We start from the raw sequence: 69,352 nt of genomic DNA, 5'->3' as shown, positions 1-69,352 counted from the left end.
TCACAATTTCACAAGCACATGGTGTGCACGACAATTTTCCAGACCAAAGAATTGGGTGGGACAAGTGTATCATTCTATTCAGTACAAAATATATCTCTGATATGTATATATATAGTGTGAATCATGCACCTGCAAGAAAATCGGAGCACAGAAAAAGAAAGAAGTTGTTTTTGACTGACATGTCATGGCAAGTGGGTACAAAGTTTCCAGAAGTTGCAGTGAGAGCAACCCACAACTGCACAATTGAAACCCTCAAATCTCACAAAATTTCAGAAAAGTGGTCCCTCAAAACTTAAGAATTACAAAATTCATCTTTTATTAGACAATTCTTTTTTATAAGAAACACAAAAATAAAGAACATGTTTATTATTATGTTTGTATTTTGGAGACAAAATTACTTGTTTGTTTATTTCATCTATTTTTGTGGGTTGGATATTTGTCCTTAGCCCTTAAGCAGTGCAATGTTGTAACTAACTTTCTGTGGGGTCATATGTTGTTTCATTTTGCTTTTTTGTCCTAATGATAAATTTTACTCAAAAATCCTACTTCTGTTATTTTCATTCACATTGAATATTAACATCAACTAACCGCCACAAGCAAATCACAAAAACAGAGACCATGCATATCTTGGTTTGATTCTTGTTATTATTTTCTGATCATTTTTCCTGTTGAATATGACCTGGGTCAAGGGTAAATCCGTACATATATTCTCCTGTCCTAAATAATTGCACTGATCGCATGTCCTTACCAATAATGAAATGTGTACTATATAAAGTTATATACATGATTTTGTAACTCTAACGAACTCTGTCACTACTGCACTGTTTTAGAAACACACAATAAAAGTTTCAAATGCTAATAAAGAAGCCTGAATGTTCATGTGCATGCATGGTAAGCGTAACACAGATAGATGCCTAGCCTAACCTAGCAAGGGAATCAAAGTATATATCAATGAAATTATAAATTAAACCTTCTGAGATATGTCTCAATTAACTTGATGAGTGTTTTCGATCATATTTTAAGATATTGGGGATCTTTCAGTTATATGAAAGTATTAATAAGCCAAGTGAGGAATTTGATTACACACTTTATTGATCCATGCTTAAATACCATAATATCAAACCCTGGCCTTTTCTGTGAATGAAACTAATTAACCTTGTTTCTTTTTTAGAAAAAAGTAAAGGAAAATTAAATGACATAAACATTATGTATATAACCAATATTTACATCATTACATGTGAGATTATGCAAGAAAAATCTGAATACGATATTACACTTTACTAAATGTAAATACAAGGAGTGAAACATTAGAAAATATTGCATTTAATTTTCATTAAGCAGTTGAAAATTTCAACCAAAGGCTGAAAAATCAAACAAAGTAAATAAAATTAATGAAAAGGGCAGGACAAGGGATATATAATATATAGTATAAGAATTAATGGTCATCAGCACAAGATATATGGCTATAAATAGTGTGAACTATGAACAATAATTAATATAATCTTATTAGAAGAGAAACCATATATATCATGCAACTTCTCTAAGATCTCCTTCATGATGGGGATGTTTAATTTCAAAGCCTTTCATGATGTTACCACCATTAGGAGGTGGTTGATGATGATGGGGTCCTGTGCCTCCTACACCATGTCCATTATTACCATTAGGCCTTGCAAGTGTTGGTGGCATCCTTTTCTCAACACCATATTCAATGTCTTGTTCTTCTTCTTCTACTTCTCTTGGATGGATGTTATGGATCTGCTGCCGATTCGGCTTCACATGATGATTACTATGTCTTGGATTGTGGCTGTGGCGATTGTTGTAGCGTTTGTTGCATAGCCTTCCAAGAACACATGCCACCACAGAAATTACAAGTATTATTGCAAGCACAATGAAAACCGTCCCAAAAGACCCATTTGATTGGTGTGATGAAGGTTGGTTATTTGTGACACTATTTGCTGGGTAAACCTGTGCAGGTTGTTGTGGTTGAGCTTGAAGAGACATGTTTAATTTACTAGAAGAAAGAGCTACGATGAATTGGGTTTGAAGGGTTTGGAGATATTAATCGTTTTGCAAGGTTTTATTGTTCTTTGAGTGCATCACAAGGTTTATTTTGGATTTGGATGAACTCTTCAAGCAATCATGCAATTGTAGAAAACCTACTACAATAGGTTATGTATAAGGTTTGTTAGAAAAAAGAGACTAAATTGAAAAAAAGATTTGTGTATTATTGAGTGTATTTAAATTATCTATTTAAAGTGTCTATTTAAGTTGTTTGGAATGATATAATATAGAAGGATATTTATAGGGACTAAAAGAATCGTAATAATAAAAACGTAATATTCTATAATAAATACTCAGATATACTAAATAATTCTAATTGATCTTAATTATATTCTAACAAGGTTTATACGTTAAATGGAAGGATTTTATAAAATAATGTATATATATATTTTTTCTATTATTATAAAAAAGCTCTTTTAATGAATGATATATAAGGATTTTTACAAGTGCTTACTGAATTTGAAAACAAATTTTAATATATTAAAGTTATTTAGTTGGTTTGAAAAATGATATTGGAGGAGGGGAAGATGGGAACTTTCTTTAATAAAGAGACAACTAAATAAAGATATTCTCCTTGTGTTCTTTACGCATTGGCTTCCTTTTCATTGCTTTATACGGTAGAGAAAGGAATTGAGGTCATTGTTTATTACATGGATTTGTTTTCCAATCTAATCATTGGTCCAGATTGTATCCCATGCAGGTAATAAATATGAAGATAGTACTGGGATTTGGGTAAAGCGAGGAACACTGGAGCAGCATACTTATATGTTATATGAGAAAAAATTGTATAAAAAAAGGGAATATGCTTGACATGATATTTGAGTTGGATCGTTCTTCATGATAAAATTAGACCATTTCTTAAATAGTAATATTAGAATTGAATTTCTTATATTGCAATTCTCTATTTAAAGATGATTCACCATAAGTCAAATCTATTTAAAGTTGGGATAAATATACACAGGCTTATGGACAAAAAAAGATAGAAAATGTATATTTACTTATATATTATCATTAGATACACATTTAATACTTTTTCATTATGATCTCTTTTTGAATGATGTGTTCGTTGCTCTTTTTGTTTTAGAATAGCCTCAGTTGCATTATTCTGAAATTAAATAAGAGACTCTTCTACCAGTGTCTTTTTTACAACTTTTGATCCTAAGAGGACAACTCAATTGTTATAGATACCCAATCAATTTTTAATTTTTTTTAAAAGGTGTAATTATTTCATTTTTCAACAAAAAATTTTAAAGATTTTTTCCCTTTCTTTTAGGAAAACTTTAAGGAAAAAGTTAACCCTTTGTTTTCTGCTTCTTCTTCATAAAATTAACCCTTTTTAATGTATAACAAAACAAGTTCCATAAAATCTGAATAATCTTAAATGGTTTCAGGATTGATAAACAGATTAAAATTTTAATAAGTGCGTTCAACATTATCTAGTATTTAATTTTCCTGTTGCATGGATTATTACACTAGTAGAACTAAAATCTAAGTAAAACTGTAAAAGACTTATGGTATATCTGGTTTACTTAGCTTGGAAGAGATCAAATTATGTTTTTTGGTATACAGAGATCAAATTATTTTAACTAAAAATAATTATATTAAGCATATGAAATCCAGTAAGCTAAGAGACAATTCGGCTGGGCTTGATTGTTAGGAGCCTTTTTGTAAGGCCGTAAATACATATTGATTTGTTAGGCCGCTGGGCTTGTAAGTTTATGGTGGGAAATTCAAATTTTCAAACTAGGAAATTGACCAAAAAAATAATTGCAAAGAACGGAATAGGTCATTAGGTCAATAGTCAATACAAGGTTTGTTCAGACCAAAAAGAAAATATACAGTTTTTTCCTGATCTAGAGGGGGAAAATAGTTTGGAACTGTCCCCTCCCAAAAAAGAAAAAAAAGAAGGAAAAGTTAGTCACATATGAAGGATGGATTTGTCGGTTTTCCGTCAAGCTGCACTAGGATTAAAAAATCGATAAATTGAATTTATAACAGATTTATTAATAACTCATGGGTTAAATTACTGATTCAATGATCTAGTATCTCGATTAGATTGATTGTCAGTCCAAGTACAATAACTGTGTGTGAGTATGTAGTGTAAAAAAAAATTATAAAGTCATAAGAGAAATTTAAAGTTTCCTAAGTTTTAATTTATTACTAGGAACTCTAGCCTCAGAACCAAAGACCCTATATTAGACCAAGGGGACTGCCGTCTTCACATTGCGTCTAAAAAGATAGTGTTACGGATCCGGTCCACGGATCTCAGACCCGAGACCATACCCGAACTCGACTCCTCGGACCAACCCGTCTCCCCCTTCCGGAAGGCCCAAAACTGGCCCTATGGAGCTCTTAACCAACTTTTGAATTCAAACACCTCCCTTATCTTAATCAAACAAGATAAGATAAGACGATCCCCATCACCTATAAATAAGAGGACTCAAGTCCCTCCAGGTATTCATTCATCCCTCACACTTTCTACCTCTTAGATCCATTCTGACTTAAGCATCGGAGTGTCTTTGCAGGTACCACCCCCCATTGCTCTAGTCAAGTGATCCGGCATCCGCCTCGACCCGCAAGTTCTTGATCCATCTCTCAACCCGTACGCGTCGTCCGGCCTCAGAACACCAGGAAGTCACGAACCAAGCAAGAATAGCAAGTACCGTCCACCACACGAACGAACACGTTGTCACGGACCCGCGACATCCCGAGAAAGCCAGGGACAAAGCGGCACAGATCATCCAGGATCTCTGCCTCCGGGTCCAAGAACTTGAAGGCAAACTGACCAATAGAGAAAAACACGCCAACGAACATGGAAGCCAGGCAACTTCCAGGCTAAGGTCCCACCGCGGAAGGTCGCCAACCCGACAACACGATAGGAGAGATGGTCGCAGCGCCTCACGCAACCACCGACACGAGAAATCGCCAGAACGGCGATACAACAAGAAACACCACCGCAGCGCGTCCCACGATCTAAGTCGTCAACACGATTCGGACGAAGACCGGAGACACCGAAACACCAAACGCACGAGAAACGACCACACCATAATGGGAGCCACACCCTTCACAGAAAGAATCTTAAGAGCGAAACTCCCCAAAGGTTTCGACAAACCCACCGACATGAAGTATGATGGAACCAAGGACCCTCAGGAACATCTAACGGCCTTCGAGGCCAGAATGAACTTAGAAGGAGCGGGCGACGCAGTCTGGTGCAGAGCCTTCCCGGTAACCCTTGCCGGACCGGCGATCAAATGGTTCAACGCCCTCCCGAACGGATCCATAGCCAGCTTCCACGACATAGCACGAAAATTCATGGCCCAATTCACGACCAGAATCACCAAAGCCAAACACCCCATCAGCTTGTTAGGGGTCACACAAAAGCAAGAAGAATCCACAAGGAAGTACCTCGACCGCTTCAACGATGAATGCCTAACGGTCGACGGACTCACGGACTCTGTTGCAAGCCTTTGCCTAACTAACGGGCTCATGAATGAAGATTTTCGCAAGCACCTCACTACTAAACCAGTATGGACCATGCACGAAATCCATAACGTCGCCAAGGACTACATCAACGACGAGGAAGTCAGCCAGGTCGTCGCTGCCAACAAACGGCAGCACGCCACCACCCAACACGGCAATTCGGCTCCCCGTCATAACCCACCACCCAAAGAAAATCAACGGGACCACCCCAGGCCGGCCAACCGGCCACCGAGAATAGGAAAATTCTCTAATTACACGCCCCTAACAGCACCAATTACGGAGATATACCACCAAATAGCAGATCGAGGCATCATCCCCAGAGCCCGACAACTCAAAGAAAGGACAGGAGGCAACAAAACCCTCTACTGTGACTACCACCGAGGTTACGGCCACAAAACACAAGATTGTTTCGACCTTAAAGACGCTCTTGAACAGGCCATACGAGACGGAAAACTCCCGAAATTTGCCAAAATCATCAGAGAACCGAGGCGCGCAGAAAGAGACAAGTCGCCGGAAAGAGAAGGGCGTAACCCGAGAACTCAAAAGCTACCCCCCAGGGAGAGCCCGGAGGAAGACCCGACCATCATAGTGAACGTCATCACAGGCAAGGACGTATCGAGCAAGTCAAAACTAACAATGAAAAAAGATCTCAAGGTAATGGCCGTCAGAAACCAAGCCCCAATCGCCACAGCCGACAATACGATAACATTCTTACCAAAAGACTGCCAACACGGCACCTCGGCCGAAGATGCCCCCTTCGTCATCTCAGCCAGAATCGGAACAGGACTAGTACGAAGAATACTGGTAGACACTGGCGCAGACTCCAATATCCTTTTTTGAGGAGCCTTCGACAAGCTCGGGCTCCGCAACGACAACCTCCAAACACACTGCCACGGCGTCACGGGACTCGGAGACAACTTTCTCAAACCAGATGGCTCGATTACCCTCTCCATCACCATAGGAACAAGCAATCAGAAAAAGACAATCCTATCTGAATTCGTAGTCCTAAAAGACTCCACGGCCTATAACGTGATTCTCGGAAGAAAAACAATCAATGACTTCTCTGCAGTCATCTTTACCAAATACCTCCTCATGAAGTTCAGAACCGACGACGGCTCCGTCGGTACCATTCACGGAGATCGAGAGGTCGCAGCCGAATGCGACAACACCAGCCTAGCCCTAAGGAAAAAATCCCGGGATGCGGCCGGAATATTCCTTGCCGACCTAGACGCGCGACAAGACGGCCAACCTAGGCCAGAACCAGAAGGAGACATGGAAATGCTACAAATAGGGCCAACCAAAGAGGAATACACCTTCATTAACAGAAACCTCCCATACGATCTTAAAGAAGAACTCTCCCAACTCCTGAAACAGAACAGAAACCTATTCGCATTTACAGCAGCCGATATGCCGGGAATAAACCCCGACCTAATGTCCCACCATCTAGCCGTAGACCCCCAAGCTAAGCCAGTGGCATAAAGGAGACGAAAAATGTCACCAGACCGAGCCGCCGAAGTCAAAAATCAAGTCAAAGCCCTACTCGAAGCCAACTTCGTCCGGGAACTCCCCTACACAACCTGGCTAGCCAACGTCGTACTAGTAAGGAAATCTAACAGAAAATGGCGAATGTGCGTCGACTACACAGACCTCAACAAAGCTTGCCCGAAGGACGCCTTCCCCCTACCAAACATCGACGGGTTAGTAGACGCAGCATCCGGCGACCGCTACCTCAGCTTCATGGACGCATATTCCGGCTACAACCAGATCCCGATGCACCAACCAGACGAAGAAAAAACAGCATTCATCACCCCGGACGGAACCTACTGCTACACAGTAATGCCCTTCGGCTTAAAAAATGCTGGAGCCACCTATCAAAGACTTGTTAACAAGATATTTCGAGACCTGTCCGGAAACAAATTAGAAGTCTACATAGACGATATGCTCGCCAAGACCGAATCCGGTGAGCAACTAACCGACAACCTCAAGGTAATAATGAACATTCTACGAAAGCACCAAATGCGGCTCAACCCGGCAAAATGCGCCTTCGGGATGGAAGCAGGAAAGTTCCTCGGCTTCATGATTACGCAACGCGGAGTCGAAGCAAACCCGGAGAAATGTCGTGCCATCCTTGAGATGACAAACCCCAAAAACCTTAAAGACATCCAAAGGCTTACCGGCCGATTGACCGCGTTATCACGCTTTCTCGGAGCATCGGCTCAAAAAGCAACCCCTTTCTTCAAACTAATGAAAAAAGGAGTCCCTTTTAAATGGGAGACGGAGTGCGAAGAAGCATTCCAGCACTTCAAGAGGGTTCTAGTGGAGCCACCAATCCTCACCAAACCCCAAATAGGGGAAACGCTTTACCTGTACCTCTCCATAACGGAAGAGGCACTCGCAGCAGCTCTCATCCGAGAAAACGAGAAAAAGGAGCAAAAACCCGTATACTTCATAAGCAAAATCTTGCAGGATGCAGAAGCTCGCTATTCACGCTTAGAAAAGCTAGCTTTCGCACTCCTTACGGCCTCCCGACACCTACGGCAATACTTCCAAGCTCATTCCGTGACGGTCCGAACCGACCAGGCGGTCAAACAGGTATTACAGAAACCCGACCTAGCAGGAAGAATGCTAACATGGTCCATCGAATTATCCCAATTCCAGATCAAGTTCGAACCCCGGAACGCTATCAAAGCACAAGCATTGACTGATTTCATCGCCGAAATGACTCCGGAAAAGCTCGCCCCTGAACCATGGAAACTGCACGTCGACGGCTCGTCAAACTCCACTCACGGAGGAGCCGGAATTATACTCGAAAGCCAAAACGGGATCACAATTGAACAGTCAGTATGATACGAATTTCCAGTATCAAATAACCAAGCAGAATATGAGGCCCTCTTAGCAGGACTGACCCTAGCCCGGGAAGTCGGTGCAAAGGCCCTAGAGGTAAATACCGATTCCCAGGTAGTCAGTTCCCAAATCAACGGAAGCTACCAGGCACGAGATCCCCTGCTCCAACAATACCTCACCAAGGTAAACAAACTGAAAGAAGGGTTCGAAAGCATTACCATACAGCATGTCCCCAGGGAACGAAATGCCAGGGCAGACCTACTTTCCAAGCTAGCCAGTACCAAACCGGGACACGGTAACAAATCGCTAATTCAGGAGGTCGTCAGGTCGCCCTCTGTATCAACAACAATCAACACTCACCTAACGTCTTCAAATCGGGAGTCTTGGACGCACCCTATCTTACAATACCTCCTCGACGGAATCCTGCCCCCAGACCCCAAAGAGGGAAAGCGAATAAAAAGGGAAGCCGCCAACTATACCATCGTAGCAGGACAACTATACAAACGTGGATTCTCGCAACCCCTACTCAAATGCATCGAACCCGGGGACACGGAGTACATACTCTGCGAAATACACGAAGGCTGCTGCGGTCACCATGTCGGAGGAAAAACATTAGCCCAAAAAATCATCAGGGCTGGCTACTTCTGGCCCACAATCATTCGAGACTCCATACAACTAGCAAAAAGCTGTGACAAATGCCAAAGACACGCCAATATCCACCAAGCCGCCCCACACCAACTCAGCACCATATCGGCAGAACGGCCGTTTGGCACTTGGGGAATCGACCTCGTCGGACCCTTCCCTACGGCACCCGGCCAACTCAGATATCTCATTGTCGCCATAGACTACTACATCAAATGGATCGAAGCCGAACCTCTGGCCTCCATAACGGCGACCCAATGTCGGAAATTCGTTTGGCGACAGATCATCACCCGATTCGGAATCCCCGAGGTCGTCATCTCGGACAACGGAACCCAGTTTTCCGACAAAAAATTTAGAGAGTTCTTAGAAGGATTACACATATCCCATCGCTTCAGCTCAGTAGAACACCCCCAAACAAACAGACAAGTGGAATCCGCAAACAAAATAATCGTTAAAGGACTCAAGAAACGACTCGACGAAGCCAAAGGAATGTGGGTAGACGAATTAGGGTCGGTTCTATGGTCGTACCGAACAACACCCCAAACGACCACGGGGAAAACGCCTTTCCGATTAACATACGGCGTAGAAGCAGTCATCCCAGTAGAAATCGGGGACACCAGCCCCAGAAAAACGGTCGGGGGTAACGACGAAGAAGCAGAATGAGACCTCATTGACGAAGAAAGAAGCATAGCTCACATCAAAGAGTTAGCACTCAAACAAAGAATCAGCCTAAGATACAATCACGGCGTTATCCGACGAGAATTTGCAGCCGACAACCTCGTCCTACGACGAAACGATATCGGTCCCCCGACTCCAGGAGAAGGAAAACTCACCCCCAACTGGGAAGGACCATACATAATCAAGGCCGTAATCGGAAAAGGAGCATACAAACTCGAACGGCTCAATGGCGACGAAATCTCGAGGACATGGAACGCCGCCAACCTACGACGATACTACACCTAGCCCGACCTAAACAGGTCGCCCCCCCTTTATTCTCGTCTATATCTTTCCTTTATTTATGTTTTTAGTACCCCCCTCCTAGTTCACGATTCCTAGAATTTTTTAAATTTTCTCATCTCTAAGTTTCAAAATCGGGTACTCAAAAAATTCCATTAAAATAGCTATTTCGATTCTCCTAAAACGTCCCAAATACGGAACAAAAATACGGCCACAACTGGGGGACTGATCACCCCCCAGGCCCATGCACGCGGATATCCACAAAACCCGACCAAACGACGGTCCGAGGAAACAAACAGCGTACAAACGAAATAGCTCAAAACGGAACATATGGAACAATACAAAAAGGCCCGAACGGCCAATAAACACTACTAAACAAAAGCAAGATGTTCCAAAATATCAAGTACACGACCCTCGGCCATCCAACAAACACTCAAAAACAGTTTAAAGAAAAAATCCAAAAAAGGTAAATAATAGAAGCTACTCAAGGTCGACGATCCGGCCATCACGAACAGTCCTGAAGGCCCCCATCACGGACACATCCGCGTCCGGAGCCAGCACCAAAGCTTGAGCCCTCATCGTCTCCTCGGTAGCCACAATTGCACCCTTCGCATCAGCCAGCAGCTCCGACTTCTCCTTCTTCAAGGCAGCAACCTCGGCCTTCAAGGTCTCCACCTCACTGAGAAGTACAGCTGCCCGGGAACCCGCATCAGAAGCCCGCTTATGCTCCTCCGCCAACTGGGAAAGAAGTGAAGTCTCAACCTCAGAAAGTCGGAGAATCTCTGCCCCAGCTTCTTCAGAAGACTTCACTGCCTTCTCCTTCGCAACCCCAGCGGCCTCAAGCTCCTCCTTTAGCTTAGCCACCTCAGCTTGAGAAAGACGGAGCTTCTTATCCAACAAACCAACCTGAACCATTACGGGTTCGGCTTTCCGGACAATGACAGCAGATCGGAGAAGCGCACGGTACACCGAATTAGCCTGAAACGATACATCGCAGCCATCAAAGAACGGCTCTGTACCAGGCATCAAGTGCTGATCGATAAAACCCGGGGCATCAAAGCGTCGGTCCATCACGCTGGGCGCCAAACCCTCCTCCTCCTTGAAAGTCTCACTACCCGGCTCCTCAGGCCTCTTCCTCTTCCGAGAGGCCCCACCGGCCGTCACCACGACAACTTCAGGCGAAGTTGCAGGACCAGGAGAAGCCCGAGCAACGGCCCGGCCCCCCGAAGAAACTACCTCCTGAGAAGCAGCCTGGGACCCCACGACCGGATTCGTCTCAGGAGTAGCCGGAGACGACGATCCCTCTTCCTGGGCCATCGCTGCCTTCAGCCGTGCTAAGGAAGTCAACCCACCGGCCATCTCAACTGAAATATAACAAATAAAAATCCCAAGTTACAAAAACAGGAAACAAATACAAAAGCAAGGTAAAGGATAGACACACACCAACATACGAACGACAAGCAACAGGATCACCCATCATGTCCCAAGAATTAAGAGGACGCTCCCCAAATAATTGCCATAAGACAAGAGCGACATCCCGCTCCTCCGAAGACAAGAACTCCTGAGAAACCTTTGTAAAAACAGACGGCCCCGCCTTGAAATTCCAGTAAGTGGGGAACCGCCGCTCACCCTCTAATGTCAACCAAAAGGGATGATGCCCCCTTACAGGACGAACCTTAAAGTATCTGCTTTTAAAACCATAAAAAGAGTCTTCATATAACCCGAAGACCCGACGATGAGGCTGAGCCCTAAAAGACACATACCCCTTCTTGTGCTTTCCCTCCTTAGTCGGAAGAGTACACAGGAAGAGGAAAAGGAAAACATTTACTAAAGCAGGAAGCTCTAAAAAATCACAAACAAGTTCAAAAGACCATATCGCCGCCCAACTGTTTGGATGAAGCTGGGACGGCGCCACGGAACACCGGTTCAATAACTGCTGGACGAACGGAGAAAAAGGGAGCCGAACACCAAGCCGGGTAAACATTGCCTCATATACCCACATCCAATCCGGCACAGACGGGGAAGCGAGGTTGGTATAACAAACCCTCTCGTCAACCCCAGGAAGGGAAAGCTCATAATGGCGTTCAGCATCGCCACCCCCACAAACAGCCCCTTCATCTCGGAGCCGTTGGAGGTCCTCCTCCGTCATCTGCGACGGCGTCCCCCAAACATCACTAGTAACCCAAGAAAAAAGACCAGGGACACCCCCCGTCGGGGCTACCGGAGCCCTCACACCCTCAGTCCGTCGACGAGCCATACCTAAAATAATGACGAGCACCACCGTCAGCCAAACACCGCGGCAGAAAACGGCGGATGAAACCAAAAAATAGACACCACCATACACCACCAGTTGTACGGTGGCACTCGCCCCCCTTACAGAAACCACTACCCCAACTAAACCATCTACCACCATTTAATACCATCGTATACCATAAAAATAATCCTAAATCCACGCAAAGCAAAATGCAGAGAAGGGAAAAGCAGAGGAAACAAAAGGAAACAGAAGAACACCAACCTGATAATGCGAAGGAAATGAATCCAGAAGGAAATGCTACAGCAAAAGACCAACCAGAGCCACAGAATATGAAAGGAAAGCAGAAGCTGTTCTTTCGGAAGAAGAGAGCAATAGAGAAATAAGCGAACGAGGGAACTAAAGGAAGAAAACCAAAACGGTTTTGAAAAAGAAAAATAACGAAAACACCCCTCAAAAACAAAACAAACGTGAGGGCAAAAAAGGGAAAACACCCTCTCGCAATAAATGCCCCCTTGAAAAAACAATTAATAAATCACGCCTCGAAGAACGCAACGGGCGCAGCAGGCACGGAAGGGTCACGTCAAGACCAAAAACGGTCAGACGAATCTTCCACAAGACGAAACCGAGACACCGACCTCTTCACGAAAGACCGAACGAACTCTTGAGAAAGACTGAAGACGCATTTTCGCGATAAAAACACCTCACCTCCCAGCGACAGACCGACCTTGCTCGCTCTCCCGCTGCGGGGGCAACTGTTACGGATCCGGTCCACGGATCCCAGATCCGAGACCAGACCCGAACCCGGCTCCTCGGACCAACCCGTCTCCCCCCTCCGGAAGGCCCAAAACCGGCCCTATGGAGCTTTTAACCAACTTTCGAATTCAAACACCTCCCTTATCTTAACCAAACAAGATAAGATAAGACGATCCCCATCACCTATAAATAAGAGGACCCAAGTCCCTCCAGGTATTCATTCATCCCTCACACTTTCTACCTCTTAGATCCATTCTGACTTAAGCATCGGAGTGTCTTTGCAGGTACCCCCCCTCCGCTCCGCTGGATAGTCCGACATCCGCCTCGACCCGCAGGTTCCCGATCCTCCTCCTAAACCGTACCAAAGTCATTCTGTACAGATAGAATACTGGTTTCGAAGACACTGAAGTCGGTGGACTAGGATAAACAAACCCAGTACATATTGTGTAAGCTGCATTTTTTATTTTTCTCTGGTCGTAGATCTCTGATATGCTGTATCAAGTGAGTGACTATATAAGTGACGTTCTTTATACTACAATGCATAAATTTAAAAAATATTTTTTTATTATTAAAATTTGATAATTTTATGAATGACTATATTTTTTTAAAAAGTAAAAAAATTTAGAGTTTTGAATTTTTTTATATTTTTTAAAATATTGATTGAATAAGAACTAAAACTATTATATTTATTTTTTTCATTTGATTCAAGGATTAATTTGAAAATCAAGTAGTTCGTTTATTTCTGGAATAGTCAGATCACTCTTATCAACGTCTACCTCAAACTAACTACTGGTATGTTAAAAATTTTTTGAATGTTAGAACAAATCAATGTAAGTTCTGGTTCGTAAATTTGTCAATAGAACCAGTCAGATTGGTATGTTAAATTTTTTTGAATGTTAGAATGAATCAATTTAAGATTTGGTTCCTAAGTTTGTCAATCGAATCAGTCAATTTGATCTAATTTTAACAATTATATTCTAAAGCATATCATCACAAACGTAGATAATTTTTTATATCTACACTATAGTCACTCTCTAAAAGATATTAAATATTTTTAATGATAAATATTAATTTGTTTCGTAAATACGAAAGAGAATAGTAATAGTCCTTTCCTTTCTAAATTCCATGGAATAACACTTTTAATTTCTTTTTTCAATTTTAGTTTTAATTTATTATTACTTTTCTATATTTTAAGTTAATTAATTTTTATATTTATTTGAAAATACCAAAAATAAGAATAAGAACTAAAACTATTATATTTTTTGTTTCATTTGATTTCAGAATGATATGGTTTATTTATTTTCTATTATCATTAGATTATCATAACTTGGATGCCAGATGTTGTTCTATTAGAGATTGTTACCGTAACTTTTTAGAGAAAATATTTACTTGGACTCTCCAACTTTTATATTTTAAACTAGAGCAGGGAGTAGCACGAGCATGAATAAAATAACCACATGTAATTATTTTCAGCTAATTGATGAATATAAATGATCTAATTTTAAACAAAAAATTGTATTTTATGGCGTAACAATCTTGGAATTATACAGTGCAAGAATTACCTTTATCATTAAAATATAAAGAACATAAAATCATAAAACATTATTAACAACTTTTTTGAAGATAACAAAGTATAGTATTACTCTTTAGACAGTCTTTTCTTAGATTTGATTTTGGACAGAAAAAATATAACAATAAATAATGTTCACATTATTTGTTAGACCAAAGTTTATTAAGGATCGAGATGATATATCATATATAATATAATAATAGAAAGAATAATATATTTATAAATAAATATATTTAATCATGAAACACATAATGTAAGTTATGTTCATAGTTAATTACTATAATGAAAAGAAAATTGTAAAAAAACTAGAAACTAAAAAATTTATCACAAAATAAACAAGACAATTTATCTCATCAAATATTTATCATCCCATTATGATAATTTATTCAATTCTCTGGATATAGAGTTGAAAACTATCAATTGCATATACAGTGTTTCATCACATATATTATTAACATTATAAATATGCCTTTTTCATGTTTGAGAAACAACTAAATATTTTTTTTTTACTCTTTTACATCGATCCTAAAATCATTCTTTTGAATTTTAAAATTCGTTTCTCTTAATCTCCAATACTAATCAACTTATTCTTTTCATTTTAACAATCAAATATAAGCTTTAACAATTAATCACATGTCCCAAAAATAAAATAATCATGAGGCATTGGTACAAAGCCTTTTTTGACTCTTCAAATCCAAAAACAGAATAAACATATAAGTGAAAAGTTTCACCAAGAAGAGGACTGAATAAAAAAAATAATTAGTAAATTTAGATTGGCAAAAATTTCTTTCAATAGTATCTTAAGGAGATTTAGTACTCCTAAGTATAACAATTAAACTTTGTCCATATGAATTATAAACATTGTTTGACAAAGCTATAAACTAAATCTCTTTCAATGTTAAAAATAAATAAAGTTGAGGAGAGATAAAAATGTAATATAATTGAGGATTCTAAACTTTTGAATGAAGAAAATTAATAAAGAACTTGTTCAAACATAAATAGTAATTACAAACCCTACTAAACCTCAAATTTCTTGATCTTCACACATAAAAGTAAGCAGAAAATTAAGATGATCAAACTATATTGTCAATCAACTCCTAAAATTATATGAAGATTGATGATGAATGAAATTATTTTCTCCCATTCCAAGGCCTCTTCCTTCACCATAGCAGCTATTTCACTTATCGTCTAAAAAAATAAGAACATTTCAAACTCGTTAACAAACAATAACAACTACTGTAAGAATTTATTTCACAATTGAAAATAAATTACAAAGCTTCATCACCTCTTCATCACATAATCGTCGTTCACCACAAATTTTGATTTATTAGAATCTGCACCCTCATTCTAAAACATTAAGAACTCAACCATAGGATTAGTATGAATCACAATATAAGAGAGAATAAAAATATTGAGTTAAAGCAATTACCAATCCTTTGTTGTAGGCCCTTATATCCTCCTCATATGCTAGTCTGTCCTCTAGCATTTGCTTGGTATGAAGCTTTTTTCCTGAAAGATGATAACATAATGAATTAGAGAGTAAATCGTAAAACAACAACAACAAAATTAGAAATAATTGTTATCTGAAGAAAGAAGAATAATAAAAGAGAATCAGAGAATATGTTTGCTTTGCTCACAACATCGGACATGGACTTCTACCTAGCACCACCAGCTTTTCCAACCTAATCGGATTTCAAGGAAACATAAGCCGATCAAAACATTAAACAGCATTGAAAATTTGAAATCTCAGAGAAAAGAAGAAAAACGATAACAAAAATAAATAGAGAACAAAAAAATTTAAATGAGTGCATCAAGAATCCAGAACAAAGAGCAACGGTATCGTGTTCTAGTCCTTCGACCCTGCATTCTTGATTATCCTAAACAAAATCCAAATGAAATCTCACCTTATTTTAACAATAAACACGTGAAAGAACACAATTTCAACATTATTTGGGAAGAGCGAAAATCAGAAAATGAAACCAAGGAATGAGTCGATCAAAAAGTTGAATAAGCAAAGGAAGCAGAAAAATAGAGAATATGATTTTTGCATTGAGACCAAATTATACTGAACCAAATCTACACCTGTTATACATAAACCTTCTGGGTGTGGGAATTTCAAAGAGAAAGGTGAGGGAATCAAAACTATCTGGTATGGAAATCTGTCTCAAAACTAATTCAAACAAAAAAATAAAAATAATAAATAAATCTCGAAGAATACTCCATTAACTATCACCAACTTAAAAGAGAGATCCAAAGAAGAGGAGTTAGTATATATGTACCAGTTTATTTCTTCTATGGTTTAGCCTTTTGTGGAATCGAAACTGAACTGAAATTCAAGGTTTGGTTCTGTATTTTTGTGCGAAATCAAAAGGAAGAATAATAAAACTATGAAAGAATAGGAAAAGAAAAGATGAAAAACTTTTATTGATTGTTGATTGATTGAATTATAAGAGTAAAACTAAATATATATGGAGTATTGTCTACGAAAGAGAAACGCAAATATAAGATAAGATGGTAACATAAAGATAAGATAAGATGATAAAGGCTAAAATTAAAAGTAAATTTATGAATTCTTTTGGATTGAATTTGTGGGCCGTGAGACTTCTTTATTGTTGTTATAGGCTAAGGTAGAAGAATGGTTTAATACGCCCCCGCAAGCTGGAGGATGAAAGATATCGAGAACTCCAAGATTATTGAGATTAAGATGGAAGGGTTGAGGAGACAAAGACTTTATGAAGATGTCAGCTAATTACTCAGAAGAAGGAATGGAGAGAAGTTTCATCACTCCAGCTTGAGCTTTTTGTCGAACTAAGTGACAATCGACCTCTAAATGTTTGGTCCGTTCATGAAAAACTGGATTAGCGGCAATATGAAGAGTACTTTGATTATCACAATATAAAACTGGTGGACGGATAGGAGAAATACATAAAAATTGTAATAGATTTAGTATCCATTGGAGTTCACAAGTTGTGTTGGCAAGTGCACGATATTCTGCTTCAGTGGATGAGCGGTCAACGGTGGTTTATTTCTTGGTCTTCCAAGAGACTAAAGGGTTGCCTAAGAAGAAACAATAGCCTGTTAAAGATCGCCGAGTGTCAGGACATCCGGCTCAATCAAAGTCACTGAAGGCGAGAAGCTGAATTACTGATTCTCTTGGAAAAAAATTCTTTGCCGGGGCTAATTTTCAGATATCGTAACACATGCTTGGCAGATTGAATATGAGATTCAGTAGGAGTTGCCATAAACTGACTTAATTGTTGAGTGGCATACATGATGTCTGGTCGAGTAGTGGTAAGGTAGATAAGACGCCCAACCAAACGGCGATACACAGAAGGGTTAGATAGCAAGGGACTTTTATTTTGATATAATCTTGTGGAACTATCCATTAGAACAAAGGCAGGTTTAGCACCTAATAAACCAGAATCCTCCAAAAGATCAAGACAATATTTTTTCTGAGATAAGCAAATTTTCTTTGCTGATTGAGCTACTTCAATATCCAAAAAATATTTTAAAGGCCCAAATCTTTAATTCGGAAGTGTTGGTGAAAAATAGATTTAATAGAAGCAAGTTCAAAAATAGAATTGCCGGTGAGAACGATGTCATCAACATAGACTAGAAGTATAGAAATTTGAGCACCAGTAAATTTAACAAATAGACTATAATCAGATAAGGTCTGCTGATATCCATGAGATAGCAAAAGATGAGAAAGTTTGTCATACCACATACGACTAGATTGTCGTAAACCATACAATGACTTTAGTAACTTGCAGCATTGATTTGGGCGAGGAGATGTGAACCCGGGTGGCAAAGTCATGTAAACATCTTCAGAAAGATCTCCATGTAAGAAAGCATTATTGACATCTAACTGATGTATGGGCCAATGCTTCATAAAGGCCAATGCCAAAACTAATCTGATGGTGGCAGGCTTGACAATAGGAGAGAAGGTTTCCAGGAAATCAACACCTTCAGTCTGGGTGAATCCTTTTGCCACAAGGCGAGCCTTATATTGATCAACTGAACCATTAGGCTTGCGTTTGATGCGATAGACCCATTTACAGCCAACTGGCTTAACACCTTCAGGACAATCAACAAGACGCCAAGTTTTGTTCAACTCAAGAGCATCCAGCTCATCTTTCTTAGCACTACGCTAATTGGGATGTTGATTGGCATCTTTAAAGAACTTTGTCTAAACGTCAGAATGTAGACATAATAGAAACCTTTTATGTGAAGATGAAAGAGAAGAAAAAGACATGACTGAAGATAAAGGATACCTTCACTTTGAGTGAGATTGATTTGTAAAGGTGAGAGAGGAATTGCACAAGTAATCAGAGAGATATGCTAGAGGTCGGTGAGGTCGATCAGAATGACGAGGATGGGGTTGCTCAGGTGGTAAGGAAGGTGACGGGGGATGAGGAGGTGATGGTGGACTAGTGTCTAGTGCGGAAGAAGAGGAGGGTGTGGGCCTCGAAAGAGATTCGGTTGTCATGGATTCAAGTTGGTTAGGACACGACAATGAGGAAGAAGGAGAGGTTGTTGGAGAAAATAAAGAATTAAATGGAGTTGGGTCAATGGGTATGGGTGAGAGTTCAACTGGAAGGGTTGGTATTTTTGGGTTATGTGGGTTGATAGAAAAATTATTTGGTTCAGAATTTATTGTTGGGTTGGAGGGAGAAATTGGGTCATTTGTGTGGACCAAAGGAAAGACTAATTCATAAAATATAACATTTCGAGAAATTTCAATCCTTTTGTCATCTAAAAGATAAATGATAAATCCTTTAAAACCATTTTGAAAATCAATGAAAACACCCTTTTTGGCTCTTGGATCAAATTTTGATCTATTTGTTATTAGGGTAGACACAAAACATAAACATCCAAAAATTTTAAGGTCATGATAATTTGGTGTATGATTAAATAAAATCTCAAATGGTGTTTGAAAATTAATTGCAAAGGATGGAACTCTATTAAGCAAATAAACAGCATTTTAAACCAAAAAGATAATGGTAAATTGGATTGAAACATAAGAGCACGAGCTATATTTAAAATATGTTGATGCTTGCGTTCTACCCGTCCATTTTGTTAAGGAATTTCAACACAACTACGTTAATGAATAATGCCTTGGAAGCATAAAAATCATGTAAAATAAATTCTGGTCCATTATCGGAACGGACAATTTTGACTTTAGAGTTGAATTGTGTTTCAACTAAAGTAATAAAATTCTTTACATGATTTTGCACTTCTTTTTTTATTTTAACAAAATAACCCATATAAAGCGACTAAAATCATCAACGACAGTTAAGAAATATTTATGATTATGAATAGAATTTTGTCGAAACGGGCCCCAAATGTCAAAATGTAATAAATAAAAAATTGCATTAGCTTTATTAAAGTTTTGAGAAAATGAAAGTTTCTTCTATTTAGAAAAATGACAAATAACACAAGTTTTATCATAATGCATAGAAATAAAAGGAAATTGCTTATGTAAATAATTAAGTTGTTGTTCAAAAAGATGACCCAAACGAAAATGCCATAGCTCAGATGGTGTAATGGCTGATTTTGTTTTGATAGTATGAATGGAATGTGAAGTTGATGGAGTGTGAGTGAGAGTACTTTCAACATCAAACAAGCCTTCTCTCATTCTACCAAAACCAATCATTCTCAAAGTGTTGGCCTATAAAGTGCAAGAAGAAGATGAAAAAGTGAGTTGACATTGAAGATTGAAAGTAATTTTGGATATGAAAATAATGTTAAAATTAAAGTAAGGCAGATAAAGAACATCATGAAGGATTAAGGATGAAGAAAATTGCACAATACCCTTATAGGAAGCAGTGACTTTAGTGTTATTTGGTAAGTGAATGATAATGGGAGAGACTTTGTAATATGAAATAAACTAGGATAAGTTTGATGTGATATGGTCTGTGGCACCAGAATCAATAATCCAAGAATTTAAAAAGGTATTTTTGTTGGAAAATTATTTAAAATAGAAAATGTGTTTAAAGAACAAAAATAATGAGTACTTGGATTAGGCAAAAACTCATTTTGATTTGATGAACCATTATCTCTATATTCTGAAGAGGGAGACTCGATCTTTTTTAGAAGTGCTATGAGAGCTTGTTGTTGGGCTAGTGAGAGGTCCAAAATTAGGTTTGGATTCGGCTGCTGGGTATGCCCTTCAACATGACCTAGGGCTGCCCTCTCATTATAAACTGGAGGGGCGATTGAAGGAGGAGTGGTGGCGGCGACAGCAGCAGAGTGATGTGGACTACCAGGGTGACGTGGATGCCGTGGCGAGTACCCGTGTTTCGAATAACAGACTTCAATCGTGTGGCCACTACGATCGCAATGTGTGCAGAACTTAGAGGAACTACCACGTCCCGCACTGGAGGGGAAACAATCGCGACCCTTGCCGGAGGAAAAGCCACTGCAACCGCGACCGCGACCTTGTGAGGGGTGCCGCGAATCGACGGCAGCAGTGATGGAACGTGGATCGTCTAGAATCCTAATGGTAACTTGTAGCTGTCGTTCATGTTGGATGACCAATGCAAAAAACTCTGGTTGCTGGAGGTAATTGGTCTAGGAGAAGTATTTGAGATCGCACCACCAAAAATCGTTCATCCAATCCCTTAAGAAAGCAAACTATGAAATCTTGTGATCTGTGAGATGTTGCTGGACATGAACAGACCGGGAGAGGGTGAGAACTGTTGAGTACCGGGAGAGGGTGAGAACTGTCGAGTTCCTCCCAAAGAGACTTCAGTGATGTGTAGAACTCGGTGACAGACAGAGTGCCCTGCTTAAGTGCATATATTTCTTCTTGCAACTCAGCAATTCGGAGAAGATCGCTATGAGCAAATCGTTCTTTCAAATCGGTCCAGACAGAGGAGGCAGTGGCAAAATAGAGGACACTTTGAGTTATGGAAGGGGACAAATAATGGAATAACCAAGATAAGACCAAGTTGTTGCAATGTTCCCAAGCCGAGAAAAGAGGATCCTCAGGTAGAGGAGAGGAGATAGAACCGGTAAAAAATTCATATTTGTTTTTGGAAATAATAGCCATAGTGAAGGATCTATTCCATGAATGGTAATTGTTTCCTTTGAGAACAGGGGTCACCAAGACTGAGGTAGGATTTTCGCTTAGATGAATATAATAGGGATTGGTTGTATCCTGAGTTAAATTGGAAGGTTGATTATTCATGGTAGGCGAAAGAATTGAAGGAGTTTTAGGATCTGAATCGGTTGATTTATCCATGGATGTCAGCAGATCTCAAGCTCTGATACCATAATAAAACTATGAAAGAATAGGAAAAGAAAAGATGAAGAACTTTTATTGATTGTTGATTGATTGAATTATAAGAGTAAAACTAAATATATATAGAGTATTGTCTACGAAAGAGAAAAGTAAGGATAAGATAAGATGGTAACATAAAGATAAGATAAGGTGATAAAGGTTAAAATTAAAACTGAATTTATGAATTCTGTTGGGCTGAATTTGTGGGCCGTGAGACTTCTTTATTGTTGTCATGGGTTAAGGTAGAAGAATGGTTTAATAAAGAAGAAACATTATGAACCAAGTTGGGTTGGTCTAGTGGTTAGCTCACTAGTCCGCTTAAGCAAGTGTCGGGAGTTCGAATCCCGCCTTGTGCATGCAGCAACCCATTGGCCAGCGGCAAACCCTTAAATGGAGCTCAGTACCGCGGTGGATTAGTCCTTGGCCTGCCGGGTTGGGGGATACCGTGGAAAACCAAAAAAAAAAAAAAAAACAAGAGGAAAAAAAATTCATCTTTCATAATTTTATAAGAGGTAAAAATGAATCTCTTCTTTTCAATTTCAATTTCGAATTCAAAATTTAAATTTTAAATAATTGAAAGTTAGCAGTATAAAACAAATAAAAAAACACAACTTACTGAAAAGGATGACCCCATTGAACAAAAAACACAGCTTCTGACAAAATTTGTTGTTTCCTGCGAGAGAATTCATCCACATATTAATATGATTAAAGAAATAGTAATATACTGATTTGTTAGTGATGAGTAACAAATTACAAAAATAATATCAATGTGTTGACAAAAGAAATTTTCATCCAATAAAAAGTGTTGACATAAAGATTCTTCAAGTAGATTATGAATAATAGAAACCACATTTACAAATGATTTGGTAAATTGCAAAAAAAAAGTAAAACAATTAAGAGATTATTATTTGAAATACATTACTAACCTGCGTGGAAGCCCATGTTCGAGGCACTAAAATGGTTTCTTCAGATCAACATAAAGAAAAAAAAAAGTAAAAAAAAAAGTGTGAAAAAGTAGCAATTGGGAAAAAATTTACTTGAATACTGTACAGGATGATATCTTTGAGGAGAGATGAGTGATTCTGCGTTGCGGAGGTAGCAGAGTATGCTTCACAGAGAAGATCACATAAAGCTGCTGAAGATTACCGAACCCACGATTGAATCGTCGGAAAGTAATGAAATAAGGCATAAAGAAGAATGTGAGATATGACTCCGTATTAGGAATCCTAATTGTTGATTCTTGAATAGCCTGAGATGAAATACATTCTAACATAAAAAGAGACCTCTATGATATCCAATTGTAACTATAATAGCAATTCCCCTCAAATATAATATTCATTTGTTAACACAAGATAAGAAAAATTAATACATTGCATATGAAAATTTTAGTTGGATTTATTTATTTATTTATTACACTTTCCTAGTAAGCAAATCAAAATTATAAGAAAGAAAGAACGAACTTGAAGGAATTTGATGTAATGAACGAGGCGCTTGAGTTTTGCAAGAATCCTATGCTTACCCATGAATTATAGAACCATTTCCAACAACACTTTAACTGGCAATTCGTTTGAATATGTTTGAAATCCTAAACTGGAAAACAAAAACAAAACAAAAAAAAATGAATACTTGAAAAAGTCAGCAAAAGAAAAGAACTCAAATATTGAAACCTGAAGCCCAATAGTGTTAACCCCACTTTGGAATAAATAGCTAACAGTAGAAACAGTATGCATTTGGAGGAAGAAGAAGAAGTATGCAAGAATCTTTTCATGCTTTCAAGCGCGTGACGTGCAGCAGATTCCAACGCCGTTCCAGTTTTCCAATAGCCACTTCTCCAATCATCTGTTTATTGCTGCGGTGGAACGTTCTTGAATATCCTTGTTCTTCCCCATCGTGCTTCCTCCATCTGTAGGTCGCCCCTACTTCTTTGGATTCCGAAATCTCCCTTCCCATTTAGTATGACTTTTAAGATAAACTTCAAATCTTCAGGAACAATCTCAACCCTATTGGTTGCTGGGATACCCTCTGCTGCTCTCTTCACCTTGTGCTCATAGTCTCTACTGCTAAACCTTCTTCTTCATCTGGGTTCACTCAGTTTTTTCTCCTTCGACACACGACTTTCCCTTGCTACCATAGACGAAGACATTTGCAACTTCCAGCTCTATTTTGATGAACGGGACTGCCCAGCCGATCCTGATGACTTGAAACAGTTTCTTTTCTTTTGTTGCTTTTTAATTTTCAGTCACTAAAAGTAAAACGGAAGAGAGCAATTTAATTATGAGAATGGAGGGAACACTGTTTGTTGCCTGTGACATGTCGGTCTGGAGAGAGTTTAGTTTTGGAGGGAATATTGTGGACCTTCGTTTACTGAACTGCTTGACCTTTATATATTAAATAGATTATTGTATATATAATTATTTTTTAGAAATACTATTTGTACACTAAAATCATATACTAAAATCAGCCACCAATATATTTTCATAGTGTATTGTATTCCAGCATGTATTTTATACTAGTGGCTGACTTTGGTGGCTGATTTTGATGTACACATAGCATAACTTATTATTTTTATATACTGGAGAAAAAGTTTTAAAATTACAATAATGAATCTACTAGCTATATATATGATTAAGGCATTTCGAGAGATGAGATAACTGATCCAAAATTTTTAGTTTTTTCATGTCTAAAGTAAGGTTTGAATTTTTGACATTGAATTAAAGCAAGATGAATTCTTTGTCTCAATTATACCACAATTTTACAACTTATATTTGCATTATATTGATCCCCAAACATAATTTAAACTTTCAAAGTCAACTCCAATGCACGATCAAAAGAGTAAATCTTCTTATTACATTTAGTTCTAGTTTCTAATTGGACAGTAAGTGAAAAATTGTAGGTAGAATTGTGGGTAGTCATATACATAATCAAATATCAGTATTTAGTTAATATTTTATATACAATATTTTTTTGGCTTCTTTCTGTTCTTTGGGGATGATGTCAAATTTTAAATATTTGATAAGGGGTGTCATCCAACTGAGGTTCATGCTGCAGATGGGTAATACATCTGACTTGTGGTCTGTTTTGCTGACTGATGGCTCTTTGAGAGTTTCTTGAATCAAACTCCTGTTATTTCCTCTTCTCTTAGTGCTTGCCAGTTTGAAAAGGATGTCGGCTCTGCTGTTAAGCTCTCGAACTATATGTCAAACCTCCGTATAAAGAAATTGTTGGAGCTGTTCAAGTGTTTTCTCTAAGTATCTTTTCATGTTGGGGTCCTTCATTTGATATTCTCCTTTAATTTGAGAGGTTATTATCTGAGAGTCACTAAAGACTACAACCGTGGTTGTTCTGACTTCTTTGGCAAGTTTTAAGCCTGCAATCATGGCTTCATACTCGACCTGGTTGTTAGATGCAGAGAATTCTAATTTTAGGGAGAACTCTATTTGAGTCCCTTCTGCGCTGACCAAGATGATGCCAACGCCGCTCCCGACTTTATTGAAAGATCCATCCACACATAGGCTCCAAGTTGTGGAGGTTTCAGCCTTGTCATCAGTGTATTCTGCTGAAAAATTGATAAGACGTTATATTTTAATGGCTGTCCAAGTTTTATATTTTACGTTGAACTCGGACAATTCTATGATCCATTGTACCATTCGACCTGCTATGTCTGTTTTCTGGATGATCTGCTTCATAGATTGATTAATTTGGACCTTTACGGTGTGTGCTTGGAAGTAAGGTCGAAGCCTTCTAAACGCCAGGATTAAGCCATATGCAATTTTTTATTTTTTAGTACCTCAATTCTAGTCCCTGTAAGACCTTGCTGGTGAAATAGATGGGGTGTTGTCCGTCTTCATCTTTCTGTATCGAAGACTTGTCATTGACAACTAAGTATAGTACCCGTTCCTCCCCTATTTTTGGCCGAGTAAGGATGGGTAGTTGGCTTAAAAAGGTTTTGAACTATTGAAAAGCTTATTTGCATTTTGTAAACCCCACGAAATTAATAAATAATTAGTCAATAAATTAATTATTATTCAAATAAATTAGAAAAATCAATTTTTATAATTTGGAGGAGTAGAAATATTAAAAATACGAATTTTGACACTCATTTTAAAGATTTTGCCCCAACAACCAGATCAACAGACCGAACCGGTCCCAAATCGGGCCCAAGGCCCACTTATATAAACCATTCCAAATCCTTTCTTCCCCCGTTGCCTCATGAAAGCACGCAGAGAGAGGGATTCAACGCCAAAAAGAAAACTAAACCCTTGTTAAAAATTTCAATTCCACGTAACTTATAATCCGGAGCTCTAATTGATGAGCCGTCAACGGCCACATATTCGTCTTGAAATTCTCTTCAATTATATTTGAACAAAGTAGTAAGAAATTAGTATTTCTCTCCCAGTTCTCCCTCTCCTCAATTTCGTGATTTTAGGGTTTGGGTATTGAGAAATTGAATGATTTTGATGGTTTAGGTGAATTCTAGCAACGGATAATCACTGAGTTTTGTCCAATAGGTCCATGGATATGGTAAGAAACTATTAAACCCTTGTGAATCATTGAAATTGTTGAATTAGTGAATTCTATTATGATTATAGTGATATTGTTTGAATTAGATTGTGTTCTTGTTGATTTAGAGTTCAATTGGGCAGTTTGAAACGAAATCCGGGTGATTAAGTTTGAGAAATTGACATTTGGAAGCTTGGAGCTTGTGAAAAGAGAGGTTTTTGTGGTATTCCGAGCTTAGGGAGGAATCGGCCAAGGTATGATTTTGGTTTCTCGTAGTTAATGTTTAATGTCACGTGAAAACTTAGGCTAGAAGACCTTAAGATAGGAATGAACTGAATGAATTATTGATAGATTGTGACAATAGTATATGATGTGTGATTTGATTTTGTGAACGGTTTGTTATTGGATTTGGTTGATTTTTAAGGAAGATTTAATATTAAAAATTAGTTTGATTTTGAAATAATTCGATACTAAAAATGATTTAAATGACTGAGAGATATTTGGTTTGGTGGTTGGGACCTTTGAAGGGTGGCAAAAGTTTGAGTTTTAGAGAAGATGCTGCAAAATTTTTTTATAAAAATTAGAATCTTCATTTGAAGTGATTATTTAGAAAGAATTGGTTTTAAGGATTATATGTTTTAAGTTTGATTTATTTAGAAAAAAAAAGAATTATGTTTTGAATTTAAATTATAGATGAACGAAAATAGAGATGTGATTATGAGGAATGATGATAGTAATAATGATGAATTTGAGATTAAATGAGATATGAAATGATGATGATAATGAATTTAACTATTTAAGAGCATATGAGACTCACAAAAACTGAGACAAATTGTTGACCCTCTGTACGTAAGTGGTTCCCCGATGGGCATGCATATTATATGAATTTGAGCTTGAGATTTTGTCTCTCCCTATGGATAAGTTTGGGATTTTTCCAATGGATATTATTGACCTTGGGGAAGCACATATAGAGGGATTGTCTAATGGTTAGCTACCAAGACATGTCAGATTGGTTGTATAACCGACAGATGAGTTCATTAGCCATAGGACAGGCATGCATCATATGCATCTATATGTTTTGCTTGAGTGTGCATGATTTTGGTTTGCTAAACTGTTTAACTCTGCTTATCTGCTATTTGTTCTACTTGCTGTAATTGCTCCTCTATCTGTGTTTTCCTTGTTTGAATTATATGTGTATGTTTTTGAGAGACCCCTCTTGGTGGAGGTGTGAAGGGGGGTGTTCCACTGGTGTTCGGGGGATTGAAAGAGACAGAAAATAAAGTGTGAAGTTAAAATTAGATTTAGGACTTGAATATATTAGATAACTTATATAATTTCTGGTTTAGTTGAATCTTTAAGATGAAATCTGAGTGTCAGAGTTATAGGAGTGCCTCTAACTTTCCCGGGACCTTTTATATTAACTATGCGGGCACCTTTATCATGCTGAGAACCTCCGATTCTCATTCCATATATATTTTATTGTTTTTCAGATGCAGGTCAAGAGGCACCTCGTTAAGCGTCTGGACACCTTCCTTTCAAGCGAATAACTATCTTTTGGACTGTCATATTTTGTTTTAGGCCATGTATATATGTTTATATAATCTCTGCATGTATATTTTGTATTTTGTCCCTTCTAGAAATTGACTTGGAAAAACAGGTGTTTATTCTATAGTTTGAGTTTTTGGGTTATATATATATTATTATGTTTTCAGCCTTCTTTTGATCTTGTCTATTTTGTTTTACGCTTATTCGTGCGAGTATGACACGATTTTTTGTTTTCACTTTTGTTTAGCTTATTTTTCAAGACTCCTAGATATGAATTCTTTCAACTATTATGTACGTATTTTACTTTTTGAGGTCGTAATACCTCACTACCTCTGCTTTACGACTTAAGCTTAAGGCTCCGTGTGACAGGGTGTTACACATTCTGGAGTCCATTCAAATTGGCATCCTTTTTTGAGTAGCGAGAAAAGGGGCAATGACCTTAAAGCTGACCCTGCAAAAAATCTGGATAGTGTCGCCAGCTGGCCATTCAACTGTTTGACTTCTTTCAGACAGGTCGGACTCCTCATATCAAAGAGAGCTCTGCACTTATCGAGATTAGCTTTAATTCCCCTTTGTGTGAGCATGAACCCCAAAACTTTTCTTGCTTCCACCACAAAGGTGCACTTTGTGGAATTTAATCTTAACTCGTGCTTCCTTATGGTATCAAATACTTGAGAGAGATTGGATAGGATATTTGCTTCTTCCTTAGTTTTTACCAACATGTCATCTACATATGCTTCTATTAAATTTTCGAGGTGAGGTGCAAACATTTTGTTCATCAATCTTTGATATGTGACTCCTGCATTTTTTAAATCAAAGGGCATGACCATATAACAGTAATTTGCTATTGGAGTGATGAACGGCGTTTTCTTCTGATTCGACTTGAACATCGGAATTTGATTATATTCCAAGTATGTATCCATAAAAGATAAGTACTGATATCCTGAAGATGAATCTACTAGAGTATCAATATTAGGAAGAAGATAGCTCGTCCTGTTCAGCGATTGGACTCTCGTTCGTCTGAAGTGGGAGAGGACGAGAGGTATACGTTGGCTTTAAGAGAAACGGTGGCGGTGGACACTTGCAAATACACTTAGACACTTAAATTAGTAAGAGTAGAAGATGAATATAATGTTATTTAGAGTGAGTTGCATCCCTTTTATATTATTAGGACTTGGTATTTATAAAATTGTAATTCTCAGTAAAAAAGTTGAGATATTTATTTGGTCTTTTGATAATCACTTTAGTTTGTTTTTAAGTAGATTATTATTAACAAAATTTTCTCTAATTGAAAATAAGTCGTATTTATTATTGTATTTAAATTTTGATTTATAAATATAGTTGGATTGAGTTATAGGTACCAAATCAATGTTCTATTTATTTTTTATTATTAGATATGAGCATTATCACGCGTGAAAATTTTATTTTATTAGGATAATATTATTTTACAAGGAAAGGAAAGAACTAGGAAAATTCGTGCCATATCCTTCCCTCCTAAGTTAACCACATCTTTTTTTTTGGGTGACTTCCACATCTTTAAGTCTAATCTTGGCGTGTTATATATCGAACAATTTTTTATTCTTTGTAAATAAATTTCGAGATGTATGTTATTAACTTATTATATAAAAATTTTAATTACATAATTATTAATATAAAAATGCTTTTGTGAGTTCATTAAAAATAATAATTAAGATATAAATATATACTATGTTAAAATCATTTAATTATACATATTAAAATATTTTTTATAAATGGATTAACAAATGAAGTGGGTATTCTTTGTTTTGTTTTGTTTTGCTTTTGTTTTTGTTTTTGTTCTCTGATAAATGCTCAAAATCAATCAGAAGGACGGTCCAATGAGGCATAGTTAAGGTATTATATATTTTAAAATGAGCAATGTTAGAGGACAGTAATTTTAATATTTTATAATCATCAATTGATCATTAATAATATTTTTAATAATGTAAAATTATATTTAATAATAAAAAATTACTCATTTTTTTAATAGTTAAGTACTGATCAAAAAATATAAAAGTTGCTTTCTAAAATTGACTCCAAGTCAACGAGTACTCTAAATTCTAGAATTCTCTCTTTCATAGTTAGTTATCATCAATGAATCTTGAAACAATGAAAACACAAGTGACAACTCACAACTGCACAAGCACAGAAAACAATAATGCCATAAATTTTGACTAATTGAATTTTTCTTTTTTGTATTTAATTATGCGGTGAGAATGATAATTAAAATAAAAAATATTATTTATATGTTAAAATTAATTTTTAAAATTAATTGTTAGTATTTATGTTTATAAATATTTATATTATTTAATTTATTTTTAGTATATTTTTATATTCTAATATAATTAATATATAAATAGCTTCACATAAGATGACGTAAGCAAGAGCCAAGAGTAGACGGTTTATGACGTAAGCAAGAGTGACGAATACACGGTTTTCCACTTGACGTTGCCTAAGTCTATCTACAATCCTTAAATAGGCAATGGAAATTGTGAAGATGTGAGTTGTGAGCAATAAATATTTTAAATTTAAAATCAAAATTAATTTTTTTTAATTTATTATTTACATTGTGAAAAAAAAAACGTTATTTTTGTATGGTGAAAATTTAGATAGAATTGACTTTACATAAAATTAATATTTGAGAGTTGTTAAATAATTGAATTGACTCAATTTAATCAGATATCAACTTCACATAAAATCTACTACACCAACGCATTTTCTTATATTTTCTCGTCAATATATATCACGAACTCTGGTACCGCTTGATGACGGTGCCCAAATCAATTTGAATCTGTGAATATTCTGTGTTTAGTTTACCATGGATGATGTTGCTGTTGCACACAATGTTCTATCACTCCTCTCTTCTTCTCACAGGGACTTTCTTATTCGCAACAACGCTGATCAGGTAAACTATTCATCACTTAATTCCTCATTTATGATTGATTTTGAAGCTAACTCTGGATAATAATGTAGTAGACCAGTTTCTGTTAATTTTATTTTACAGGTTAAAATTGAGAGCTTGAAGGGAAAGAAGATTGGTTTGTATTTTTCAGCATCATGGTGTGGTCCATGTAGAAGGTTCACCCCAACTTTGGTGGAGGTGTACGATGAGACAGTTTCCAAAGGTGAATTTGAGATCGTTTTTGTATCTTCTGATAGAGATGAAGATTCCTTCAAGGGTTACTTTTCCAAGATGCCATGGCTTGCTATTCCCTTCTCGGATTCCGAGACCATTAGTAGCCTCAAGAAGCTGTTTGAAGTGAGGGGGATTCCCAGTCTTGTTCTGCTTGATGAAGCTGGTAAACTTGTCACTAATAGCGGGGTTATGCTTATCAATGAACATGGGGCTGAAGCATACCCTTTTACATCACAAAGGATCCATGAGCTCAAGGATCAAGAACAGGAAGCCAGGAGGAACCAGACCTTAACATCAATTTTGGTCTCTCGCTCTCGTGATTTTGTCATATCTTCTGATGGGAAAAAAGTAAGCAAGTAAATTCATACTTTTGGCTTGATGATGACCATAGCTTGCACAGTTTGAGCTTAATTTTGGTGTATACCCTGCAGGTACTTGTATCTGAGCTTGAGGGCAAGATAGTTGGTCTGTATTTCTACTCTGTTGTATACAATGCATCGGCAGATTTTACTCCAAAGCTATTGGAGGTATACAAGAAGCTGAGGGAAAAGGGTGAGAAGTTTGAGGTTGTGGGAATACCCTTAGATAGTGATGAAGAAGCATACAAGAAAGGACTTGAAAGTGTGGCTTGGCTATCCTTGCCTTTCAATGACAAGAGCATTAATAAGTTGGCAAGGTACTTTGAGCTCTCAGGTCTCCCAACTTTGGTTATTATTGGAGAAGATGGCAAAACTCTTCATTCCAATGTTGCTGAGGTTGTTGAGGAGCATGGTATTGCTGCATATCCTTTCACTCCTGACAAGTTTGCTGAGCTCAGTGAGATCGACAAGGCCAAGGAGGCCTCTCAAACACTCGAGTCAATTTTGGTGTCTGGAGATCAAGATTTTGTCATAGCAAAAGATGGGGTGAAGGTATACATACACACTATATCTTGAAAACTTTTAATTTCAAAGCTAAACTATTTTCTATTCTATTACTTTCAGGTTCCGGTTTCAGAGCTAGTAGGAAAGACCATCCTCTTATACTTCTCAGCCCATTGGTGTCCTCCATGCCGCGCATTCCTTCCAAAACTCATTGATGCATACCAGAAGATTAAGGAAAAGGACAATAATGCATTAGAGGTAATTTTCATCTCAAGTGACCGGGACCAAGACTCCTTTGAGGCATTCTTTGGAGGAATGCCATGGTTGGCGCTTCCCTTTGGAGACTCAAGAAAGGCTTTCTTGAGCCGCAAGTTTAAGGTATCCGGCATCCCAAAGCTTGTGGCCATTGGATCAAGCGGCAGGACCGTCACAAAAGAGGCCAGGGAACTCGTTGACCTTCACGGCGCAGATGCTTATCCTTTCACCGAGGAGAGGATTAAGGAGTTAGAGGCAGCAGAGGAAGAGATTGCAAAAGGGTGGCCTCAGAAGTTGAAGCATGAATCACATGAGCATGAGCTTGTGCTCACCCGCCGCAGGATATATAACTGCGATGGTTGTGATGAGGAGGGCCGTGTTTGGTCCTTCTATTGTGCCGACTGCGACTTTGATCTGCATCCAAAGTGTGCATTGGAGAAGAAAGAAAGCAAACATGATGAGGCCAACGATGAAGACAAGTCTAAACATGGTTGGGTTTGTGATGGAGAAGTTTGCACTAAAGCTTGAAATCTCCTTACATGTTACATTTTCAGGCCTTTATATTATATATATTATGTCTTGTGAGTTGTGTGGAATAATTTGGATGCTATATAATGTGATGTGATTATGTGAATGTTTAATGAAACTATGGTTTGATCTTTTTTGAGTTTTTTCTCCTATTCTGCATCTTCCTTTGTCTTATTTTGGCTATTTGCTTGGAAAAGGTGTTTAAGTTAAAGAACTCAATTGATCACTTCAGTCATTCTCCATTAATAACAGTTACTCAACATTGGTACATTCTCAAAATTTGTGCCACAATGTCATCTACCATAATATACCAAAGTGTAGGAAAACAGAGTGGAAACAACTTTTATGTATTTGCACTTGTGGATAGGTTACCTGACGCATTCTTTTTTTTCTTTTTTTTTCCCTATAAAATTAAATGAAGAAGACGATAACTTTCATTGATAATCTTCAAAGTAAGTTTTTTTTTTCTTTTTTTTACATTCGTTAGATTTTAATCAAAATTGGCTTGTTTAATATAAAAATAAGATTAGAAGGTCATTAGAATTTATTATTTTTGATTAGTAATTAGTCATTAATATTTAAAAGTGTGAGATAAAAATATGGGTTTTTCTAGGTAGACAATAATTTTTATGAATAATGTGAACAATAGATTCTAAAATTGATCTAAAAAATAAAAAAGCACCTAAACTCTAACATTAGGATAATCATCTGCACACCTAATGAATTGAATATTCAGCCATTGTTAATTATGCATGAGTAAATCGAATCAAAAGAAATAACCATCCAATTAAGAATCAATATAATCAACCATCTGAATACATATTAAATTGAACATCTGACATATTCATTATTCATATTGTTTAATATTTTTATTATCTACCTATACTTTTCCTAAAAATATATTGTTAGATTACTAGACTAAGTTAATTATGTGGATGACTAAAAATGATAGTTAAAAATAATAAATTTGATCCTTGAATTATTTCTCTAATAAAAACGACAAAAATTGTTATATCTCTATCAAAAATTAAATTAATTAGAATGAATTTGATATATGTCATAAAAACAGTAAGATGTATATTCTATCTTAGGTACGTGGTAATGTCTCACAAACTAAGTTTTTTTTTTCATCAAAACACCATAAATTAAATTAATCTATAAATACATGTATATTTTTAAAAAAATAATAATTAAAGAGTCAATTTTTTTCATTAAATACCAGTTATTTTTTAAAATTATGTTTTATTTTAAATTTTAAATTCTAATTCTAAATCTTAACAAATATAAAAAATTTAAAAAATAATTTTAAAAAACTAACAGATATTAGTTAATTAAAAATTTATTACAGAAGAGATATTGGGTTTGATTGGTATTTGTTAACCCGAATGTATAAATAGGCCCCTTCATTCGCGCACATGGCATTAACCGAAAAAGTCACTACTTTCACTCGCAACTCGCAGCTTACAACGCATCCACATCTGTTTTCATGGCAGATTCTGAAGATGATGCCCCCGACGAATTCCAAGACCTCTTCTCTTCTCCTGACAGGGACTTTTTAATCAACAACAATGGCGATCAGGTTATTCATTCTATTCAATTGATCTATTCTCATTTTAGATTTGATTCAATTGATCTCATGTTCACTGACTCTGCTAATTAAACCTATAGAAATTTAGATGCTAATTTGGAGTATGATACGTTTGTTTTAAACGTGATGAAATGGAACATTGTATAAAAGGGTTAGTTGCGAATTGCAGGTTAAAGTAGACACCTTGAAGCAGAAGAAACTCGGTTTGTATTTTTCAGCATCGTGGTGTCCTCCATGCCAAAGATTCACCCCTGCTTTGGTGGAGGTGTACAATGGACTCGCCCCCAAAGGTGACTTCGAAGTAGTGTTTATCTCTGCTGATGAAAATGATGCCACTTTTATGGAGTACTTCTCTCAGATGCCATGGCTTGCTATTCCGTTTTCCGATTCGGAGGCACGCAACCGCCTTGATGAACTCTTCGAGGTGGAAGGGATTCCTAATCTTGTGTTACTTGATGAAACTGGAGAGGTTGTTACTGATAGCGGAGTTGATGTTATTCGTGAATATGGAGTTGAAGGCTACCCTTTTACATTAGCAAAGATTCAAGAATTGAAGGATCTTGAAGAGGAAGCTAAGAGGAACCAATCCTTGAAATCTCTCTTGCTATCTCCTTCTCGTGACTTTGTCATTTCTTCCCATGGGAATAAAGTAAGCTACTAATTAACTAACTTTGTAAATAGCAGTTTCCAAATGTGATTGTGTGTGTATTTATTCATTCATTCATTCAGATAGCTGTTTCTGAACTCGAGGGCAAGATGGTTGGGCTTTATTTCTCATCGAGTTCATACGAAAGATGCACTGAATTTACTTCCCGCCTTGTGGAGTTTTATGACAAGTTAAAGGCAGATGGGGAGAGCTTTGAGATTGTGATGATACCTCTTGATGAGGAAGAAGAATCCTTTAAGAAAGGAATGGAAAGTATGCCTTGGTTGTCATTGCCTTTTGAGGACAAGAACTGTGGAAAGTTGATAAGATACTTTGAGGTCTTAACTCTCCCCCGTTTGGTTATTATTGATGAAAATGGGAAAACTCTTCATTCTAATGTTGTTGAGGCTGTTGAGGAACACGGAGCTATTGCATACCCTTTCTCCCCTGAAAAGTTTGCTGAGCTAAGTGAGATCGAGAAGGCCAAGGCTGCATCACAGACCCTCGAGTCCTTGTTGGTCTCTGGAGATCAAGATTTTGTCATTCGAAAAGATGGTACCAAGGTAAAAAGAACAAACTTAGCCACAAAGAGAAATGATATTTGTATCACTTTCTTATGGTATAAAAAACAATTTTTTTTTATCTTTTCTTACTTCTTATTAATCACTTTTAGTACTAGAAGGTGTTTCTTTCTTGCATAGGATTCATGTTATAGAAACAACTTTACTAGGGAATTAACTATTCTTTAACCAACCATCATTAGTAATTTGGATAATAAAATAATTAGGAGTTGTTCATGTTTCAGGTTCTAGTGTCAGAATTAGTGGGAAAGAACATCCTGCTCTACTTTTCAGGAGGGTGGTGTGCTGCATGCCATGTATTCCATCCAAAACTAATAGAAGCATATCATGAGATTAAGGAAAAGGAGGAGGAATTCGAAGTGATTTTCATCTCAAGCGACCACGACCAAGCATCATTTGACGAATCCTTTGCAGTGATGCCATGGCTGGCTATCCCTTATGGGGATCCAAGGAAGTCATACCTCAGCCGGAAGTTCAGGGTGTATGAAGTCCCCATGCTTGTTGCAATTGGACCAAACGGGCAAACCATCACAAAAGACGCGAGATTTCTGATAAACTATCATGGGGCACGGACTTATCCTTTCACGGAGGAGAGGATCAAAGAGGTTCAGGAAGAAGAGGATGAGGCTGCAAAGGGGTGGCCGGAGAAGCTGGACCATGAGAAACACAAGCATGAGATTTCATTGACCGTCCGTATGATTTATTATTGTGATGTTTGTGATGATGAGGGGCGTAAATGGTCTTATTGCTGTGAAAAGTGTGACTTTGATATGCATCCAAAATGTGCATTAATGGCTGACTAGTAATTAAGGAATTGAATTAGCCAAGATCGATCGGATAGCACTGAAGAACCCTCCTACTGCATGCAGCAGCAAACATATATATAGTGATTAAGTGATTCATGTGCATGCATGTATGCCATTTTTTGGAGATTTGAATGCTAATCTTGAATACATGTTAAAAAGCAAGCCGTGTCTATATACATCTTGATCAAATGCATAATCTTCAATTTTATATTTTTTGGAAGTTGGAACAAATGAAAGCTCACAAACCTTTTGTTTTATTTTCTTGGGCAACTATCTTTATATTGTGTGGGTGGAAAGAAATTCTTGTATAAATCAACCATAACATGGATGGCTAAATCACGATCTTTTTTTTTAAAAAAAAAAGAGAAACGAAAAATTCTCTAGAAAATTATCATCACACACTCACACTTTCATGAATTATTAGATTTGATGAAAACACCAAAATGAAAATTTTAAAGTAGGATGTCTTAATGTTTGAAACGTGTATGTATATATCATATATGGAGGCTAGTTTCAAAAATACCACTAACAATTTCAAAAATACCACTAACATTTGGTTTCATTTAATTTTGTCTCTAACATTTTCAATTTGTATCAAAATTATCTGTAGATATATATTAATTTTCATGTAAAATTTTAAAGATAAAATTAAAAATTTTAGGTATAATTTTGACACAAATCAAAAGCATTAGAAGAAAAATTGAATAAAATTAAATATTAAAAATTATTTTTAAAAAGAAATTGTAACTTTAAAAATAAAAAACATATTTTACCTTAAAATTAATTATAGAGCATGTTTCAATTAATACTATATTTATTTTTTTAAATTATAAAATTATAAGGAACAAATTTGTAAAATTAAAATATGAATTGAATAAATTTACATATTTCTCTCTAATTAATTAATTATAACTTAAAACAAAAAATGAGTAATTTTATGATCTTATCGTCAAAATTAAACCTCAAACTTATTGAAAGATCTTATATTATATGGAAAGTTTTCACCTATACCAGCCAACTTTACTGGCACACTCCTATATCACGTACGGTCCAGTAGCATGTTTATATTTTGTCTTGTAGTTATTAGTGGAATTACAAAACAATCCCTAAAATGCTATGAAGTACGGACACCTCACTTGTCGTGTCTACGTGTTGGACATATTTTGGACACGATACTCACTGATACTCGTTCGACACGTGTGTCTATTAAGGGTGACAACGGGTAGGTAGGGGCGAGTTTTTGCTCTATCCGACCCCGTCCCGCCGTACAACAACCCGTATAGAATTTGCCCTGCTTCTATCTGCGGGTAGTAAAACGTTGAACCATAATCCGTCCCTGCGGGTATCCGCCCCGCCCCTACCCGCCCCTATAATTATTAAAATCCAATAAATAAAATTAAATTTCAAATTTTATATAACTATCATCACATAAATAACATAAATTAAAGTAAAAATTTAAATATGATACAATATTATTAATCATTTACTAATTATTTTACATATATTATACATATTATATATATAGCGGGACAAGTATTACCTAAACCCGATCCCGTCCCCGCCCCTCCCGAAAACCCGTTCCGCTAGAAACCCGCTCGGAGTGGGTAGGGGCGGAATGGGTATCCCTGGGTTCGGGTAGTATTGCCATCTCTAGTGTCTATTGTGTCCAATCGTATCTTAATAAAAAATAAAAAATTATTTTCCGAACACGCTTGGATACACATAAATACCATTACGTGACAGCGTGCCCGGTCTTATTCTTAACATATATTTTTGAAATAAATTATTTAGATATAGTATATATTATATTATTATTTATTAAAACAAAAAATATTTTAAATATTTTATATAATTAAAGTAAAATTTTAAAAATAATTAAAAACTAATTTATATTTTAATATCAATAAAATATCAAAATATTATTACAATTTATTAAAAAATAAAAATATCATCATGATTTATCTAAAAAAATACTTTATATTTTATATGTATACATGTTCTCGTGTCATGTAAAATTTTAAAATTTGCATGTCAACGTATCCTGTGCTGTGTCGTGTCCCATATCCGTGTCAGTATCCGTATATCATAGCTAAAATGTAATAGTAAAAGACGAAAAAAATCAGACGTAATAGTGGCTATCACAGGATACGACTATAGCAGTATTGATAAATGTAGCTAAGCTAAAAGTTGGAAGAGTGGAAACTGTTGGGGCGCGTCGTGGGTTGAAATGATGGGCAAATAATGGGCTATTACTTGGGTCAATTTTTATTTTCGTTTTTGATGTACAAGTTATTAATCTTTGAAAAATTAAAAATATTATTTACATATTAAAATTAATCATTATGTATTTATACGTAAATACACATAATTTTAATAAATTAATATGTTACACATTGTTAAATTGTTGATATCTCTGCAATTGAATTAAACCACATTCTTTTAAAATTTTAAATCAAAGAAGAGATAAAAAAAATTCAATAAAAAAAACTAAATAAAAGTATATTATTATATTTTACACGTTTAAATTTATTTATAAAAAGACACACTAAAAATAAAAATAATAATCTTAAATATTAAACAAAGTAAAAAGAGATCACCGAAGTGAACAACATTCATTTGATGAACCGAAATCATAAAGGCTATCGAACCGAATAATATACATATGGTGAATAAATGGTGATCAACTTTCAATCAATAAAAATAGTATTTTTTCATGTAAAAGAAGTACTGAACAGAGTAACAACCATTTTCAAAGTCTTAGTTACACTATCCACTGAACTGAAGAAAGAAGAAGAACCTACGAGCGCAAATTTAAAAGAAAGAGGAGGAGGAGGAGGAGGAGGAGGAAAAATACTATTCTTTTTTATTGAAAGTTGATTCCTATTTATTCACCACATGTACATTGTTCGGTTTGGTGCCTTTGTGATTTCGGTTCACCAAATGAATGTTGTTCGGTTCAGTGGCCTCCTTTTATTTTGTTCAATGTTTAAGATTATTGTGATAGCATGCAGCAATCATTCCCTAGTTGTCTCAGCGTAATAACCTCAATCGACTGATTTGAAGTTGAATCATTTATTGTTTCCATTCAGAAGTGTATATCGAAGAAGAAAATGAAGAAGAAGAAGAAGAAGAACGATGTAGCTTATTACGTTGAATTCAATGCAGATCAATAATGAAGAATGTGAGCAGAGAAGAAAAACACGAAATAGAGGAAAACGACAAATTTTATTAGGTAGAAGAAGAAGAGGAGGAAGAGAAATACTATTCTTGTTGATTGAAAGTTGATCACTATTTATTCACCACATGTACATTGTTCGGTTCGGTGGCCTTTATGATTTCGGTTCACCAAATGAATGTTGTTCAGTTCGGTGGCCTCCTTTTACTTTGTTCAATGTTTAAGATTATTGTGATAGCATGCAGCAATCATTCCCTAGCTGTCTCAATGTAATAACCTCATTCAACTTATTTGAAGTGGAATCATTCATTGTTTCTATTTAGAAGTGTAGATCGAATAAGAAAACAAAGAAGAAGAGAAGAACGACAGAACTTATCACGTTGAATTCAATGCAGATCAATAATAAAGAATGCGAGCAAAGAAGAAAAATGCGAACAGAGGAGAACGACGAATTTTATTAGGTTGAAGAAGAAGACGAAGAACGCAAATAAAGAAGAAAAAGAAAAAGAACGAAAACGCAATACGTTATATGTAGGGGTGTCAAAAATCCCCAGCAGGCGGGGATCCCCGCGGGGACCGCCCCAAATGGGGCCCCGATGGTGGGGAATTTTCCCCGTGGGGATGGGGATGGGGAGCAAAATTTCCCCGAGACAGGCGCGGGGACCCGAGCGAGGATCCCCGCCCCATCCCCGATAATTCCCCGAATTGTTAAACTTACTTAAATACTCTTACTTTATTTCTAACATAGGGGGTATTTTAGTAATTTCACCCATTAAAAAATCTTAACCCTATATTCCCTTCTCACCTTTGTTGTTGCGCCCTCTCTGACTCTCTATTCCCATCCAAATCCCAACTCTCCAGACTCCAGTCACTCACTCACTCTCCACTTTGTTCAAACTTCAAAACCCTCACAGCTAGCCACCGGCCACTCTTGCGCCGTCACCCTAGCAGCTTCACCGCGTCGTTCTCTCTCCTCAGGCACGGCGTCCTTCTCCTCTCCACTTCTGCGTCTGCGTGTTTGCTTCCATTCTCATCACTATATGTTAACATATTTGTCTCTATTGTTTTAACAGAGAACATGGAGATGTTTGTTGGAAGTTTTATGCCGACAATGAAAGAATATTTGATGTTAAAGACTTTGTTTTATTGCTTTCTTTATAATGGAAGTTGCATTTTAAGATTTTATTTTATGGACTATGATTTGCTATGTTGTATTTCTGGACTTATAATCTTAGATAAGATATGTTTGTGTGTTTGTAATAATATTTTTTAGTTTGTTTTTTTATTTTTTTGATATTTTTTACTATAATTTTCATATGAATGTTAAATATAGGGAGATGGAAAATGGGACCCCGCGGAAAATGCGGGGAATGTGGGAAACGGGGATGGGGACAATTATCCCCCCATAACGGGGAATGGGGCAGGGACGGAGATTAATTCTGGGGGCGGGGACGGGGAGTAGGGAAGCATCCCCCGCCCCCGCCCCACCCCATTGACATCCCTAGTTATATGAAGCGCGTGTATAACAAACAACTGTAGGATGAAAAAACACATATGTGAAAGAAGTTACTTGGATAATATTCATATATTTTTACATGGATGTAGAGCTTTTTCCTTTCATTAAAAATTAAATTCATACTACTACTTTTCTATTACCGATCCTATTTTATGTAATGCAAAACTCTCATCTACTACTCGGAATTATAAAGCTTTCTTTACTTGATTTGTCTTTTAGTGTGGTCCTTAAACTTGTATAACTCTACAAATATCATTTCTTTAAAATCTTCTTAAAACATCCCTTTAATTATAATCAACAAGCTCTTAATGTTAATTGCCGTTGCAGCCACATCATGTTGTGTTCTCTTTCGCCATTGCAATGTTCATGTGTTCGAAATAAACATTACTTTATGCAATGTGGTTAACTGAGTTAATTCCAATATCACTCATTCGTTTTCTAACGTAACTTTTTATTTTACATATGATAATGTCATATACATAATTTTAACACTAACGAGTAACTAAGGAGATATTTCTACTGAGAAAGGAACATGAAGAATATTAATAAGTCAACATGTAATTTAAAAATATTTTACAGGCTACTTTTAGTATTTACAAGTTTTACTTTTCACTTAATATTATTTTTTTGGTTTTATTCATTAAATTATTATCTGTTAATATACTTTTTATTCGTCTTTAACCGTAACAAAAATATCAAAGAGAACCGCAACAATGACTTAACATTTATTTTTGTATATATGTTAATAGAACCTATATTTATGAATTAACTTTCAAGTTAAACCTACCTAGTTTCATTCATTAAATTATTATATATTAATAATATAACATTGACAAAAATAACAAAGAAAAACACCAAACACTCAACCATTATTTTTTAGTTTTTAATCAATTACCTTAACTTCTACAGTTGCATAATTATAATTTAAATAATTCATCCTCCTGCCCAATAATATTTTGTCTGATCTTTTTTTTTTTTGTTTTTTATGGTATATCCTAATCCGACAGGTCAATGACTAATCCGTCGCGATACTGAGCTCCATTTAAGGATTTGTCGCTAGTCAATTAGTTACTGCATACACAATGTGGGATTTTAACCTCAACACTTATTTAAGCGGACTAATGAACTAACTACTAGACCAACCCAACTTAATTATTTTGTCTAATCTTTAACGAAAGTGATCCTATTATTTTCTCAAATTCTCCATAGCCCAAATGCTTCCCACAAAAAATAAATGGCCCAATCTTTCCATTGGTAGCTGATAGCTAATATGTCAATAAAGTGGTCTGCCACATGTGAAAACTTTCCTATATTATATAAATATTGTCAGGAATAAAAGCACAGCACGCATCAAACCCAATATTTCATGGAAGAGCAGACCAATCATTTACGACCAAGTGTACTTTTGATGACAACATGTTCTGCACGTGTTCTTCCTTACTTATCCTTTTTCTTTCATCCTCCACAATCTGACTTCTACTTCTCAGAAATATAAACAATAGGAAAATATAAATTGAATAAAGATTAACCCTTTCCAAAAAAAAAAAAACCATTTTTTTCATATTTCATTGCCAAGTTCCAAGCTAAGATCTGAGCTTTCCTCCTTGGAATATACCCTGTAAGAATGCTTTGAATCTTTTCCACAATTTTATTCATTTCATTACTTTCAGCAATAACTGTTAAGTTTCATTTTAGTAGCCATATAAGATTAGCAGTTATCCTTTTTCTGTTTATCTCTTTGTAATTGCTAGTTTTACCCTTTTTTAGTTTTTTTTTTTTATGGGTCATGCTACTCCAAAATTTGGGTTGAGTTCAATATCTAAGGGTTTTCCTGCAAAATTTGATCATGATGCTTTGGTTATGGGATTGTGGTCTTAAATCCAATTTGTGTTGTGATAACATCCTCCTCTCTATGTGAAAGGCATTTAAAATTCCTGTGATAATTTATGTTTGATCCAGAGCAAAATTATGCGAATGCAAATTGGTATCACCACACCAAGTAGTGAACTTTAATGATTTATAGTAAGTTATCTATAATATGAACTAGCTTAATTAAATGTTAATAAAAAAAATTTCAGGTTTTTATGATGGGTGAGTCAGAGATGAAGAAATTCAGCCTAAACATCAACAAGAATGGAAAAAGTGCGTTCCCTAAGGCACTGGATCCTGCAATATCTACTTTTTTTGTTCAGATCCCTAACAAGCTTCAGAATGTTCTTAAGGTAGGTCAATCAATTATTTATTAGGAACATGAATATTAACAATATCTGTTTCATAATTATTTCTTAACTACAGTCACAGCTGAGTAGATTAGCAAAGAGGGATGGAATGAACTCGATGAGATCTGTCCAGAATAATGGGTACAAGTCTTTTAGTGCCTCTGAAGCTGAACTGAATGAGCAACTGCAATTGTGGAGAGAAAACCCTTCTTGGGTTGATAGGGCACCTGAGATAAAGGTGAACAGAGTTTAAATGAGAAATTGTTATTTTCTATCTAAAATTTTGATTTCTTCATGAAGTAAAAATGATGCTTGGGTTCACAGTTTAGGTGATCATTAGGTTTAACTGTTATCCTTAGAGGCTATTCTCCTTTGTTGATACAGTTTTGTTGAGATATATCTAAGATTCTATAAATTAGGTGTCTAGTACTTTAATTCGATTAAGATTTCGGAAGGCGAAATAGTTATCTTTTTTGTGTGCCTCAAGCTTGGTATAAAAATTCCAGTATGTAGCATAGTAGCTGTTTGAAACAAACATGGCAATGTTCATGTCTCTCATTCAAAGTATAATAATGAATTTAATGTTCTGGTTTGGCAGGTGACTGTTCCAAAAGGCTCTCTTTGCAACCTCAACGTAGAAGTTGATGTCGGTTTGCCACCTGATGCAGTGTATAATATAGTAACAGATCCTGATAATAGGAGAGTTTTCAAAAATATCAAAGTACTGCACTAATCCATTCCTCTCCTCATAATGTAATCGGTTACTACTGACTTCTGAATAGGAAAAAAAAAGTGCTTTAAGTTTAAAAAATATTGAAGAGTGAAGGCTGCCATTTTTGGAAAATTCTGTTTCTTATTAATTGAAATTTTTAACTTCATTGTCTTTCTTTGTCAGGAAGTGATATCCAGAGAAGTTTTGGTTGATGAGGGTCATAGGCAAGTGGTTCAACTAGAACAAGCAGCCATATGGAGATTTCTGTGGTGGTCCGGGACCATTGCGATTAATGTCTTGGTAGATCAAAACAGAAATGACCACTCTGTAAGGATCTTCATCTCTTTTAGATAATGGATGGATGGATCCTATATCAGTTGTTTGTAACTGTTTTCGGCAAGTAGAGACTTACCGAAGTTAGCTGACAGAAATAATGTTTGGTTTGTCCCAAGACAGAGGAGAAACAAAAGATATTATGCATAAAAGTATCTTATGGAGAAGAAATTGAAGATTAAAAAATTAAAAATTTTCCCTATTTTGGTATAGTTTTTAAGATAATTTCTGTGTTTCAACATAAGAGATATATCTTAGAGACAATTTTTAATTGAATTTCTATGATTAAAAAATTTAGTGTATTTTTTGTATTTTTCTAAACCAACAAAGGATGACTATCTTACATGCTGCATTCAATTGTGTGTCAGATGAAGTTCAAGCAAATCAAAACAGGATTCATGAAAAAATTTGAGGGCTGTTGGAGAGTAGAGCCATTACTTGTTGATGAAGAAATATGTTTTCCCTTTAAACCACTGACAAAAGAAGACTACAAATCATGCACAAGAGGCAAAGGAAGAATAGGGTCTAAAGTGACCCTGCAACAAATACTTCAACCAGCCATTGTTCCTCCACCTCCTATATCATGGTATCTGAGGGGAATCACAACCCGGACGACTGAGATGCTTATACATGATCTTCTTGTGGAAGCTGCGAGAATTAGAGGAAATGAGGCCAAAAAGTCTAAGGGAAAACCTGGGAAAAGTTTAGACCTTGTTTCTGACACAAAAGACATTAAAGAAAGATGGATTTTACATAGAAAAAATGCAAAGCAAAACAATAGGAGACTGCTGGCTGCTAAATGATTTTCCATGTATTAGATTCTTTCTTTTTTCTTTTTTTCTTTTGTAATTTAAAGAAAACTATCTAGATTTCTCTATATTAGTTTAGTTTACATGTCTTGATAGACAACTATTTTGATGCATCATCACACTAGCTTTTAAAACAATGTCCACATTCTTTTTGAAAAAGATAAATTCAATGTATCATGTATTCAATAATCAATTAATGAATTAATGTCATAAGTGTTTATAAGATGAGTCATTGTGGCTAATTATACTCTTGGGGTTAATGCCCTTAATGCTAATGTTGACGTGGCAACAAACACAAGTAATCTGCTTGTAGATTATCAAACAATTTTGAATAACAACATTCAATGGCAAAATTCGTTTGAAGATCTCAAGCTAAAAATTGTCCAAAATACATATGAAGAGAAAAAATAATAGAAAAGGATCTCACTGAATGAGTAACAATGCCGTGAGTGGAAGTGTAAAATGATACATGACCTATTATGAGTTGTTCTACTTGTCTTATTCTAATTTTCAGTGTGTATAATTCCAATAACTACAGCTTCTTCTGACCATTTTACAGAATTAAATTACAGAAAGTCACAACAGTAAGTGATGCAAGCAACGAAGAATTGCTTCATCTAAGCTCCATAGACACTACACTCTATACTTTCATCTCCATTCAATTCCCCATCTTGTTGTGGAACTTGTGTTTGATCCAATGAAAAGGACAATTTACTTGGAGGTCTTTCCACCTTTTGATTCGCCAATAGCTCCTTGAGGCCATGTTTGTCACTACTCATGAAGGCACCAACAGCTCCAAGGAACCCTTCATGCTGCAAAAACATTGCTTTTGCCTCTCCTTTGGACCTACAATATTTAAAAAAAGAAAAGAAATTGAATGAATATTTGTAAATTACTATATGTTGTTGCATGTGCAGAGAAACATACCAATTTAGCTAAATATTGGCTTTTGTTGATGAAATAACCAGAGAAAATTCGCGTAACTTCTATGGATAATGGAAATCATAGTCGCTTTGATAATTTTCGATACAATCTTTGAGATTATATTCTTTATATGTTACTATAGGCAAGAAGCTTTAAGATGATTCATATATAGAAGCTCTGTATCAGTTATGACAAGGCAATGTCACTCATTAAGTTTTGTCTCACTTACCAGAAATTAACTGCAACAGATAATGTGTCCATTGTAAAAGGATGCCTCCGAATAAAAAATCCACCAAAGAAAATCCTCTTCAGTCCAAATCGAAGTGCAGTTAAGTAAGAGATCTACAAGCAAATAACAGTTATAGCTCAATTCTATTTCACATCCGCAACCTCAGATAAATACGGTATGAACTTGTTTATAACTGGAGGCATGAATTACGAAAGGCATAATTTAAAATGCGCACAGATCAATTGTGCACCAATAAATCCAATATATCCACATTTTCATTCAAAGTTTGCATAATACATACATTAGGATAAAAAATGGTTAGAAGATACAAATGCAGAAAATGGAAGAGGTATTATTGCTAAATTGTTATAATACATGTCATTTAATCATTATCAACATATCAGTTAAGAAATAGATAGATAGATTCATCAATGTTTCTGACCTTTTTCCCCACTACTATACTGTGTTCATTTGTATGTGTAATAAATATTTCTCAAACATATCTGTAATGAAATGACACTAGCAATGGTCCAAGGATCAATTGTTTTTTCCCAAGTACTAAAACAAAAAAGAAATTCTGTAAGGGGGAATACCTGTCCAATATTATTTGAGATCATTCTTAGCAGAGATCGCGCAATATCTTCAGGTTTGTAATCATCACGCTCCTTATTTTCAGAAATTGCCCTCCCGAAACTAGATGCTATTGTAGTAGATGAAAGACCTATCTGTTATCAATCAGAGGGGGGAAGCAAACATTCAGTAGACAGTTCTTGATTTGAATCAATCATGGTTTACAAAAACTCTTCAATAATGAAACAGAAGAATGATGTCTTATCTTTTTAAACAGGAAAAAGCGCAAACTTCACCTAGTCATACCTTTGAATAGTCCATTCCACCATAAATATCTCCAACAAGCATATCCACTGCTCTGTTGTTCCCCCGATAACTTAAGTCCAGCAACTCATCAAAACTGAAACAAAATGCAAATTAATGGATTTATGTTAATCCTATGAGTCTATATATAGATCAATAATGAATTTAACCACAAAAAATTAACCTCTTGCACTTAGTTAAAAGCTTTCCTAAACCCCAGAAAGTGCCTCCACCTATACTTGTTCCACTAACTCGCTCAAACTTCCCATCTCCTTCCACCTATATGAAAATCGTAAAGACTACTTGAAGTGCTTAAAAAACAGTAAATATTTGGAAAGCAATAGGGAAAATAATGTAGCTTGCATTTAACTACCTTGATCATGCCAACACCGGATCCAATATTAACAAGAAGATAGGGATATAGATCATTCTTGTCAATCCATACGAATTGCTTTTGATTGCCCATATAGGTAAACGCTTCCTGGTGGATGGTCTATTGAAAGAAGAGAAAATGAGGGACAAGAGTTTTGTTTAGAGAACATGACCGCATAACTAATTTATAGCACACCAAAAAGACAGCGTACGAGCCCCACCCAAACCAAATGAACATCACAAGCAAATTCATATATTTCCATACAATCATTGATGAAGGAAAACCGAAATGTCGCACACCCATACTCCAAACAAGTAAAGAAGCCTACTGTATACCCAAGGCTCCAAAAAGGAGATAAAATAAACTTGGAAGGAAAAATATATTAAAACATAACAAATCAACAAATATGGCAATTACAAGAAATCATATTCACTTCTACAACAAGTGCTTAGAGATTCTAAATATTAAAGCATTCAGTCATACAATAATCGTGGCTAACTTGGAGGAAAACTAAATATGAATTTCTAGTTGTTTGTTGACTAAATAGCAAATAAGAGAATATTCAAAATAACAGGATCCTACCTCAAGAAGAAAATTTGCTCCTGCAACAAGACAATCCATTTCATCTTCCTTGTCAAGACTGATCCCGAACTTTTCCTTGAAGAGGTCTGCATATTTGTATGCACCACCACCTGTGGCCTTTGCACCAATACTTTTTCATTCTTAAGAACTAGATAATGTAAATTCAAGTGCCTTAAGACTAATCAAGTATTTTGTAAAGCCAAATATTTTCATGCGAAATATCTCCCTAAGCTTGGGCGTATGTGTTTACCTTTGGAAACTACTAATAAACTTTCAATCCTACTAATTTGTTTGATTACCTTAATAGTTATCGTCTGGCTTCCAGGACTTTCTGGCTGCTGACAACCTGCATTCATCACCATTGCAATCAACTGAAAAGATATAGCTAAGCAGCAATAAAATTTCAGAATGACCCCAAGATTGGTTTTAGACAACTTGAGATGTTTGGTAGTAATCCCTGTAAGAATTATATCAGTGCGCGGACACGCGCGTGTGTTTGTGCGTGTGCGCTAGAGGGGTATCCATCAGTTTGTAAGTCATTGCAGTGAAACTGAAGTTGAATTTTATGAAGCATATCTACCACCTTAGCATTAGCAGACTTAAATCAAGATTAATTTCCTGATCAAAGACTAGCTATCCTTAGGTTAAGTTTCTCATTACCTATGTACCATTGACAGACAGTTAAGACTTCTATGACATATTATGCAGAAAGCAAGTAAAGGAAAAAAATTAAAAAAGGACTAAAAGAATTTAGCAAGAATAGGAAGGACTGAAGGGGGAATTCCCAGTGAGGAAGCTCAGGTCAGCATTCTAGCTGATCAAAACCCTAAAAGACTTGATAAATATTGCTAATTGAATTGGTTACAAGCCACATAAACTTTGAATACCCAGAATTAAACAAAACAGCATCGGAGTTTCAAAAAACAAAGAACAACAATTTTGTACACACCTCCAAGGTGAAGTTTCATGCTGTTGATAAACTCTAAACAATCATTAATCTTGCTTGTTTCAAACTTCTTGAAATTGAGCCTTCCATTAAGAACAGGACTGTTTCTACTGCTGTTGGAGATCCCCGAAGCCTTCACCGGGGATTTTTTCTTTTCACTACCAACAATATGCTCATCATTTTTGGTGAAGTAAACTAGCTTGGCAAGAGATCCTGTCAAACAAAATTATTGAAGGCAAGATGCAGGTCATGTGGAAGCAGAACATTTTTTGGACAATTTCACCAAAATTACGCTATCAAGATCCCTCGAGAATGCGAAATTACTAATTCATCAATCAGAAAAACATGAGAGTAAAGAATGACCATCACCCTTCACAAACTAAATTCATACATTTGAATTTGAGCAGCAAGCTAGATTGCAAGTTAATAAAAACACCAATTCCCAAAAGAAACTCATGTAATCTTCTACTCAAGTTCATATAATTGGAACATTACAATTCACGATCAGCAGCCAAAAAAACAACAAAAAAAAAAGAGAGAAAATTTCCGAAAAGATGGCAACTTTTATCCAAACGAGTGCACCCCACAATATTGCGGAAACCAAATAAGCTCAATTGCAATGAAAACAACTCTGAAAATAAAATTCAAAAACAGAAAATATAAACTTACCCCCAATATCCAAAGCGAGATGATATACATGACCAGATTGAATCTGATCCGAATTTTTTCCAGTTTCAGCCCTTCTGGGATCCATTTTGTTTTCAGGGGGATTTTGTGATTCACGCTCTGAAATTGTTAGGTGAATGATGCATACCTCGGTTTTACGTGAGTGATCATAATTCGTAAGGGTTCATCTCTGGCAGCATATATATGAATGATGATGGCATACAAATATTGAAACATATGTATGTCGTTCGGGAAAGAACGGAAAAGTAGTTGAGCTTCCCCTTTCTCAACTGTAGTAATTAATTAATAATTAATTAAAGTTTATTATTTTTAAGAATACTTTTAATTAAAAAATTATTTATTTTTTATAAGAGTACTGTAAATGTAAATTTGTGAACAAATTTTGTTTAATATACTTTTAAAATATTATGTATACACACAAATTAGCTATTATAAATTTATATATATACATGTATTATTTTATATATTTTTAATATATTTATATTTTAATATATATTTTATATATTTTTTTGTTCCATTACACTTCTCTTTAGTATTTTATGAAAGATATAATTCAAATACCAGCAATTAGTTTAGATTAAATTTTAATCTATCTCTTAAAATAATACACCTATATAAAATTATCTTTCTAGGATTTTGAAAATGAAGAATATTAAGGAATCAATATTTTTATTTAAAAAAATGAAAAATTAATTAGTATTAATCCAATATAAAAAATATTATTCATTTAGCATTTTTTTAATTAATAAATTAATCTTAAATAAATCATCATCATATCATTTAAATAAGGATGATAAATTAATATATTTTATCACCAATCGTTTTCCCCTATTTATCTTAAGTGCAAATAAAAGATTGCTTTATTTTGCCAATGCAACTTTGCACTGTTGCAGACAGAAAATTTATTTAATAGAAGGGTCAACATGTATATAATACAGCCAAGTGACCAAGTGGATAGCAGTTTTATTTTCTTTACACTGGCGTCGCCGTGAAACCTTGACATATATCAGACCAATATTCATTATCCTTTGAATTTCAGGTACATATTTTATATTATGGCCAAACGACGTTGTGGGTCCTCGTTTGATTGTTTTTCAGATGTATATATTAATCCAGCGACACAAAACTAAAATAGATGCTTGGGTCGAGTGGCTGCTTTCGTGGTATCAGGTCCTGCTTCACCAAGTGGTCTTGTGTTCAATTCCCATCCCAAGCACATGATTAACCAGGCTCTGATACCATGATGCGCTCTCTCGCACTTCCCAAAGTTTATCCCTTTTTCATGATCAAAATGTGCTCTTAAGCAATCAACTCGAGGGCAACCCAAAATAAAAAAAAAAATCTCCTAAGCAATAGCTTATTTTCATGATCAGTTTGATCAAATACTAGCTTATTATTGCTACTGCCATGTGAAATCAAAACAATGACGTCTTTCATCAACTAATCAGGCAATTAATTCCACCAACTTAGACTTAAGAGCACATATCAATATATCAGACAAACCTGGTGGGCTGAACTGCGCATTAACCCTTCAACCGGATTTAAATTTTCCTTGTTGATTTAATTTGTTTCCTTTGACACAACGATGCAAAACAAAATTAGCACAAATCTTTTGGGGGTACCCGAGAACATACATAATTTATATTAGGATTGGGCTATCAGTCGGCCTTCGCCCTTCTGCTTCTACATTTAGGTTAGTGATCATAAAGTAGTGTCCAGTATTAGTTCGCGTTAGGATGCAACTAACTTAAATTTACGTTTCCCATCCGAATCATAGATGCTATTAATTTGGGGGAGGATGTACGTTAACCCAAAATTAACAGTAATACTAATAACTAATAAAAGAAAAGACAGATGGCGCGAAAATGCAAAGATGCAACTGGAACTATAGGAGTACTATCTAATGGCAACAAGGGCATTCAGGAACAACTACAATCTAGTGATGGAAGGAAAGCAAGATGTTTTACTTTTGTTAATCCTCCAACTTAAACACTTGTAAAATGGGGTATATAACAAACAAATAAACTATAAAACTCAGAATGGGATGGCGCATTGAATTGCTTTGTTATCCATTACATTTATAAACATTGAATCCAAACCCAATAGAAAGGTCAAAAGTATTCGACATCCCATGAAACAAATTCCTACTATAATTTTAGCGATCAAGATGTCCTAAACCACAAAAACATGAACACAAATCCAATTTGTCTCGGAAGACGACCAAAAACGCAAACTAGATAATATTCACCCCTGCATCCAGAATCACCGGTTCAGAAGAAGACTCCCAACAAGCATTAAGCCTGAAATAAAATATAATCGTTCAAAAAAGATAACTTCAGTGTAAATCCACATAACTAGATGGACAATGCAAGCACATACTTAAATGATTGTAAGCGTATTTAAGTTGAGATTTGAGAAGAATGTTGAATGTGTTTTGAGGACAATGAAGAAGATAGTTAAGAACTAAGAACAATTCTCCTCAAGTGAAAGAGAAAACTACTAATGAACCACCGTTCACCAAATTTTACTATTTCCTTTCTCTATTACAATGGTGTTTCCCCTTAATTATACTTTTCCTCTCATCACTAATAATAATATCCAAATAGTCAATTACTTCCTATTTATCATATTATATATTCTATCATGATGCTTTCTTTCCATTTAACGTAAATCCATGTAACATGTCATTTTTCAATAAAAATGTGCAGAATAATGAGGGCCAGAAAGAAATCAATAGATACCTTGTTGGCTATGTTGTTGGAAAGCCAGTCCAAACCCTCATAAAGACCCTCCCCAGAGGTTGCACAGGTGCTCTGGATGTACCTGAAAAAACCACAAAAAGATGTTAGAACCAACAGGATATAGTTATAAATACGTAATCCTTTTTTTCACTGGACAAGAGGACATCTCGATCAAGATAATTACCAGTGGCGCTGTCTGAGAGAGTGGAGACCCAGCTTGTCAGTAATTTCGGCAGCATTCATTGCATTCGGAAGATCTTGCTTGTTAGCAAATACAAGCAATACTGCATCTCTCAGTTCATCCTGAAAGCATATTAAATCAAAGGCCTGTCACACATTCTATCATTTCATCTCCGGAATATGAGAACAAGAGGCAAAAAGAACACCACTGCTAATTTATATCAAGTTATCTTCCCAGTTTCAAGAGAAACATGATGAACAATAGTAGTTGCATCAAATAAGTGATGGATATTTATTTTATTAGACAAACTATGGTATAAATCAGAACTCTTATCTTAGATAGGGTTATAGTTCTTTCCACTATTCAAAATATCAACTATAATAGAGGAAGAAATTTTATAACTTACATGTCAAATGAATATTTCAGTATCTGACATACAACATTTTGGAAAGGAAAAAAAAGGTCCAAACTTGTCTGACATTAAACTCACACACAAGCCGTACTAAATTCATTAATTGACTATGTACCTCATTCAACATCCTGTGCAACTCATCTCTGGCCTCAACAACTCTGTCTCTGTCATTGCTGTCAACAACAAATATAAGACCCTGTGTGTTCTGGAAGTAGTGCCTCCACAAGGGACGAATCTGGAATGAAAACATTTCAGCATTGCTTTCTAAGACACAAAATAGAGAACTATGAAGGATATATCAAGAAAATTATAAGATGCATGAGAACCAAATTTCACACCTTGTCTTGGCCACCTACATCCCAAACAGTGAAGCTAATGTTCTTGTACTCCACAGTCTCCACATTGAACCCTGAAATAAATAAGAGAAATAAAAAATATAGCAGCAGCAGACATAGAAATCCAGAAATATGCCACATCTATGCACAAAAGATTTTCAAAAGTAACACAAGATGATATTGTTAAAATAAGATGCAACATAGATTTCAAATGCACGACATATATTGCATGACCATGGAGACACCAAAGAAATCTGAAAACTGCATCATCATTTTCAAGGTTCATTTATGGATTAGAAATTCATGATTTGGCTTAAACCATTTGACATCACAACATGTGATTATGTGAGCAAGTCCCTATATAACTAAGCTGAGAATGGATATCATATAAATTAGTATTACCACAATAGTGAAGAATGATGAGATGCAAAATCCCAACAGTAACAAGATCAAATCAAGAAAAAAACTTACCAATGGTAGGAATTGTGGTAACGATCTCTCCAAGCTTGAGCTTGTAGAGGATGGTGGTCTTACCAGCTGCATCAAGACCAACCATCAGAATTCGCATTTCCTTCTTGGCAAAAAGCCGACTGAAAAGCTTAGTGAATGTGAGCCCCATTTCTCCTTCAGCTTGTGGATCCCTACATTTCCAAAATTTTCTATCAATATTAGCATCCTCTGTTTATTCTCCGAGTAGAATTCTAAACTATATCAACCGAATAAATAATAAAAGAAAAATCAATTGAATCGAGTTATTTCCAGCAAACCTAATAATCAAGAGACTAAATGCGCTAACAGACTAGAGAATCATACTAATCCCAATGGATTCCGCCAGATCTCAAGCTAAACAGCAAATATTGAAACACATCGACATGCATTTCCATTAAAAGCACCAGATAACCATTAAGGGAGAATCAAAACAGATTGCGCATAACAAAATCACGCAATAAACATGAAATTTTTGAAAATCCCTGATCGGATCTGAACATCTCGATCCCGAAACCCTGAGATCAAACGATGTAGAACAAACCACAACAAACCAAAGCATATAATATATAAAAACGAAAAAAAAAACAAATAAAAAGGATCGCCAAAATTCAGGTGCGATTCGCGAAAGATAAACCAGCTCAGAATTCTCATGCAAGAACAGATATCCAAAGCAAGGGAAAATATCGAAAATGAAATGAAGTCACGGAGGTTTCAAATCGAATTGTAACAGAACGCAGAAATGATAAAAGAAACGCGATCTGAGAAAATGAAGTTTACCTTAAGGGATCTGGAACCAGAAAAAGGAAGGGAGAGAAACGATGAGAGAGGATAAACAGAGAGAGAGAAGGAGAGAGGGTGAAGAATGCTTTCGAAGAACGCTAATTGGGAGGGTGCAAGGGTGGCTTTTATAGCGCGGAGACCGGAGCGAAGGGTACCCGACATATTTGCGTGTTTTGGGTCAAATTACCATGGTACCCTTCGATGGCTGGATACCTGTTTGTACTCTGGATTTTGGAAGCTTCCATTCACTAACCAACCTTAAAAAATTGGACTTAGATTCTTTGTCAAAACTCAAAAGTGAAAATTACACCACTGGTTATTCCTTTTTTATTTTTTGGTAGATACACCACTAATTATTAATTGATTTTACTATTTATTATTTGCTATTACTCCTCTTTAACCCAACTTAGTTAAAGATAAAAGTAAATACACAATCAAAAGTGTCCGTTTAGTGATTTGAAATTGCCTGTTAAATTTGGAAAGCATAAAATGGAAGGAACATTGTCTCCTTAAATAAATAAATGTATAGATCAATGTTTTTTTTTTCACTTTTTTCAATGGACAAAGCCATATGAGGAGAGGAACACTATATAATTATTGATATTGCACATCAATTATTATCTTAATAAACCCTTCTTGAGTAATGGTTGCATTTGCATATAGAACAGATTTATCCCAAAACAAATTAAACGGTGCTTTTACAACCCAACTAAAAGCCTAAACAACAGAAGCATGAAGCCTCTGTTCTAAGCTTCTGGTGAGAGATTTAAGAAGTAGAAAAATTAAAGTAAGTAGTTCATGTAACAGTTATTTTTGTTGTTAGAAATTTCGTATGCAGAAGATCAAGGATCAAGAATAGGCATTAAGAAAAAATAATTAGAGATCTTTGCTCTCATTTATTTGAGTGGTTCATCTTCTTAACAAGCAGGACAAGTAAATGATTTGGGATAATAGCTTTGTATCCCAAAGACCAATTAAATTAAGGACAAGAGATAAGAGACAGCAAATCAGTTTAGAATGTAAGGTAATATCAATAGACATGAAAACTTTAGAATTCAAGGTCGCCGATGAAACTTGGAAAAATCAGGGCGTCTGCGTTGCATAAATGCAGTCCTTCCCTCAATAGCTTCTTCAGTGCCATAAAATATCAGGGTTGCATTTCCAGCCATTTCCTATGAATACAATTTGATATGAAAATACAAATTAAAATAGGCATGTATATATACACCAAGGGTGAAAACTGAAAAGAAATACCAAGTACCAAAACTTCACATTCAGCTAAAGGAAATATAGATCATTGCAAAACATTGGAGGCTTGGTACATTCAGAATCATCTTTTAGAAATTGCATATAGCATATAACACTAATAGATGAAAAAATTAATCATGATATACCTGAAGTCCAGCATGCCCATCGTCCACTGCATTAAGCGCTGACTTGAGAATTCGAAGTGCAGTTGGGCTGTTCCTGAGTATCTCCCGACACCATTTTATCGTTTCTTTTTCTAGATTCTCAAGCTAGACAAACAAAAGGTGAAAACTCAGGTGCAGTCGACTTTATATGAAGTTGATAGCTGAGAGCCATTAGATGAAAATTTAGTTAAATCAATCAAATCATCTCACGACTCCCAGTTATCAACTTCACGTGAAGTGGACTGTACCTGAGTTTCCACCCAAACAAAAACATTACATTTCATAAATGCGCTGTGCTGATGCTAGAGTATCTGTCTATCTATCATTGCTTTTTTTAGTGAGTTCTAAAAAGTCCATGCGAGTTTTTAGTTATATTTGAATTTCATAGGAAATATATAGATGAGAAATATTTGAATGATATCAAATTGTTTTTTTTTTCTTAAACATTGAAATATATAAGCATTATTATAATTTGAATAGGGTAGATAGAAATAAACTTACTGGCACAACAGTATTAACAAGGCCCATTTTCTCTGCTTCATCAGCTGTATAGAATCTAGTGAGAAACCATATTTCACGTGCTTTTTTTGGACCTACCTGTTTAAGTATTGTTCACTTTTTATCCCTTTGAAATGAGAAACACTAGCATGAAAAAACATTCAATCCTTAACAACTAATGCAATGTGATGAATTGTTAGTAAAACAAGTAGCATGTAATTCTTATTTCTTACCAATCTGGACATGATGGAACTTCCATAACCAGCATCAAAGCTTCCCACCTTTCACGATTACAAGGATAGAACACATTACAAATTCATGATGGAGTATTATTACAAACAGGTGCAGGGGAGAGCAATATAAGTTTGCTTCCGTTTTTATATTAGTGTCTTAAAGAAATTAGCAATGCACCTTAGGACCAGTTTGGCCAAAGATGGCATTATCGGCTGCAATAGTTAGATCGCAGACCATGTGCAATATATGTCCTCCTCCAACAGCATAACCTGCTACCTGTTTTTAATATTAGGAAAATTGTCTGCATATAACTAGACTCTAGGGGAAAAAAAAAACAAAAACAAAACCAAAACTAGACATGTATCACTAACTGAATTTTTTTTAGGCCTAGAATTGTAGGCCCTTGAAGTAACCTTGTTCTTTCTTTCCAGGAATTTAAAGAAAAAAAAAGTCATCTAAAAACTATTGTTCAAGATATGATTAACCATGAGTTTAAGGTATCAAGACTACATGATAATTAAGGAAGCCAGTACAAGCATAAAGGTAGGTATACAGAGAGTACCATTGCGATTACTGGTTTTGGAAGGCGGCGAATCACTACCTGCAAAGGGAGAAAAGCATGGATAAGAAGAAAGCAGAGAAAGAGAGGGACAAATGGTTTTCACGTAACTTGATAAATACAGCATATATAACTGTCACAAACAAATGTTCCTTGAACGCAGCTATCATCGTATTCCAAATTGGCATAATAACACTACTAATTGCCTCATAAAAAAAATGCCAACAATCAATAAACCTGCAAGTCCAACACATTAAGGCTACCAATATCTTCATTATCAGAATAACCATCTGCTGTCCTCAAAGCTTGGTCACCACCACTACAAAATGCCTTGGTCCCCTACAAAATAAATTGGCAAATCAACATCACTCAAGTTCACACTAGTTTGCACATAAAATGTGAATATTCCATTGATGTCAAAGTGACAACAACATGGCCAAATGTCCTTTTCACTGGAAGCATCATGTTTAAAATAATCAAGGAAGGATTTAATTTGATGCAATACACTGACATTCAATTAAACTCATTTTAACACCAATCACTTGAATGATGATCATCCGACTCTAAGAGAGTAGAATTGATTGGATAATAGTGTATCAAAATTAAACTCTAGTCAAAAGGGGCATCAACCCCAATCATTTGGCCTGAATCCATCTCAATTAACCTTAATTTTTGAGGTCAACGCACCAATTTACAAAATTTCTGAAAAAACACTGGAGTAGGGAGGAGGCATACCTTGCCAGTAAGAATGACAACCCCAATAGAGCTATCATGCCTGGCATCATTGAAAGCACGAATAAGTTCCTTAACTGTATTGGGTCGAAAGGCATTCCTTCTCTCAGGCCTATTAATACTAATCTGCAACCACACTCACCCAATCACAAAAATCCAAAATAAAACTGAACTTGAAAAAGTTGAAAGCTGAAACCCAAACCTTGGCTATGCCTTCCCCAACAGCCTTCTCGTAGATGATGTCAGTGAACTCCTTGTCGGAGTCAGCATCGGAAGCTATGACCCTCCAAACGACGTCGTGGGAGGGAACATCACCGTGAACACGTTCGTAGCTATCATTCCGGGAAGTTGAAGAGTCACAGAGGCCAAGTTGGAGTTGATTGTGGGGATGAAGAGAAGGGCGATCAGATTGAGAAGAGGCACCAAGGTGGTTGACTATGGAGGTGAGTCTCCTGGTCACGGTGTTAAGTACAAGCAGGTTCTTCTTCTCTGCCATTGAAGCTTTTTTGTGAGAGATAAAGTTATGGTTAGTTACTTAGTTATGCACGAATGAAGGGAAGCATAAAGCATTGGTGCTTTTTTTCTTTTCCCCCCTAACTTTTATTGAAATTAAAGGGAGAGAGTAGATTGGAAGATTTCATACCGAATTTTTGGATAAGATAAGCTGATAAGGGGAAAGAGAGTTACTGTAACGGCACAGTTACTGTTGACTTCGCGCCAAAAAAAGAGTGTGTGCTTCTGAAAAGTGAAAACAATAAATAAATAATTTCTAAGTCAATATATTATATATGTCATATGAGTTTGGTGTTTAATGTGAAATGATTCAGATTAACACATCAGTTTATTAATTAATTATTCTGATATGCAACTTGTTAGGGAGTGAACACGTAGGTTAGCGGAAATTTTGTTTGACAGGTGAGTGAGGCAATTCATCGAACAGTTTTAGTGCAAGAAGAAGATGACCTAACTTCGGAGTATTACAAAAGGGGAACTTAGTCTGTCCAATTCGAGTACCAAGTTTCTCTCGTTTTAACTCATAATTTTGGAGCCTCTGTTTCATGAAGAGATCCAACTCTGGTGAAAGTTGCTGATTCTGATTTGATTTCTGGCAAGTAAGCCGTTTTTGTTCTCTCGTCATGCTTTCTTTCCTTTGAATGGAAAAAAAACATGCAAGTACTTTTTTATGGTTATTTCCTAAATAATGCAAATGATCTGCATCACTGTAACTGAGAATATTAATTTGGAAGTTCTTCCTTTGATAGCACTGTTATTTAATATTTTGATGTGACAGGTAGTAAAAGCGGATGTCTGGTAAGTGGTAACACAGAATCTTCGTTGATTTTTAACAGAGCTTTTTCAATACATGACTGAAAAGTTTTGGTTGATGGAGTCTTGTGCTTCATCAGTACTTGATTATGGGGCCAAGGCACAGTAGGTTCATGGTTGAGTTACTCTAAAGACTAGAACCGCTTGGTTGATGCATTGCTGTGTTTTTAACTAAAATTGTACATTGATAGAGCTGAGTTACAAAAGAGGAAGGTATCTTCTCTTCTTTTGTTTGAACATGAATTCTTAGGAGGCATTTATTTCAATATTTGAAATTGTATTTCAAGAAACATGATTTCTGAGAAGGTTATAACCAAGAGTTTATCCTTAATCTTTTGGCAGCTTGATATTTGAGCTTGTGTTGGAAGCTTCCATTTACGAGTGCATCTGTATGCAGTTGATATTTTTGCTTTTTCTATATTAAATCCTCATCATAATCACCGATATATAATTTGACGTTTTTTCCATTATTCATGCTTGGTGTCATCTTCCTTTCTTTGTTCATGTCATGCATGAGCATTTTTCTCCGTTAAGTTTAAAATTCAAAATTCTGATAGTTTGTTAGCGTAGTTTAAAATTCAAAACTCTATTAGTTTATTTTGCATTTGTGTGTGTATATATATATATATATATATAGTTAGTCATTCTTTTCTATAGTTCAGGAAACTGATGTTCTACAGCTTACTATGTTCTGGTCTTGTTGTCCTTGGATTAAAATTTCATAATATTTGACTTATATAAAATATGATATTTTAGTTGCATCTGTAGATGTTGACACTTGTATATATAATATAATAGCTCACACATAGGCAATATGCCATAGTTACATAGCTGCTTTTCACACTATTATTGGCCTCTTGCTAAAAGCAGGGCCAGTATACTCTCTCACAATAGTAAATCAATATTACCCTATTGAAGAAAATTTCCTATTATATAGAACTTCTAAAATATACATGCTTTATCTAACTTGCTAACCATTTTGAAATAATATCCAAGATAAATCAACATAAATCACGATCTGTCTGAATCCGATTGTTCGGCGGCTTCCCAATCTGAAGGCAAGAAATTGGTGGCAGTGTCGGAGTTTTTAATTCACCATAAGTTTGCCAGCAGAATGGATCATACAGGTGGTATTGTTCTTGAACTGGTTTTAACTCGATTGAGGTCAAAGAAACATCAACGCAAGGCAGGCTATCACTACATGCAAAGTGTACTGGCTTAACTGTGTATGTTCCCTTTATCTCTTCATAATTGATTCCTGCTAGCGCCACAGCGGCTGTTTGGTTCGAGCAGGATTTTTTATCGCAGTAGAATTGATCGATCACAATAGGGAGCTGAACTTCGGAAACTTGAATGTTTGAGAATTGTACTCCTTGCACAGAACCTGATCCACCCTGCATAAATGTCACTTAATTAGTATGACTTTAACCATTTTCATCAAGCTCAGATCTTGGAAGTGATGCAGTACATGGATTGAGAGAGAACTGTGCAGGATTTGATTGAATCATACTCAAAATTGATAACAACACAGAAATGGTATACTACTGGATAGTAGGCTATAACAAAATAAATGCTTACTGCACATTGGAAGTGTTACTCCAGATGTTTTTTCTTTACCTTAAATTCAGGAATCTTGGGAATTATGACTATATATTTTAATGCAATTTTACCTGCCATGTTTTGATTCTGACACCATTCATTGTGTTGTGCATGTTGACATCTCTGACAGTAATGTTTGAGACACAGGCTCTGGTGTTATCCTTTCCTAGGCCCCCAATGCTGATTCCATGTCCTGGTCCACAATTGACATTGTGTACATATACATTTGAGCACCCAGTTTGTATGGAAATACAATCATCTCCTGCGAAACAGTTCAAATTCGAAACAACACTTAGCCAATTTTTGAAGAGTAAGATACATCACCTTAGTAATCTCCCTAAATGCTTTATGAAGTATAAAATAGATACTTCTAATATCTTAAATCTTAAAAAACAATCAATTTATTCAATCATTTAGTAAATAGGAAGATCAATGTGTTTTGTCATTTTATTCTTTTACCATGTCCATTCATTATTTATAACAAGGTTTTACATGCTGTGAGAACTTTGGCTCAGGACCATAACCATCTTTGAAGCTCTATTTTCTAATAAGACAGACAAAGTATTAAGTTTTCATGTTTGGATTATGCTGTTTGGGCTTCTGAACTTGACACGTGCCATGTGGCTGATTATTCATTTTCAATGAGTTGTGAGATTGTTTGTTGCTAAGTAGTGTCCAACTTTTCTGTAGATAGGATAAGATAATGTCAGGCTCTTTTTAAGGATCATATAACTTGCATCTACTCTACGCTTTCTCCTTCTGTTTTTTCACTCTTTGTTTCCTTTTGGAATCTTTGTTTTCACTCTACTTTGTTCCTTTGTAGTATCTACTACATACCCATCTTAATATACTGGTATTTTTGCTCACAAGTCTTTTTCTATATCCTCAAACTTAGCTTATAGTATCTGTTATTCAAATGAATGAGAAAAGTGGAATAACTCCTGAATCATTGAAATGCATTATTAATATTACCACATCCAAGGTTGCTGCTATAGATGAGAACATCTTTAGAGTTCTGAAGGTGAATTCCATCTGTGTTGGGGCTGTCGCCCGGCGATGATATGGTCACATCATGGACCAGGACTCCATTGCAGCTGTCAAACTTGAGATGGCATTGTGGACTATTCTGAATAGTTATGCCTGTGACAGTTGGGTAAAAACTCCCGTAGAACCTTAATGCCTGATTCAGAGAGGTTGCAATCATTATGAGTGTGTTTGGAATGCAACAAAACATGGAAACGAAATTGAAATATTATAGAATGGTCCTCACAGTTGGCTTGATGCCTGGCATCTTTACTCCAAGCTCACTTTCAACCTAGTAGAATTTGCAAAGTAAAATTATCAATTGATTAGCCTAAGTTTTAGAAGAATGAATTTAATTGAAATGATATGATGCTATATTAAGGTGCAAAAGCAAATTAAATTAAAGAAGGGTAATTACTGGCATTGGTGGTGGCTTCCCCATTGTGTGGTTCAATGGGACTATGAGCTTTTCTTCATCGTCTATAGGGTCATCATATGGTTGGTCTTTCCACCAAACTGAGCCTCTCCCATCAATGACACCATTTCCTTGAATGGTGATTCCCACTAGCTTTGAGAATTCCAGCCACTGGAACATTCCTCCACCCCAAACTTTGGAGTTTGTTGGAGCAACAATGGTGCCATCAAGCTAACAAAATAATGACTTCATTAGCCTCACTTAATACAAAAGTGTTGTCTGATCATAAGATTTTTAAACTATAAGAATTCTTATATAATTTAGGGACTTTATTGAAAATATGTAAAATTTAGGGGTTTAATTGAAAAATTTTTTAATCCTATTTATGAATTTTTTTTATTTTAATCCTATCATAAACCTTTAAACTATAATAATAGAATAACAAATACCAAGAGATGGTGGTGCTGACTGCTAATCTTTGGTATATAATTATTCTGAAATTTGCAAAAATATGAGATTTACATGTAAATGTAATTTTGTATATGATGAGTAGACATGTTAAAATGTTAAATTAGTGAGGGTTGTTTTGGTACATGCAAATGTAATTTTGTTGTGGTTTGAGTCACAGGCTGAGCTACCTTTACTGATGGGGTGGTTGTGTGTACCTGGAAAACGATGTTGGGCTTGCAGTATGGGCCCGAGAATGAGATGGGCCCCACGTAGAAGGTGTAATCTGCTGGTACCACCATGGTTGATGCCTCTACCTTACATGCTGCTGCCCACGCAGCTTCGAATGCCTGCATTGCATTTTCAATGCATAGCAACTTTATTTAATGCCACCAACCACAACCATAGTAGAATATCATAACTATATACATGTTCAACTAAAGATAAAATTTACTATATTAAGTGGTCAGTATTTGGTGATATAAATTACTCATTTTCCGGGGCAAAAAAAAATTGTTCTATTTGGAAAAGAAAAATTGTATTTGATACATTGAAAAAAAAAAGAAAAAAATAATTAGACACCATAAATTTAGCAATAGGATATCAAACTTTAAATAAAATATTTTATATAATCAGTCAATCACATTCCTAATTCATTTTTTTTAATTATTATTTATACAGTTAGTATAAAAAGTAATTAGATTTATTGATGTAACGTTACATAATTAAATTAATGTATAAAATTATTTTATTCAAGATTAAATTTCTATAGTTAATGAGATAAATATTTAATTTTGTTAATATAATAACAAGATCAAACATCTAAAATATAAAAGTTAAACAGTACATAAATAACATATTTTTATTTATTAAGAGACTGTGACCTAACTGTCTAACGAGAATCATTTGTGAAGTAGGTCCCACCTTTGTGTATTCTTTTTCATTTCTTAAACTTTCTATCTATAATCAAGCTTATGAGTTATGACTCTCTAGTTTCTTTATTTGCAAATTGTTAACTCCAAAGTAACATCCCAAAACAAAAAGGACAGAAGGACAAACCTTTCTTGTTGCTCCTAATGGAATATTACTTTGCCGTTCAAATTGATTAGACCACACACATAATCATTAACATTTATTATAGAGAAAAAAAAGATTCTTACATTGTCTTCATTAACCAAATGTTCTCTCGTGAGTGAACTCCCCTGCTTTCTAATGTTGAATGATATTAAATAATGTATTTATGTACAACTATATTAGGTATATATTAAAATTAGTTATTAAATTAAAATTAATTATTTTAAAATATAAAAAATATATTAAAAATAAATTAAATTATATATATTTTATAGACATTGGACCAATCTAATAGTAAAAGAACTAAGAGTTTAAATATTTGAGCGGGACCACACTAAAGTTGGATGGAGTAAAATAAATGTCCATATAGAATATGTAAATTTAAGTGTTTAAATTAAGAATTTAATTTTGATTTATTAACAAAGTAAAATTTTGGACGACCATTATTGTTTTTGAAAAGTAATTATTTCTGTTAACGTGTAATATATAATTGGATGATATATAGCATGCGTAAAACCTTAAGCAACATAAAGATTCCCATCAAGTTTCATGGCATAACAATGCATTCCCCTGAAAAAACTTAGTGATATAAAAATTTACTAGTAACAAAGGCACTAGCTCAGTGTAATGAGATTGAAGAGTTAGTGAGTAAGTTAATTACCTTGGTATCATCACAATTTCCATCACCCTTAGCTCCAAAATCTAGCACATTAAATGTGGTAGAAGAAGAGCCACCATTGTTGTAACCTTTTGTTGGAGGACTTGGAGGGTAATCTGGGTTGGGAATTCGTGGTGGTAATGAAGGAGTGATTTTATATGGTGGTGGAGTAGACTTTGGTTTTGGTTTTGAATTTGAGCCTCCACCATTATTATTATGATTACCATAATTCTTGACTTTTTTCTTCATAAGAGAAGAAGAGAAAGCTCTATTATTGTTATGCCTCCAATGCCTCCCTCTCCTTGCAATGCATGACTCAAAATTTGAACACCAAATAAGAATTGCAATTAGAAAAATGTATGTGAAGCTCTTTAAGCTAAAGCCACCTATCATTTTTTCGTCGTATGTAGTGTGAGAAAGAAAGAAAGAAGAATAAGTAAGTAGCTCTTTGTGTGGCCAAATAAACAAGTGACGGTTAAGTTTATATAAAGGGAAGCAAGCAGCACCTAAAGGCTAATACTATTAATAATAATAATAATAATAATAATTAATAAGGTAAAAATTATGTTACAGTTAATTTCATGTGAAGTTGATAACTAAGAGCTGTTATATAAAAATTTAGTTAAATTATTTAAATTATTTAACGATTCTCAACTATCAACTTCATGTGAAATTAACTGTAACTGAATTTTCACCTAATAATAATAATTGTGCTTCAGGCACACAAATACATACATACACAAAAGTATAAAATATTTTATTCTTTGATAATGCCAGGCATTAATGATTCATTCCCATTTGTTCTTTTTCTATTTCATTAATTGATTGGTTTTTCTTTTTGTGAATTTTGGTTAGAAGAACTATATTTTAATTTTTGTTTAAATTGATGAGCAGTATGGCTGCTTGCCACATATCCAAACTCCAAAGTCATCATTTCATGTGACCTAACAAAGTGACAGTTGGGGAACTGCCATTTGCATTTTAAGTTTTTAACCATGCATACATGCTCTTGATAACTAACAAGCCTTCACTGAATACACAAAAAAATGAGTTATCTTATTTTTATTTATAAAGGAATTATAAATTTTAAAAAATTATTCTCTTATTTCTGTACATATATAGAATAATTTTTGGTAAGGAAGTAATTAGTTCAATATTAAACCTAAAAGAATTTCTCAACCCTATTAAGGAACCACATTTTTTAGCTAACATTAATTAATTTTTAAAATTTATTTTGTTCATATTTAATTTTAAGTTCTTAACTATATAATTTTTAATTCTATCTCTTAAATGATAAATTCTTAAACCGTAAATTCCCAAAAAAATTAGAATTTTTAGAATTAAAAAAGTTGACTAATATTAATTAACTAAATTTTGGTTCTCTATACTTTCTCAATTAATAGTGTCCAAGTTTATTAGTTAGTATCATTGAATTTTATTCCTTAGCTTAAAGTAAGTATAGCAATAATATTGGTTTGCCTAGTAACAATAATTGTAAAGAACTTAAAATGTGAAAAATGACGGAGATTTCTTCAAGGGCAAGCATGTTTCAGCATCACCAGAATAAAACCATGTCATCAGTTCAGAAAAGATTCTTGTAGATGCAATAAACAGGAACTGTTAGTTCAAGAGAAATTGTCACTCGTTATTCATTTTTGTCAATTACCAATAATTATGAGAGGTGTTCATCAAATTTATTGGTCCATGCAAATTGTGCATATAAAAAGGAATTAACTTGTATTAATTAGCAATGCAATAAACCAAGATTTTGATGCAAATGGCAAAAGAAATCCACGTGAGTGGGTCTATAAATCTTTTATATACGGTCACATGCAAGCTTCACGGGTCTATAATACTACTACTCTTTCTCACTTTAATTTTGTCTTCTTAAGCCATCAACCATTCCTATATTGTTAGATCCGTAATGTTAAGAAAAAAAAACAAAACTTATCTTATTTAATATTTATTAATTATCAGATAATTAATAAATACTAAATAAGACAAATTATAAATATTTTTTATTAATTTTTTTTTGTTATCAAATATTTCTATTGTGACACAGACATGCCTTATTATTAACTTCTAATTTAATTCCTTCCATCTTCCTTTTTTATGATTCTCCCTCTTTTTCTTTCGTCTTTTCTTCTTTATTCAACAAAGTGAAAATTTTTTGGTGTAACTCTAAGAGTCTAAGTGAATAATAATAATAATAATAATAATAATAATAATAATAATAATAATAATGAATGTTATAGGTGGCATTGGCAAAGAATTTCAGGTAAGAATTTGAATTTCACTTAATCAGCAAGTCAGCACATTGTAGAGTAGAAAAGATGTCATAGACATTTCTTTCACTAGACATAGAAAATTATGAATTATGTATAAACAACCATGCAATGTTAGATCACCGATAAACAACCATGCAATGTTAGATCACCGATAAATTTATCATTTTAGGTTAATATTTAATAAATTTTAAATTTTAAATTTTAAATTTTAATAGTATAGAAATAAGGTGTTGATCCAGAATGTTGATTAATATTAATGAAAAATATTGTCCTTAACACTTTTTCATTCACTTAATCAATCAACTTTAAATTATTTTTTTATTTTAAATTTTAAACCTTAAATTATAAATTCTAAATCTTAAATTCTCTTAAAAAATAATAGTTAAAAAAAGTAACTTTCCACATGGTTAAATTCAAAACATAGATGTGCTTTCAACAAAAAGTGAAACATAGATTTTACATAGCAGATAGAGTTGCTTATTATTACATAAACATGGAAGTTAATTGTTTTTATTTTCATGGTAATAATATAATTGGATAAATTGATGGAAACATAGTAAGTCACCAAAAAGATTGATACATGGTAAAATAAATAAAGAAATTAATTAAACTTAATACACTTATATTATTATTGGCGTTTAGGATGACAAAGAAAGGCACGAGGTGGGGTGATGTATGATGAAACATGAAGCATGGTGGCTACATATTTACGATAATGCCACTGCAGGTTAATTTCTTCATCTATTCAGCTTGAAAGATACCCTTTCACATGTCCCTTTCCCTCCAGGTATAATAGCATGTAGTAATTAAGATTGATTCTAAATGAGTGAAATCTTATTAACAAAGATATAAAATAGAAGCTAGAAATAAACAATAGTATGTAGTACGGTTAGGAAGTTCAATTAAAACAACAATTTGATTTGGTTCAACGATTATAATAGATTTTGTACTTTCTTTTTACCTGTCACTCTATCTGTTTCATTATTGGTGACTAGTTTATTTCACAAATAAATAACATTATTTACTTTTGGTTGAAAGAATGCATATATACATGTAATTATGAACTCACACATATTTACAATGATATGATATATCCTTTTGTCAATAAGAAAAGAAAATTATATCCAACATATATATGCATTTATAATAATGTCCCACCCCTGAACCCTAGGACATTAAAATTTAAAACCACATGTGTACTATTTATTCTTTTTTTTTTTATTTCCCCCTACACTATATGTTATATTTGTACTAGCTAGTAATTATATAATAGTTATAATTGAAGTTCACATTTCTATCCAATAATAATGTAGAGGAATGATTAAGAATTTTAATTAATGTTATTTAAGCTTTTTTAGGACTTTCTAAGATTATCTAGGATTTTCTACAATTTTTTAGGATTTTCTAAGATTTTTTTAGGGTTTTATAGACTTTTCTATAGTTTACTAGGATTTTCTAAGATTGTCTAGGGTTATCTAAAATCTTTTAAGGTTTTTTAGGATTTTCTAGAGTTGTTAGTGTTTTCGAAGGTTATCTATAATTCAAATGTATATTTATTTTTCAAAAATAAAAAAGTTTAAAATATCTAAAATTTCTTTTATTTAAAATTAGAAAAATAAAGAGAAAAATAGTTTAAACTTTCAAATTCATTTTCATAACTAATATATATGATGAGTTATATGGCGTCCAAGAAATGTTATATATAAAGTAACATTTTTAAATGCTAATGAATTATAACTCAAATAGCATAGTTTTTTCGTATTTACTTAAAAGGTCACGAGTTTGAATTTTTTTATCTTCGGTATAAAAGAAAAGTAACATTTTTAATAAGGGTTTTTAACATTTTTTTTAATAACCATAAATTAATTTATATAGAGATAGAGAATGGGAAGAAGAAAATGTTCACCACACAAGTTCCTTAGTGGTCTATTTGTATTAGATCTCGTGAACTTTTAAAGTATTCTCGTGACCTTCATGCACACAAAGATGATTAGGTTCTTCGATTCTGATTTATATATAATTTATTTATTTATTATTAAGTTGTTGTGAATATGATTCATTATTCATCGACAAACTAATGATAAACAATTTCATTTTCTTCATGCTTTCACTTCACACGTTCGTCCACATACATAACAAAATATGAACCAAACCAATAATTAGAGACATACTGAGACAGTAATGTATGTTACTTGCACATTATTTATTCCTTACCCCACTACTAGCAGCTACTACATTATTTATCTTCATATATAAAAATGAAAAAAGGAAAAAAAAACAAGCATACAATTTATATTAGTAAAAATTAAAGAATACTAATTTGAAGAGTAAAACTAATTACTACGATATTCAAGGGAATTATTTTTTTTGAAAAATACTATTTTTTCTGAAAAATACTTTGGGTGACTGATTTTGGTGTACACCTTAGCATAACCCATTTTTTTCCCTAAAAATAAGGTAGC

At 35.1% G+C, this 69,352-nt stretch overlaps 9 protein-coding genes across 10 annotated transcripts; 4 read left to right on the top strand and 5 right to left on the bottom strand.

Moving 5' to 3' along the window:
- Positions 1–1,243: 1,243 nt before the first annotated feature.
- LOC107481326 (uncharacterized) lies at positions 1,244–2,148 on the bottom strand. The gene has a single exon (XM_016101605.3). It carries the CDS (start codon positions 1,999–2,001, stop codon positions 1,528–1,530), a length of 474 nt encoding a protein of 157 aa, XP_015957091.1. The 5' UTR covers positions 2,002–2,148; the 3' UTR covers positions 1,244–1,527.
- A 2,961-nt stretch (positions 2,149–5,109) lies between these two features.
- Positions 5,110–6,381, top strand: LOC107481134 (uncharacterized). Its single transcript, XM_016101348.1, has one exon. The coding sequence runs from the start codon at positions 5,110–5,112 to the stop codon at positions 6,379–6,381; it is 1,272 nt and encodes a 423-aa protein (XP_015956834.1).
- A 24,265-nt stretch (positions 6,382–30,646) lies between these two features.
- LOC107481327 (probable nucleoredoxin 1) lies at positions 30,647–32,825 on the top strand. The gene is made up of 4 exons (XM_016101606.3): positions 30,647–30,811; positions 30,911–31,390; positions 31,474–31,953; positions 32,026–32,825. The coding sequence occupies exons 1-4, from the start codon at positions 30,725–30,727 to the stop codon at positions 32,686–32,688; spliced, it is 1,710 nt and encodes a 569-aa protein (XP_015957092.1). The 5' UTR covers positions 30,647–30,724; the 3' UTR covers positions 32,689–32,825.
- A 1,297-nt stretch (positions 32,826–34,122) lies between these two features.
- Positions 34,123–36,478, top strand: LOC107481187 (probable nucleoredoxin 1). The gene is made up of 4 exons (XM_016101405.3): positions 34,123–34,267; positions 34,446–34,925; positions 35,006–35,485; positions 35,728–36,478. The coding sequence occupies exons 1-4, from the start codon at positions 34,175–34,177 to the stop codon at positions 36,304–36,306; spliced, it is 1,632 nt and encodes a 543-aa protein (XP_015956891.1). The 5' UTR covers positions 34,123–34,174; the 3' UTR covers positions 36,307–36,478.
- A 5,977-nt stretch (positions 36,479–42,455) lies between these two features.
- On the top strand, positions 42,456–45,298 carry LOC107481329 (uncharacterized). The gene is made up of 6 exons (XM_016101609.3): positions 42,456–42,618; positions 43,079–43,222; positions 43,296–43,457; positions 43,818–43,940; positions 44,115–44,258; positions 44,633–45,298. Exons 2-6 carry the CDS (start codon positions 43,085–43,087, stop codon positions 45,065–45,067), a joined length of 1,002 nt encoding a protein of 333 aa, XP_015957095.1. The 5' UTR covers positions 42,456–42,618; positions 43,079–43,084; the 3' UTR covers positions 45,068–45,298.
- Positions 45,124–49,912, bottom strand: LOC107481328 (pantothenate kinase 2). The gene is made up of 10 exons (XM_016101608.3): positions 49,670–49,912; positions 49,004–49,213; positions 48,354–48,400; positions 48,055–48,171; positions 47,473–47,592; positions 47,284–47,378; positions 47,103–47,196; positions 46,820–46,951; positions 46,227–46,339; positions 45,124–45,919 (listed from the first exon to the last, which is right to left on the bottom strand). The coding sequence occupies exons 1-10, from the start codon at positions 49,752–49,754 to the stop codon at positions 45,691–45,693; spliced, it is 1,242 nt and encodes a 413-aa protein (XP_015957094.1). The 5' UTR covers positions 49,755–49,912; the 3' UTR covers positions 45,124–45,690.
- Positions 49,913–51,708: 1,796 nt separating this feature from the next.
- On the bottom strand, positions 51,709–54,742 carry LOC107481330 (ADP-ribosylation factor 2). Its single transcript, XM_016101610.3, has 7 exons — positions 54,623–54,742; positions 53,828–53,997; positions 53,360–53,430; positions 53,137–53,256; positions 52,613–52,731; positions 52,429–52,510; positions 51,709–51,987 (listed from the first exon to the last, which is right to left on the bottom strand). Exons 2-7 carry the CDS (start codon positions 53,973–53,975, stop codon positions 51,982–51,984), a joined length of 546 nt encoding a protein of 181 aa, XP_015957096.1. The 5' UTR covers positions 53,976–53,997; positions 54,623–54,742; the 3' UTR covers positions 51,709–51,981.
- Positions 54,743–55,487: 745 nt separating this feature from the next.
- LOC107481332 (1,4-dihydroxy-2-naphthoyl-CoA synthase, peroxisomal) lies at positions 55,488–58,682 on the bottom strand. 2 transcript variants are annotated; one of them, XM_016101612.3, is made up of 10 exons: positions 58,263–58,682; positions 58,064–58,186; positions 57,566–57,667; positions 57,332–57,370; positions 56,947–57,045; positions 56,769–56,816; positions 56,539–56,634; positions 56,020–56,142; positions 55,681–55,797; positions 55,488–55,644 (listed from the first exon to the last, which is right to left on the bottom strand). In XM_016101612.3, exons 1-9 carry the CDS (start codon positions 58,554–58,556, stop codon positions 55,681–55,683), a joined length of 1,041 nt encoding a protein of 346 aa, XP_015957098.1. In that variant the 5' UTR covers positions 58,557–58,682; the 3' UTR covers positions 55,488–55,644. The 2 variants fall into 2 exon arrangements, with proteins under 2 accessions (XP_015957098.1, XP_015957097.1); XM_016101611.3 differs by having other exon boundaries at positions 55,488–55,797.
- A 1,410-nt stretch (positions 58,683–60,092) lies between these two features.
- Positions 60,093–65,047, bottom strand: LOC107481333 (polygalacturonase At1g48100). Its single transcript, XM_016101613.3, has 7 exons — positions 64,606–65,047; positions 63,089–63,220; positions 62,427–62,654; positions 62,256–62,300; positions 61,958–62,165; positions 61,057–61,247; positions 60,093–60,780 (listed from the first exon to the last, which is right to left on the bottom strand). Exons 1-7 carry the CDS (start codon positions 64,993–64,995, stop codon positions 60,388–60,390), a joined length of 1,587 nt encoding a protein of 528 aa, XP_015957099.1. The 5' UTR covers positions 64,996–65,047; the 3' UTR covers positions 60,093–60,387.
- Positions 65,048–69,352: the final 4,305 nt, after the last annotated feature.

Source organism: Arachis duranensis, chromosome 3, assembly GCF_000817695.3.
Source record: "Arachis duranensis cultivar V14167 chromosome 3, aradu.V14167.gnm2.J7QH, whole genome shotgun sequence".
Classification (NCBI taxonomy): Eukaryota; Viridiplantae; Streptophyta; class Magnoliopsida; order Fabales; family Fabaceae; genus Arachis; species Arachis duranensis.
This window is presented reverse-complemented; position numbering and strand designations above follow the sequence as displayed.

Excerpts from the sequence above, each read along its gene's own strand:
- LOC107481332 (XM_016101611.3), bottom strand. The coding sequence starts at position 58,556 with ATGGCAGAGAAGAAGAACCTGCTTGTACTTAACACCGTGACCAGGAGA. Across the intron at positions 56,817-56,946 it reads TTGGCCAAACTGGTCCTAAG|GTGGGAAGCTTTGATGCTGG; the intron begins GTGCATTGCTAA and ends TAATCGTGAAAG. Across the intron at positions 56,635-56,768 it reads GTTCCATCATGTCCAGATTG|GTAGGTCCAAAAAAAGCACG; the intron begins GTAAGAAATAAG and ends ATACTTAAACAG.
- LOC107481134 (XM_016101348.1), top strand. The coding sequence starts at position 5,110 with ATGGGAGCCACACCCTTCACAGAAAGAATCTTAAGAGCGAAACTCCCC.
- LOC107481330 (XM_016101610.3), bottom strand. The coding sequence starts at position 53,975 with ATGGGGCTCACATTCACTAAGCTTTTCAGTCGGCTTTTTGCCAAGAAG. Across the intron at positions 53,431-53,827 it reads TACCACAATTCCTACCATTG|GGTTCAATGTGGAGACTGTG; the intron begins GTAAGTTTTTTT and ends TATTTATTTCAG. Across the intron at positions 53,257-53,359 it reads ATGTAGGTGGCCAAGACAAG|ATTCGTCCCTTGTGGAGGCA; the intron begins GTGTGAAATTTG and ends TTTTCATTCCAG.
- LOC107481327 (XM_016101606.3), top strand. The coding sequence starts at position 30,725 with ATGGATGATGTTGCTGTTGCACACAATGTTCTATCACTCCTCTCTTCT. Across the intron at positions 30,812-30,910 it reads TTCGCAACAACGCTGATCAG|GTTAAAATTGAGAGCTTGAA; the intron begins GTAAACTATTCA and ends TTTATTTTACAG. Across the intron at positions 31,391-31,473 it reads TATCTTCTGATGGGAAAAAA|GTACTTGTATCTGAGCTTGA; the intron begins GTAAGCAAGTAA and ends TATACCCTGCAG.
- LOC107481187 (XM_016101405.3), top strand. The coding sequence starts at position 34,175 with ATGGCAGATTCTGAAGATGATGCCCCCGACGAATTCCAAGACCTCTTC. Across the intron at positions 34,268-34,445 it reads TCAACAACAATGGCGATCAG|GTTAAAGTAGACACCTTGAA; the intron begins GTTATTCATTCT and ends TGCGAATTGCAG. Across the intron at positions 35,486-35,727 it reads TTCGAAAAGATGGTACCAAG|GTTCTAGTGTCAGAATTAGT; the intron begins GTAAAAAGAACA and ends TTCATGTTTCAG.
- LOC107481328 (XM_016101608.3), bottom strand. The coding sequence starts at position 49,754 with ATGGATCCCAGAAGGGCTGAAACTGGAAAAAATTCGGATCAGATTCAA. Across the intron at positions 49,214-49,669 it reads TCTCGCTTTGGATATTGGGG|GATCTCTTGCCAAGCTAGTT; the intron begins GTAAGTTTATAT and ends TTTGTTTGACAG. Across the intron at positions 47,197-47,283 it reads CTTTTAACTAAGTGCAAGAG|TTTTGATGAGTTGCTGGACT; the intron begins GTTAATTTTTTG and ends ATTTTGTTTCAG.
- LOC107481326 (XM_016101605.3), bottom strand. The coding sequence starts at position 2,001 with ATGTCTCTTCAAGCTCAACCACAACAACCTGCACAGGTTTACCCAGCA.
- LOC107481329 (XM_016101609.3), top strand. The coding sequence starts at position 43,085 with ATGATGGGTGAGTCAGAGATGAAGAAATTCAGCCTAAACATCAACAAG. Across the intron at positions 43,458-43,817 it reads ATAGGGCACCTGAGATAAAG|GTGACTGTTCCAAAAGGCTC; the intron begins GTGAACAGAGTT and ends CTGGTTTGGCAG. Across the intron at positions 44,259-44,632 it reads AAAACAGAAATGACCACTCT|ATGAAGTTCAAGCAAATCAA; the intron begins GTAAGGATCTTC and ends ATTGTGTGTCAG.
- LOC107481333 (XM_016101613.3), bottom strand. The coding sequence starts at position 64,995 with ATGATAGGTGGCTTTAGCTTAAAGAGCTTCACATACATTTTTCTAATT. Across the intron at positions 63,221-64,605 it reads GAAATTGTGATGATACCAAG|GCATTCGAAGCTGCGTGGGC; the intron begins GTAATTAACTTA and ends AATGCAATGCAG. Across the intron at positions 62,166-62,255 it reads TGCCAGGCATCAAGCCAACT|GCATTAAGGTTCTACGGGAG; the intron begins GTGAGGACCATT and ends TCTCTGAATCAG.